The sequence below is a fragment of the Dipodomys merriami genome, unplaced genomic scaffold (assembly GCF_024711535.1).
Source record: "Dipodomys merriami isolate MVZ:Mamm:240054 unplaced genomic scaffold, mDipMer1.0.p SCAF_10, whole genome shotgun sequence".
Lineage (NCBI taxonomy): Eukaryota > Metazoa > Chordata > Mammalia > Rodentia > Heteromyidae > Dipodomys > Dipodomys merriami.
The window spans coordinates 1,210,643-1,267,500 of NW_027202271.1; the positions used below are offsets into that span (position 1 = coordinate 1,210,643).

At 45.5% G+C, this 56,858-nt stretch overlaps 1 protein-coding gene across 1 annotated transcript; it reads right to left on the reverse strand.

Moving 5' to 3' along the window:
- Positions 1 to 18,977: 18,977 nt before the first annotated feature.
- Positions 18,978 to 29,024, reverse strand: Pthlh (parathyroid hormone like hormone). The gene is made up of 4 exons (XM_070034656.1): positions 28,654 to 29,024; positions 28,117 to 28,242; positions 21,623 to 22,045; positions 18,978 to 19,428 (listed from the first exon to the last, which is right to left on the reverse strand). The coding sequence occupies exons 2-4, from the start codon at positions 28,218 to 28,220 to the stop codon at positions 19,419 to 19,421; spliced, it is 537 nt and encodes a 178-aa protein (XP_069890757.1). The 5' UTR covers positions 28,221 to 28,242; positions 28,654 to 29,024; the 3' UTR covers positions 18,978 to 19,418.
- Between the last annotated feature and the right edge of the window lie 27,834 nt (positions 29,025 to 56,858).

Here is a 56,858-nt window from a genome sequence, read left to right on the forward strand (position 1 = left end):
TGTTAGCTGGGCAAGTGCTCTACCACAGAGCTACCTGTTCAGCTGCAGTGCTGAAAAAATCAACTCAAATTTGCACTTTATTTTTTTTAAGAAAAAGAAACAAAATATCAAAAATCAAAATAATCACCAGGCACCTGTGGCTTGGGCCTATCATCCTAGTTCTTCAGGAGGCTGAGAGCTACAGATCAACCTTCAAAAGCTAGCCTAGGCCAACAGAGATGAGAGACTCTTACCACCAATTAACCAGAAAAATCCAGAAGTGGAGGTGTGGCTCAAGTGGTCCAGTGTCAGCCTTAATTGAAAATGGGAATTGAGAGTGTGAGGCCCTGAGTTCAAGTCCCAGCAGCACACACACAACACACACACACACACACACACACACACACACACACACACACTCAAAATAGCAACTAACTTCAGTTGGAAAAAAAATGAAATGACTTGGAAAATCTTTAAAAGGCCCTGAGAGAATGTGATCCAGGCTGACTGAAGTCCCTGGAATTTTGCTCTGTTACTGATATTCTAAACTTTGTAAGTTTTGGCACCATTCCTGAAGGGGAGCCATTTATGTTCTTGGCTCATGGTAGAAGACCCGTTTGGTATTGTGACCTTCCAGCAGGCATATTTTGGTGACTCACAAATGAACAGCCAGTTTAAAACCCAGTGATAAAACCAGAGTTCTAGCTGGGTGTCAGTGGATCACACCTGTAATTCCAGCATCTCAGGAAGCTGAGATCTGTGCTTCAAAGCTAACCCAGGCAGGAAAGTCTGTGACACTCTTATCTCCAATTAACCAGCAAAAAAAAAAATGTGGAATTGGAGCTGCGGCTCAAGTGGTAGAGTGTTAGCCTGGAGCAAAAACGCTCAGGCCCTGAGTTCAAGTCCAAGGCCCAGCGTGCAGCGCCGCCCCCCTCCACAGAGTCATTTAGTCTGCGTATCATTAGGGTGTGCCACTCAGTTTTACCCTGTTGAATGTGTGTTCAAGGGTTTCTCTTCTCTCCCCTTTTCCTCATTCTGCCTCCTCCCCCCATCTTCCTTTCTCCATTCCCTTCCCCTCCTCCCCTCTTCTTTATTTCCTTCCTCCCTCTCCTTCCTCCCCCTCTCTTCCTTTCCTCCTCCCTCATCTCCCCCTTTCCTTCCCTCCTCCTCCTCTTTTTCTCCTCCCCTTCTCTCCCCTCCCTCCCCCTCCTTTCCCTCCCCTCCTCCTCCTCCCTTCTAACCCCTCCCTTCTCCACTCTTTCTTTTTCCTCTTCCTCCCTTCCTACTTCCTTCCCTGGAGTCCTTCCTCTCCCTGCCCTCTCGGGGTGGAGTGTGGGAATCCTCAGCTTTCAGGACGGGCCAGCGGGAGGGAGAAAATCTGGTTCTCAGTCATCTTGCACCCGATCCTCCGCAGTCCCACTGGGGTGCGGGCCGGGCCCGAGCCCGGATGTCACAGTCGGATCTCTGCGTGCGTTTGGGGCTCGGTGCGCCCGGATTACAGCACCCTTCTCTAAGCCGGTTCACTGTGGGGCCTCCTAGGAGGCAGGGACTAAAGGCGGACGCTACCAGTCTACGCAGCCTGCCTGGGCGGCTTTGGATCGGGATCCTCAGCTCTCAGCCTCCCGAGGACGGGCTCTGCCCTGGGGGCGGTGTCTGCGCCCGCGCCCGCGCCCGCGCCCGCGCCCGCGCAGCCCGCCCCGGCCGGCCTCGGCCCGCAGCCCCGAGCCCCGCGGGGTCCCCAGCCCCAGCGCCCACCCCTTTGCGGGTTGGTTTGTTTGCACCGGCAGGAAAGAATTTCTCACCCGTGGAGCTCTAATTTGCAGGGAAAGAATTCCAACACCTGTGGGTGATCATTAGCGTGAGAAATGAGTCACAGGACCCGCTCCACTCAGTATCTCTCCCTCCCTCCCTCCCTTCCCAACCTCCCTCCCTCCCTCCCTCCCTCCCTCCCTTCCTTCCTTCATCCCTTCCTTCCTCCCTCCCTCCCTCCCTCCCTTCCTTCCTCCCTCCCTCCCTCCCTTCCTTCCTTCCTCCTCCCTCCCTCCCTCCCTCCCTTCCTCCTCCCTCCCTCCCTTCCTTCTTTCCTTCCCCTCCCTCCCTCCCTCCCTTCTCTCCCTCCCTCCCTCCCTCCTTCCTTCCTTCCTTCTTTCCTTCCCCCTCCCTACCTCCCTTCCTTCCTTCCTTGCTTCCTTGCTTCCTTCCTTGCTTCCTTCTTTCCTTCCCCCTCCCTCCCTCCCTCCCTCCCTCCCTCCCTCCCTCCCTTCCTTCCTCCTTTCCTTCCCCCTCCCTCCCTCCCTTCCTTGCTTCCTTCCCCTTCCTTCCTCCCTCCCTTCCTTCCTTGCTTCCTTCCTTCCTTCCTTCTTTCCCCTTCCTTCCTTCCTTCCTTCCTCCCTCCCTCCCTTCCTTCCCTCCCTCCCTCCCTTCCCTCCCTCCCTCCCTTCCCTCCCTCCCTCCCTTCCCTCCTTCCTTCCTTCCTTCCTTCCTTCCCCCTCCCTCCCTCCCTCCCTTCCTCCCTCCCTTCCTTCCTTCCTTTCTGCACCAGGGCTTGAACTCAGGGCTTCATGCTCTTGCTTGGCTTTTTCACTCGAGGCTGAGGCTCTACCACTTGGGCCACAGCTCCCTTCTGACATCTTGCTGGCTAATTGGAGATAAGAGGCCCGTGGGCCTTGTGCCTGGGCTGGCTTTGAACCATGATTCTTAGATCTCAGCCTCCTAAGTAGCTCACGGGCGTGAGCCACCAGCACCTGGTAAACGCGGTATTTTGTCCAACTAATGTAAGTCAGTGAAGAAGTCCTTGAGGTCCTGGGTGAGTTCAGGCTGCTAGTGCTCAGCGCCGCCGGCTGGTGGCGCAGACAACATGCGCTCACTGCCTGTGATAACGGAGGTCAAGTCTCAGCAGAATGGGTGCTGCTTCACAGGCGGCCATCTTCCAGTGGGACCTCAGGCAGATGTACAGGGTGCTACCGAGCGCGCCCAGGCCTTCTTTTCCGCGTTGCTCTTTCTTTCTAAGGGCACTGACCCCATTGATGGAATCACCACAGTTGTCCTAGCTGCCAGAGAGGCGAAGCGATCAGGACAGCCAGCTCAGGCTGAAAGTCCTTGAGACCCCATCTCAGCTACAAAGCTGGGTGTGGTGGTGCACACCTGCCATCTCAGCTGCATGGGAAGCATGAACAGGCTAGCAGGGTCATGGTCCAGGTTGACCTGGGCATAGATGTGAGTCCATGAACCATGATCCTCAGATTCCACCCTCCTGAGCAGATGGGATTACAGGTGAGGGCCATCCGCACCCAGCCAGACACAGCTCTCCCTCCACTCTAGATGGCTGCAGTCTGCCTTCATATAATTCCAGTGCAAATTTATCATTGCAGGTGGAAAAATATACCGCTGCTGCTTTTTTTTTTTTGTCGGTTGGTCATGGGGCTTGAACTCTGGACCCATCTCTATGCTGTCCTTCAGCTCTTCAGTTCAAGGTGAGTGCTCTACCACTTGAGCCACAGTGCCACTTCCAGTTTATTGAAGATAAGAGTTTCACGGCTTTTCCTGCCTGGGCTGGCTTTGAACTGTGATCCTCATGTCTCAGTCTCTTGAGCAGCTAGGATTACAGATGTAAGTCACCAGCACCTGGCTTCGGCTTCTTTTAAGCACTACAGATTAGTGTGTGTGTGAGTGTGTGTGTGCACACACGCATGTGCCAGTCCCGGGGTTTGAATTCAAGGCCTGGGTGCTGTCCTTGAGCTTTTTTGCTCAAGGTTAACACTCTTACACCTGAGCCACACCTCCACTTCTGGCTTTTTGGCGGTTAACTGGAAATGAGAGTCTCATGGACTTTTCTGCTTAGGCTGGCCTCAAAACATGATCCTCAGAACTCAACTTCCTGAGTAGCTAGGATTATAGGCGAGAGAAAAGACAGAGGAGCCAAGCACCAGTGGCTCATACCCTGTACTCTTAGCTACGCAGGAGACTAAGATCTGACGATTGCATTTCAAAGCTCACTGAAGCTGTAAAGTCCCTAAGACTCTTATCTCCAATTAACTAACAGCAAAAAAAAAAGCTGGAAGCAGAGCTGTGGCTCAAGAGATAGAGCACTAGCCTAGAGCCAAAATGCTCAGGAACAGTGTCTAGGCCCTCAATTCAAGGCCCAGGACAGGCACACACACACACACACACACACACACACACACACACACACACACACACACACACACACCACACACACACACAGGCACACACACACACACACACACACACACACACACACACACACACACACACACACACACACACACACGAAAGAGCTGAGGATCACAGTTCAAAATCAGCCCAGGCAGGAAAGTCCATGAGACTCTTATCTCCAATCAAGCCCCCCCCCCAAAGTCAGAAGTGGAGCTGTGGTTCAAGTGGTAGAGCACCTGCCTTGAGGAAAAAACACTAAGGGACAGCACCCGGGTCTTGGGTTCAAATCCTAATACTAGCACACACATACAAGCACATACAGAGACACACACATCACTAATAAGAAGGCACTCACTTCGTCATGGGAAATCTCTGTCACCTTATTTTTCGTTTTCTGCAGGCTCCCCCCAGCCCTCTCACCCCCAGCCCTCACCTTCGGTGTCTCCCAGGCACTTCTGGACATTGGAGCCAGAGAAACACTGAGCCTTCTTCTCCTGCACACTAAAACGCCTTTGTCCACAGCCACACATGTGGAGTTTTTTTTAACAGCTCACCCATATGAAAACACAGGCCCCCTTTGTGTGTCTCCTGTGCCCATGCCGGTCCTGGCCCTGGATTTACGATGTGCCCTACAATTTCCATCTTCTCGGGGGGCCTAATTTCTCCCCACATTTGAAGAAGAAATGATCAAGAGATTTGTGCTGGAGTAAATTTCTTCTCCCTTGAATTAGGGGAAGCTTCCCAAAGCACCACAGTGAGGGAAACACAAATGCTGTTCATGGATCCCTTTGCAGACTGAGGGATGGATTGACAGACAGATCAAATGGCAACAGAGAGACAGAAAGACACCAGGTCCAAAGCAGAAATGAATGCCATATGTGTACCATTAGGCTGAGGCTCTTTATCTCCAATGAACCAGCAAAAAGCCTGAAGTGAAGCTGTGGTTCAAGTGGTAGAGCATCCAGCCTTGAGTGTGAGTTCCTGAATTCAAATCCCTAAGTATTAGCACAACACACACACACACACACACACACACACACACACACACACACACACAGATGCACACACATGATGTCATGCCTGCTTTGAATACCCCACCTTTTATTTTTTTTGGGGGGTGCTGGTCCTGGAGCTTGAACTAGGGCCTGGGTGGTGTTCCTGAGCTTTTGTGTGCAAGGCTGACACACTAGTACTAGTCTGGCATTTTGCTGGTTAACCAGATTTGTCTGCCTGGGCTGGCTTTGAACCATGATCCTCAGATCTCAGCCTCTTGAGTAGCAAGGATGACAGGTGTGAGCCATCAGTGCTGGGCCTTGGTATCTATTTAGATGAATTCTAATAAGAATTTTTCTTGACCCTTTTCCACTGGTATGTTCCTAATTCCAGGACTAGCATGGGAGTCTTCCCTATTCCCTGAAACTATTTCTAGACGCTATCATGGGAGTCACTCAGAGTCACTCACCTGGAGTTCACTTGCTGGAACTCTCATCCGGGTCACAAATGGCCCTCAGATGGATAGACTGCCCTCTAGGCTGCTGAATGTCTGGGGATGATTATGCCCTGCTCCAAGAAGCCTTCTCCAATTACCCCAATGTACCTTAGAAAATGTTCATTTTCTAGGTGTCCAGAGCATTAAGTTTGTGAAGCTAAATCATATGCACAATAGATGTGTTATGCTCATTTCATTCTGTGTCCCTCCTCCCGCCACACCTCATCCAAGCGTTAGCCCAGCCATAATTTCTACTGTAGATCAGTTCCTTTTTTTTTTTTTAAAGGAACTGGGACTTGAAAGGAACTGTACCAGTACTGGGACTTGAACTCAGAGCCTCACACTCTTGCTTAGCTTTTCCCGCTCAAGGCTGATGCTCTTCTACTAGAACCACAGCTCCAGTTCTGGTGGTTTATTGGAGATAAGAGTTTCACGGGCTTTCCTGTCCAGGCTGGCTTCGAATCGTGGTCCTCAGCTCTCAGCCTCCTGAGTAGCTGGGATTATAGCTGTGAGCTACTGCGCTCAGCAGCTCCACTTTCAAGTTAGTTAGTCCTCTGAGAGTTCTAAGAAAGGTCATGATGCTCTATCTCTCTGAACCTGATTTCTTTTTTTCTTTCTTTTTTTTTTGTCAGTCAGGGGCATGGTCCCTGCACTCTTCAGTTCAAACGAGTGTTCTACTGCTTGAGCCACTGTGCCACTCCGGTTTTCTAGGTTTTTTGTTTGGAGATAAGAGTCTTATGGACTTTCCTGCCTAGGCTGGCTTTGAACCGAGATCCTCAGATCTCAGCCTCCTGAGTAGTTAGGATTACAGGCGTGAGCCACTGGCGCCTGGCTTGATTTCTTAATCATGTCCTACTAATATACTATGAGGTCTTGGCTATATTGTGCCTGGGTATTAACCAGAACTGGCAAGGACAAAGATGCTGTGAGTCCAAGATGGAGAACAGGGACTAGATGAGCTCAGGAAGGCTGGGAGGAAAGCCCAAGGGCTAGGTGGGACACACTCCACTCAGAGGGATGGGAGAGAACCACAGGACAGAACTGATAGTCAGGCAGAGGCTGGGAGAGTCTGGGCTCAGAATGCTACATAGGGTGGGGTGTGAAGGTTAGTTAGGAACACATTGCAAGAACCAAAAGAAAGGCTGGGCATTAATGGCTCACGCCTGTAATCCTAGCTACTCAGGAAGCTGAGATCTGAGGATCGCAGTTCAAAGCCAGCCCGGGCAGGAAAATCCTGGCAACTTTTTTTTTTTTTTGCCAGTCCTGGGGCCTGAACTCTGGGCCTGGGCGCTGTCCCTCAGCTCTTTGGCTCAAGGCGAGTACTCTACCACTTGAGCCACAGTGCCACTTCCAGCTTTATGGTGGTTAATTGGAGATAAAAGTCTCATGGACTTACCTGCCCTGGCTGGCTTTGAACCATGATCCTCAGATCTCAGCCTCCTGAGTAGCTAGGATTACAGGCGTGAGCCACCAGTGCCTGGCCAGTTCTGGTTTTCTGGTGAGTAATTGGGAGATAAAATTCTCATGGACTTTCCTGCCAGGACTGGCTTTGACCCTTGGTCCTCATATCTCAGCCTCTTGAGTGGCTAGGATGACAGGTGTGAACCACCAGCGCCCGAGTATTTTAGCCTAATATTTTCAAACAAACAGAGCAGGAAGTCTGGAGTGAGGAGCGTGGGCATGGTGATATGACACAAGGTCATATCAAGGACTTTAGTATCATATTAGTGATGTAAAACAATTACTAGCCACCTCATTGGTGCCAGTGGCTTGCACCTATAATCCTAATTACTCAGGAGGCTGAGTTCTGAGCATCACCATTTAAAGCTAGCTGGGGAAGAAAGTTCTTGAGACTATTCTACTCAATTAACCACAAAAAAAGCTAGAAATAGAGCTGTGGTTCAAGTAGTAGAGCACCAGCCTTGAGCAAAAGAGCTCAGAGACAGTGCCTAGGCTGTAAGTTCAAGCCCCAGGAGCCACCCCCCACAAATTACTAACCTTCAATTGAGATAATCGACCTGATTTCCTTTCCTCCATTTATCCAGCTGTTTATTATTGAGTTCCTACTTTATACAAGGTCTCTCCTGTTCCCTAGCAGAATTAAACTGACCCTTCTGATCAGCCCTGGACATTAAAAAAAATGCTAAGGGCTGAGAAGGTGGCTCAGTGGTAGAGCGCTTGCCTTGCATGCTCAAGGCCCTGGGTTCGATTTCTCAGCACCACATAAGAAAAAAGAAAAAAGCCGGAAGTGGCGCTGTGGCTCAAGTGGTAGAGCGCTAGCCTTGAGCTGAAGAGCTGAGGGACAGCGCCCAGGCCCAGAGTTCAGGCGCCACGACCCGACCCCCCCCCCCCCAAAAAAAATGCTAATACTGGGGCTTGAACTCAGGGCCTGGGTACTGGCCTTTATCTTTTTGACTCAAAGCTAGCACTCTACAACTTGAGCACAATTCCACTTCAGGCTTTTTTGCTGGTGAATTGGAGATAAAGAGTCTTGCTGATGTTCTTGTCTGGGCTGGCTTTAAATTGTGATCCTCAGCTCTCAACCTCTTGGATTACAGATGTGAGCCACCACCCCTGTCCAGGTTCATGTAATTAAGGAGAGATCTAGACCAGGTGAGAATGTATGCAAGTGCACAGATGCTTTGACGCTTCAGTTTCTAGGCTAATCCTAGGAGACATGTTAGGATTCTGTTTTTATGGGAAAATGAATGTTCTCAAGTTTACACAAAGTTAGGTTCCAGCCCAGCTCTGGCTGCTCCCCGTACTGATCATCTTTGCATCTTGGAAAGAGAGAAGTTAGGTTTCTGAGATCAATTCAGTGTCTTTTTTTTTTTAAGTTATTGTAAAGATGATGTACAGAGGGGTCACCATTAACATAAGAGTTGGAGTCTTTAGAATTAAAAAAAAAACCAATTAGCTGATTTCAGAATTCGACAATACATTTTGACTTGCAGCAAGTAGGACTCTCCTAAGAGCCCTATCTCTTTTGATGGCTGACTTTGCTTTTGTAGCCACCCAGATTTTCTCAGAAGCACTTAGGTTTATGGCCTGTTTCTGGGCATAGGACCCCCTGGTCAGTGTCCACAGCTGGCTGTGGGGTGTGGGCTAAGGTTTCAAACCAGTTGAGGAAGATAGTTTCAGGCACTGGTAGTTCATGCCTGTAATCCTAGCTACTCAGGAGGCTGAAATATGAGGATCATGGTTCCAAGCAAGCTCAGGCAAGAAAGTTTGTGAGATTCTTATCTCCAATTCACTACCAAAAAGCTGGAAGTAGAGCTGTGGCTCAAGTGATAGAGCAGCAGCCTTGAACAAATAATCCTCAGGGACACTTACCAGGGTCTGAATTCAAGCCCCAGGATTGAAGAATATGATGTGTATTTGCATTGAGTGCAAATCCACCTGAGCTTGAGCTGAGTTCTGAAGTGGATGTGGGAGAAAGCATTGTCACCAACCAGCAGCTCACTTCTTTCACTGTGGTCCTCATTTGATCTTTTATTAAAGAAAATTCTTCCAAAAATATTAATTTAAAAATTAATGTCAACACGTTCTGACATTCCATCTGTGAATGTTGAAGAAGCAAAAAAGTTTTAGAGTTTTTTAATAATCTTAGTAAATATTATTTGAACTTTACTTCAAGCCAAAACAAGTTTCATGCAGGAAAAAAATCCCTTTCTTTAGCCATAAGCCATAAATTTGTCCAGGAGGATCTGGAACCAAGGAACTCAGCAAGCTAAATACTAAGTGGGCATTCATGCCAATGGACACCATGACTTTCAAAGATATTGACTTTTATTCCTCTTAAATAAGAAATCTTTCAAGAAAATTGTCTGTGTTTACTGCTAGACAGCTCTTTTTCTTCTGCCATGTAGTATACCATATAGTTTTTTTTCCTTCCCCTTCTCCTTCTCTCCCTCCCTCCCTCCCTCCCTCTCTCCCTCCCTCCCTCTCTTCCTTCCTTCCTTCCTTCCTTCCTTCCTTCCTTCCTTCCTTCCTTCCTTCCTTCCTTCCTTCCTTCCTTCCTGCTTGCCTTCCTTCCTGCCTGCCTTCCTCTTTCCCTCTTCCCTATGTCCCCCCTCCTTTCCCTCTACCTATAAATGGAACTTTTGCTTTTAATTTCCTCTCTCTCTCTCTCTCTCTCTCTCTCTCTCTCTCTCTCTCTCTCTCTCTCTTTCTCTCTCTCTCTCTGTCTCTTCTAATACTGGGGCTTAAATCTTGTGCTCTCCCTTGGCTTTTCCACCCAAAGCTGATGCTCTACCACTTGAGCCATGCCTCCACTTCTGAATTTTTACTGGTTCACTGGAGATAAGAGTCTCTCAAATATGTCTGCCAGACTGAATGAAGATCTTCAAATCTCAGCCTCCTGAGAAGCGAGGGTTACAGGCATGAGCCACCAGTGCCTGGCTGTCTCTTCATGTCTTCAGAATATCTATCAAGAGGTTAAAGCAAGAAAAAGGATTCCAGAAGGTTCTTTCCCACAAGGAAGTGAATATTTACTTTTTTTCACTTAGTGGAGGGGAAGGGACAATATTAAAAAAACAAATAACAACAACAACAACAAACAAAACAAGGAAAGGAGAGGAAGATAAAGGAGGCGCACTGGGAAGTGCAGGGGGAATCCCCAGGGGGTGTGAATGGGCTCAAGAGAGAGGAGAACAGACATTCCAAAAGAAATGGCTGATTTTCTCTCAACTCCAGGCCTCAGAGTAAACCGACCCAAGAAACTAAGGTGGAGGGGTTGAAATGAAGTTAGCGCAAAGAAGGAAGCGCTGCTCATTTGCGTTCTCAAGTGGCACCAGTTAGGTCTTCGCTGTGCAGCCTGGGTGGCTCTGCACCTGGGTTTCAGTCTGACCTCTGACCCCCACCTGGATGACCCTGGCCACGATGGTGGGAACCCTTGGATTACATCCTGCCCCTGAGTAGTAGAAGTTTCTCCATTCCTAACTCATTAGATTGCCCTGAGCATCAAATGGATTACCTAGTTCATTCTTTCATTCACTAAGTAACAAGAACCAGTAGATATAGGGAGCTGGCAGCTTCCACCTGTAATCCTGGCTGCTCCAGAGGCTGAGAGCTGAGGATCCTGGTTTGAAGCCAACCCAGGCAGAGAAATCCAAGAGCCTCTTAGCATCAGTTAACCAGCAAAAAGCTGGAAGTGGAGGTATGGCTCAAGTAGGTAGGATGCTAGCCTTGAGCAGAAAAAGCTAAGCGAGATTGTGAGACTCAGAGTTCAAGCTCCAGTACTAGCATATAAGCAATGTTTTCCCCAATTTGATCAAATGAAGTAGAAAAACAGAAGTGAGTGAATGTCTCCAAAACAGTTTGCAAAGTCAAAAACAATACAAATAACTTGGATAGGAAGGAATATAAGTATCATAAAAGCATCTCTATATTTATTATAATAGTGTGTGTGTGTGTGTGTGTGTGTGTGTGTGTGTGTGTGTGTGTGTGTGCTGGTCCTGGGGCTTGAACTCAGAGCCTAGATGCTGTCCCTTAGCTTTTTCACTCAAGGCTGGTGCCCTACCACTTGAGCTGCAGCTCCATTTCTTCCCTTTTTGCTGGTTAATTGGAGATAAGAGTCTCATGGACTTTCCTGCCTTGGCTGGCTTCAAACCATGGTCCTCACGTCTCATGGTCCTGAGTAGCTGGGATTACAGGTTTGAGCTACGGCTGCTGGCATTACAAGCCTTAAATGTGTGTTTTAAGCATCACTTCCATTGGGCTGGAGTGCTACAGAGTGTGCTCCAACTGGTCAGAGGGGGAAGGGCCTCCAGGTTTCAAGGTTGGATAAGGATGTAAAGAACATGGTGGCTGTTGAGTGAACGAGCAGAATGGACACAGGTTTACAATGTGTTCATCCCTCTTAGAGACCTTACACAGATGCAGGCCTCTATTCAATTAGGGTGGAAAATTTTAGTCTCCAGAATTCCCTGAGATTTGTCAGTGCAAGCCATTGAAAGCATGTACTCTGTAGATGTGCTGGGAAAATACACGCAGGTATATTTCGTGAAAATTCACCTTCATGTATTTTCATGTGTGTGTGTGTATGTGTGTGTGTGTGTGTGATGAATATGTAAAGTGTACTTATAAAATACTAATACAATTTGTGTGTGTGTGTGCACGCGTGCATGCGCGTGTGCCAGCTTGAACTCAGGACCTGGGTGCTGTCCCTAAGCTTTTTCACTCAAGGCTAACAATACTCCACTACTTGAGCCACAGTGCCACTTCTGGCTTTTTGGTGGTTAATTGGAGACAAGAGTCTCAAGGACGTTCCTGCCCAGGCTGGCTTCAAACTCTGATCCTCAGATCTCAGCCTCCTGAGTAGTTAGGATGACCAGCCTGAGACACCATGGTTGGCATTAGCCACTGGGATTTAAAAAGCAACTAGAAACAGAATAATCAATTTCCATTTGCTAGGGATCAGTCTGAGCGAGGTGTGCGGATTATAGAATATAAAATTACATGTTCACTACAATTGTGAAAAAAATGCATATGGAAAAAGGGAAATGAGTACATAGGTGAGTTTTTTCTCCATTAAAAACATATATGATATGTATGCATATATATATATATATTTCTGTTTCTTTTCTAACCCATACTGAAAGCGGCCAGAAACAGCATCCAATCAGAGACTTGTAAGGAAAAAATAAATCATGCTTAATTCCTTCCTGTGGTCCCAGCTTGCCCTTCTTTCCTTACTGTCCTATCTACTGCCACCTAGTGGCCACTCCCAGTTAATCTGCGGAATTTGGGACAGCCAAAATAATTTACAAATGTAAACTGAATTTATTCTCCTAAATAATTTTAAAATGCCTATCAGATACAAGTCTTGACTGTGAGAGGTTGGAAAGAAGCCTTGGGATTGCTTTACATTTCTTGTATGTGGCTTAGATGGGAATCAAAAAGAAAACACAACTTTGGAAACTCTGGAAATTTTATATTGTGTGAATAGCATTATTCACAGAATATTCTCTTTTTTTTTTTTTTTTTTTGTCGGTTGTGGGGCTTGAACTCTGGGCCTGGGCGCTGTCCCTCAGCTCTTCAGCTCAAGGCAAGCGCTCTACCACTTGAGCTACAGCGCCACTTCCGGTTTTCTGGTGGTTTATTGGAGATAGGAGTCTCACGGTCTCTCCTGCCCAGGCTGGCTTTGAACCGCGATCCTCAGATCTCAGCCTCCTGAGTAGCTAGGATTACAGGCGTGAGCCACCAGCGCCCGGCCAGAATATTCTCTTGATTGTACTTTTGTTGTAATAAACTTGCATCTCTATTTTTTTGCCAGTCCTGGGGCTTGAACTCAGGGCCTGAGCACTGTCCCTGAGCTACAGCACCACTTTTGACTTTTTCTATTTATGTGGGACTGAGGAATCAAATCCAAGGCTTCATGTATGCTAGGCAAGCACTCTACCACTAAACCACCTTCCCAGTTCCTAAACTTGCATCTTCAATGAAGAAGCCAGGTGCTGATATCTCAGGCCTGTAATCCTAGATACTCAGGAGGCTGAGCGCTAAGGATCAAACTTTGAAGCCAGCCCTGGGCAGGAAAGTCTGTGAGACTCATTTCCAATTAATCATCAGAAAACTGGAAGTGGAGCTGTGGTTCAAAGTGGTAGAGTGTTAGCTTGGAACAAAAAAAGCTCAGAGACAGCGCCCAAGCCCTGAGTTTAAAGCCCATGACCAACAAAATAAAAAAGCCTCTTCCAGGGAAAACACCAAGCAGTAGGTAACCTAAGTGGGAACTTCTGTGCTCCTAGAAAGTCAGGACACTGCAAAGCCAAATGCTTTGCGAAGGGGCCACTGTGTCCCAGGCTGTACTGCCACTGCCTGGACCGGAATGGCAGGAGAGAGGACGGTGGCTCTCTTTACAGAAATTGGGGACTAAAGATACCCAAGGATTTTTCCTATTGGAGCTTGCAGCTGCTCAACTCCCAATATCGTGACAAATCCCCAGTTTCTCTCTATGTGAATAAAAGACTCATTCAGTCACATGTCAGTAGTTCATGCCTGCAATCCTAGCTACTCAAAGACTGAGCTCTGAGGAGCCTGGTTCAAAGCTAGCGTGGGCAGGAAAGTCTATGAGACTCTTACTTCCAATTATCCACAAAAAGAAAAAGCTGGAATTGGAGCTGTGGCTCAAAAGCCATGCTAGCATGCAAAGCCTTGAATTCAGGCCCTAGTACTGGCATGTTAAGCCGGGCACTGATGGCTCATGCCTGTAATCCTAGCTACTTAGGAAGCTGAGATCTGAGGATCATGGTTTAAAGCCAGCCTGGGCAAAAAAGTGTTGATGAAATTATTTTCTCTAATTAACCACCAAAAAATGAAAGCTAGAAGTACCTGGTGCCGAGGGCTTGTACCTGTAATGTTAGCTACTCAGGAGGCTAAGATCTGAGGATCACGGTTCGAAGCCAGCCCAGGCAGAAAAGTCCCTTGACTCTTATTTCCAATTAACCATTTAAAAATCAGAAGTGGCACTGTGGCTCAAGTGGTAGAGTGCTAGCTTTGAGCACAAGAGGCTCAGAGGCTCCCAGGCCCTGAGTTCAAACCCCACAACAGACTACAAACAAAGAGGCAAACAAAAACCTAGTAGACTTGTGGCAGAAGTGGTTGAGCATTAGCCTTGAGCAAAAGAGCTCAGGGACAGCATTCAGGCCCCAAGTTAAGACCCAGTTTAGAAAGAAATCACCATTTAGGGTGTTTAACTCCCATTTTCCAGTTTGGCAAATAGGAAATTCTTTTCTCTCTATTTCTCCCTTCTTTAACCCTGCTGTACTAAAACAAATCCTTGTCAAAACTTCCTTTTCTTTTCTTTCTCTCTTTTTTTTTAAATGAGTAGTTCTACAATGCTTATGGAATAACTATTGAACATTTCTTTTGATTCTTTGCAAATTTAACATTGATTAATGCTGATAATAGGCCTTTAGCATTGACGTAAGCTAGGAATTGGGCTAGGGCCATCCCATAATGATAAACTCAGTCATTTCAAGGCTGCATTGTGGTGAAGTCTGGGTCAGGGATGATCTGATGAATTAGAAGATGAGTGGGAAAGAAAACTTTGTGGAGCCATTGGTCCTTGAGCTGTGATTTAAAGAGGAGAAACTTGTGGTTTGGTTGTTGTTGCATAGATTAAGGGAAAAAACTAAGCAAAGGCTCACAGCCAGGAGAGAAAGCATCTGAGGAAGGAATCACATGACAATAAATGTTGCTGCTCTCAAGGGTGAAGGCTAGGTTAGAGAAGGAGATGAAAACAGTGGAGAGAGCCGAGTGCTGGTGACTCACACCTATAATCCTAGCTACTCGGGAGGCTGAGATCTGAGGATGGTTGTGTGAGGCCATCTAGGCAGAAAAGTTCGTGAGACTCTTATCTCCATAACCAGTAAAATGCTGGAAGTGGAGGTGTGGCTCAAGTAGTAGAGTACTAGCCTTGAGTGAAAAAGCTGAAGGAGAGCAAAGGGTCTTGAGTTCAAATCTCAGGGTTGGCACACACATGCACTCCCTCCCCCAGATTTCTTGAACACAGCATATGAGGAATTTTTTTTTTACATATTGCTACTGAGATGTCATTTTACTAGCTGGCAACAGTAAACACATATGTAGAATATTAGTGTGATTGCCATTATGACAGTAACCTACATTATATCTTCAGCAAACAATCAAAAGCAAAAGATTATAGAAACAAGAATTTGCATTAAGCTATAGTTACGATTAATTTGCTTAATGCAAATTAATTTGCATTTAATTTGCATGATGCAGTGTTAAATGCAAGCAAATGAAACTTCCTCTGACTGAATTAGAGTGGGCATGGCTTTTCTGGGGATCCCATCGCTCCCAGCCAATGAGAAAGGATTTCCTGAAGGGTGGGCTACTGCCTTGGAAGAAAAACACCATCTATCTGGGGCTGGTGGCTCACACCTCTAATCCCAGCTACTCAGGAGCTGAGATCTGAGGATCACAGTTCAAAGCCAGCACAGGAAGAATTGCAAGAGATTCTTATCTCTAATTACCGGCAAAATCTTGGAAGTGGAGGTGTGACTGAAGTGGTAGAGCACCACCCTTGAATGAAAAAGCCAGGTGAGAGTGTGAGGCTCTGAGTTTGAGTCCCAGTACTGGCACACACACGTACACACGCACACACACACACACAAGTACTAGCACACACACGTACATATACACAAGTACTGGCACACACACACACACACACACACACACACACACACACAAAGAAAAATATGCTTCCTGGATAGTATGTTGTTTCTGGGCTAACTCTCTAATATCTTAACTCAATAAGAAATAATGTTTGGAAATATACAGGGCTATTTCTGCTCAAGACTGGCTCTCTACCAACTTGAGCCACAGCCCTGTTCCCACGTCACTGCTGACTAATTGGAGATAAGAATCTTTTCTGCCCAGGTTGGCCTTGAATCACTATCCTCAGGTCTCAGCCTCTTGAGTAGTGAGGATTACAGGTGTGAGCCACCAGCACAGGCTTTCCACATGATTCACAAAAGAAAAAAGTCATTCAAATGCCTATCCAGAGCTGGAAAATCTTGGCAAGACTGGGGTGGGCCGCATAGGTGGCCCATGTGGGCAGTGGGCACATACATCAGGTAGCCGGGGATAATCATGCAATCCTCTAATCATTTATGGCTGCTTTAATGAGGGAGGAAAATGGCTCCGCAGCAGGCCAAGTGTACATGCAGAGAAGCAGAGAAGCAGAGAGCGAGCGAGAGAGCGCTTTCCTCAGGAAGGGGGGGTGGGCAGGACTTGGAAAATTTGAATGTTGGAGTTTTGGAGCAGGTTGAGAGGTAAGTAGAGGGGGGATTTCATCTCCAGGGTGGTCCCGCTTTTCCTTACAGAAAGTGGCTCTCTGTATAGGTTTACATTCTGCCTGCCAGCCACAGCTGCCGCCTGCCCCACCCCACCCCACCGGCAACAGCTGCTCCTTCATGGCCATGCAAACACCTGGGCTCCGTGCGTGCGTGTGTGTGTGTGTGTGTGTGTGTGTGTGTGTGTGTGTGTGTGTGTGTAAGAGAGATAGAGAAATAGGGAGAGACAAATAGATGAATAGAAAGACAGAGACAGAGAAATAGAGATAGGGACAGAAATACAGAGACAGGGACAGAGACAGACAGAGACACAGAGAAAGAGAGAGAGAAATAAAGAGAAACGGACTGAAACACAGAGAGACACGGAGAGACACGGAGAGACAGAGACAAATAGACACACAGAGAGAAATAGAGACAGAGATAGAGAGGCCCAGAGAGAGACAGAGACAAAGGAGAGACATAGATAAAGAGAGAAATAGACACGGACACAGAGGGACAGAGATGGAAAGAGGGAGGACACAGGAAGGAAATAGAGAAAGAAGCAGACACAGAGACATTCGGAAATAGAGAAACACAAAGAGAGAGACAGAGAGGAGAGGAATGGGAGGGGGGAGTAGGCAAGGGAGAGAATTTCAAGAACTTCGTGGACTCTAAGGCCATGGCTGGCTTTAGTAGACAACTGTCAGAGGGATGCTGCCCCCTCCCCCAGGGTAGGATAGGCTGAAGCAAAATAGGATGCCCAGAGCTCTGATTTTCTTGAATTCATTGAAAAGTAGGACAGAAACTGTGCTGTCTAAAAGATGTGTGTGTGTATGTGGTGGGGGGGATGGGTATGCCGGTATTGGGACTTGAACTCAGGGCCTCTGACTCTAGCTTAGCTGACTTCCACCTTTTTTTTTTTTTAAACTGGTCAATTGGAGATCAGAGTCTCACAGATTTTCCTGCCCAGGCTGGCTTGGAACCTCCTGAGTAGTTAGGATGTGAGCCACTGGTACCTGCTTTATCCTTTACTCAGGATGAGTGAAAGGAAGAGAAATGCGAACACAGTATTGCTAAATCTGGCATGGCACAGTTTGTTATCATTTGGCATTTATTTGGTAGAATGTGGAGCCCAGAACCCCTTTCTAGTGGCTTCTCAATGACAAGCCCATGCATTGCGCCCATCACTTACCTTATTTTATGAAAGGTAAATGAATTATTAAATTTGTTTTAGCTCCTAAAGCAGAGTGTTTTGGGCTAGGAGTCGGAGTCGCCATTTGTCAGGCATGACATTTTTGTATTTATTCTCATTTGCAAATGTCTTTGAGTTTGGATGGCAATGTGAGAAAAGTCTTTGGAAGATGTTTTGAAGTTGAATTAAAAGACAATTTGAAGCCAGGCGCTGGTGGCTCACACCTGTAATCCTAGTCAGGAGAGTGAGACTGGAGGATCATGGTCTGAAGACATTTTTGCTGGTCGTGGGACTTGAACTCAGGGCCTGGGCACTGTCCCTGAGCCTCTTTGTGTTCAAAGCTCTACCATTTGAGCCACAGCACCACTCCTGGCCTTTTCTGAATATTTTATTGGAGATTATAGAGTCCCACGGATTTTTCTGCCCGGGATGGCTTTGAACCATGATCCTCAGATCTCAGCCTCCTGAGTAGCTAGGCTTACAGGTATGAGCTACCAATGCCAGGCTTCCAAATGAATTTTTAAGACATTGATATTAACTTTCATCAATAATAGTATAAGTGCCGGGCGCTGGTGGCTCACGCCTGTAATCCTAGCTACTCAGGAGGCTGAGATCTGAGGATCGCGGTTCAAAGCCAGCCTGGGCAGGAGAGACCGTGAGACTCCTATCTCCAATAAACCACCAGAAAACCGGAAGTGGCGCTGTAGCTCAAGTGGTAGAGCGCTCGCCTTGAGCTGAAGAGCTGAGGGACAGCGCCCAGGCCCAGAGTTCAAGCCCCACGACCGACAAAAAAAAATAATAAAAAAAAAATAATAGTATAAGTGTCAGTTCTGATTCATCACTTAATGCAGCAGCATTATATATTATCTGTGCTCCAAGCAATAATCTACAGTGTGTTTGTTTTATTTTATTTATTTTTTTGGGGGGTCCGGTCGTCGGGCCTGAACTCTGGGCCTGGGCGCTGTCCCTCAGCTATTTTAGCTCAAGTCTAGCACTCTACCACTTGAGCCACAGCTCCTACTTTTTTTTTCCTGGTTAACTGGAGATAAGAGTCTCACAGATTTTCCTGCCTGGGATGGCTTTGAACTGTGATGATCAGGTCTCAGCCTCCTGAGTAAGTAGGATTACAGGTGTGAATTACCAGTGCCTGGTAATTACTAAATACAAGCTAATGTAGAAATGTAGAAATGTTGGAAGCTGTACCATTTTAAATGCTTAAGGCCTGTATTCAAAAAAAATTTTAACAAATCAATTATGCTGAGTTCTCTCTAGTAGAAAAATCTCAAGAATAGAATATACCCTCTGAGTCATCATATAATTAGGTTATATTTTATTAGGCATTCTTTACAAATTTAAAATACTGCTATTTTTACATGCACAGGGGAAAATCAGCTTGAATAATTATCTTTAGGCATTCATTAAAATCAACCACAAAATAGAGACACTTCATTGTGTCATTTATCAATACTTGATATGTATATCTAAAGTGCATTATGTTACAAAAAATATAGAAAATCAGCAGCACCAAGATACCTTTACAAAATAAATACATCAGTTGACAAAATAAATTATGGTAAATGTGATATTAATAATCGGATTAGCCCTGGCAAAAATAAAATATTCACAATGGCCGATGTGCAGTTTCATGGAGCAGTAATGGAGATGACAGCTTTATTCTAATGCATTTACAGTATTTACAGATAATAAATATTTCTAATACTTTCCATATGTTTACTATTACAAAATCCTGTAATTCGTCCTTGGAAGTTTTCGGCTGAAAATTTCAGTATGTCCTGTGAGGAGAAGGAAGGGGAAGAAGAAGAAAAAGAAAACTGGTGAATTTTTCTTCAAAATGGGAAGACACAAAATAAAAACTGTATCACTGGGCATGGTGGCTCACACCTGTAATCCCAGCTACTCAAGCAGCTGAGCTGTGAGGGTCATGGTTCGAAGCCAGACCAGGCAGGCAGATCTGGGAGAAGCTTATGTCCCATTAACCATCACGAAGCTGGAAGTAGAGGTGTGGCTCACATGATAGAGCCATAAGGGAAAGCCTAAGGACAGTGTGTAGGCTCTGAGTTCAAGTCCCAGTACTGACCCAAGAAACAAAATAAGTCAGTAAGTCACTTACTGTGTTTCTACTAAATGATATTCATTGACTGAGTTTAAGAATAAAAATGGGAAGAAATAGTGTTTGGAACAATTGTTTTCCCAAAGAGAAAGAAAAAGGAAATAAATTACTGGACCAGGAAAATATATTTAAAAATTTTCACCTTGTCTACATGCCAATATATATATAAATAAATACATACATATGCACACATATAAACATTTGTATACAATATATATGTATGTATAGGCATATATACATACATACATTCTCTTTGCTGCTGGTATTGGGGCTTGAACTCAGGCCCTCACTCTGTTGCTTAGCTTTCTCCACTCCAGGCTGGCACTCTACCACTTGAGCCACACTTCCACTTGCAGGTTTTTGCTGGTATAACTCACTTGTGTTTGTCTACCTGGGCTGGCTTCAAACTGTGATCCTTAGATGTCAGCCTCAAGAGGAGTTCGGATGACAGGTGTGAGCTGCCTGCTTCTGGCTAGGAATTTTTTACTTCTTGATCTCTGAACTAAGGATGATTAACCACTCAAGTGTGAATACAACAAGTTACATTTCTACTGCATTTCTCTGGAAAAATTATGTCAGCTTGCTAATGGACAAACAGACATATGAGAAAACCTTAATATTTCTCAAACCAATACTTAAAATGTTCACAAATGATTCGTTTTTCATGAGCTGGTGAAAACCAGAGTTAAATCTAATTAAAAATTAAAACATATTTAGAACATATGTTTAAAAATAACTTAATGTGCCAGTCACAGTGGCTCATGCCTATGGTCCTAGCTACTGGAGATGCAGAGACAGACTGAGAAAATAACGTTTTGAGTCCAAACAGGGCAAAAAATTCTTGAGAGCCCACCTCAACCCATAAAAAGCTGAGCATGGAGGTACAAATTGTCATGCCAGCTACATGGAGGTGTAAAGCAGGAAGATCTCAGTTCAGACTCTGTAGGCAAGAGATGAAAGATCTTACCTGAAAAATAACTAAAGAAAACCAAACTGAGGGTGTGGCTCAAAGGATAGAAAGCCTGGAGTGCTGAATTGAATTCAAAACCAGGTTTCAAACAACAAAAAACAAACATCAAAACGTTTTCTGTTTTTTGTCAATCCTGATGCTTAAACTCAGGGCCTGGACGCTGTCCCTGAGCCTCTTTGGTTAGTGCTCTACCACTTGAGCCACATGGCCACTTCTGGAATTTTTTCTGAGGAGTTTATTGGAGATAAGAGTCTCACGGACTTTCCTTCCTGGGCTGGCTTTGAACTGGATCTCGGCCGCAGTAGCTAGGATTACAGGAGTGAGCCATCAGCAGCGGGTGAAACTTAATGTTTCTAAATACAAATAATTTGGAATTGAAATTCAATGATGCATGGCTGGCTCTGGAGATGCTTTCCTGCAGTGTCTGTAGATCTTATTCAAGCATCTTCTAAAATTAGAGCTATGGCTCAAATGGTAGAGTACCAGTTTTGAGTGAAAAAGCTACAGGACAGTGCCCAGGCCCTGAGTTCAAGCCCCAGTACCTGTGTACATATGTGTGTGTGCGCGTGTGCATGCACACACACATGCATGCATTCACGCACGCGCGCGCGCGCGCGCACACACACACACACACACAGTCTCACAGTCTTTTCTGCCTGGACTGGCTTTGAACCAAATCCTCAGATCTCAGCCTTGTGAGCAGCTAGGATCACAGGTGGGAGGCACCAGCACCCGGCTAGTCTTGGCTTTTGTCTGCTTTTCAGGTGCGTGGCAGTTGATGGAGACTCAGAAAGAAAGAACAATTTGGGTTTGCCCCAGGCAAGGCAGAGGTGAGAATGGAAAGCCAGAGCAGACCCAGGTGAAAGCAGACCCAGAGAACTGATACCTTGAATGGAGCTGCAGCCACGTGGCTGAGGGGTCAGTGTGGTGGGCCCCTTCGAACTCCATGCTGGTGGCTCCTTGGTCCCTCAGGGCAGATCGAGTTCTTCTTTTCTTCTTCTCTTGCTCTTTGCGCTTGCCAGGCTTGGCTTTCTTCTTCTTCCCAGGGGTTTTGAGGGGCTGCTCCTTGTAAGGCTCCACCTTGTTGGTTTCCTGCGTTAGGTATCTGCCCTCGTCGCTGGCTCCAAGTTGGACTGGATGGTTCTTGGTGTTTGGGGGAGGCTTAGAGTTGGGGGACACCTCTGAAGTGGCTCTGATCTCCGCCGTGTGGATCTCGGCGATGAGATGGTGGAGGAAGTAGCGGCGTCTCAGGTCCTGAATGGACTTGCCCTTGTCATGGAGAAGCTGGTGCTCTGACACGGCCCGCTTGCTGTGACAACAAGAACACATGTTGGTGTGGCCCTGGGGATACACCCGCACATGGAGGCAGAGGAGTGGCTGCTCCACCACCCTCCGGGATCCAGACAGAGGGCAACAGTCGGGGCAGGGGATGAGGAGGGCCAGCCTTCTGGGGTTGCTTTTCCAGTGTCAATTGCTACGGTTTCCTAGGGATCAGTAGCTCACACCTGAAACCTAGCCATTCAAGGAGACTGAGATCTGAGGATTGAGGTTGGAGGTTTGAAGTCAGCTTGGGCAGAGAAGGCTGAGACTCTTATCTCTAAAGTGCCAGCCAAGGGCTCACACCTGTAATCACAGTGACTCAGGAGTCTGAGATCCGAAGATCGCAGTTCAAAGCCAGCCCAGGCAGGAAAGTCTGTGAGACTCTCCTATCAAGTTAACCACCAACAAGCTAGAAGTGGTAAAGTGCTAGCCTTGAGTAGAAAAAGCCCAGTCAGAGCGCAAGGTCCTGAGTTCAAGTTCCAGTACTGGCATGCATACACATGCACGCACGCGCACATACAGACACAGACACAGACATGACTTATTGGATAGGAATCTAACAGGAGCCTGGTTTACATGGGTGGGAGGAGCTGCTTTGTTTCTGAGGGAGCCACAGTGACTAGATGAAAATTCACTTACTCTGGCAACAGTATTCTGGAAACTTAATAATCTGCAAATTGGAGGTATGAGTACAATGTATTTACCCTTCAATAGCATTTTTGAAGGCTGTAACTATATGATGGCCTGTTTCATAAGCAATACAATTTAATAAATATCTTTTACAAAAATGTGACATAAAAAAAAAAAACTGGGCTGGGAAGGTGGCTCAGTGGTAGAGCGCTTGCCTTGTATACATGAGGCCCTGGGTTCCATTCCTCAGCACCACATAAGCAAAAAAGAAAAAAAAACAGAAGTGGCACTGTGGCTCAAGTGGTAGAGCGCTCATCTTGAGCTGAAGAGCTGAGGGACAGCGCCCAGGCCCAGAGTTCAGGCCCCACGACCAGACCAAAAAAAAAAAAAAAGGCAAAACTCTTTTTGGCCAGTACTGAAGCTTGAACCCAGTACCTTGAGCTCTTACTTAGCTTCTGTACTCAGGCTAGCCCTCTGTCACTTGAGCCACAGCTACACTTCCAGCTTTTGGGTGTTTCATTGGAGATAAGAGTCTCACAAATTTTCCTGCTTGGGCTGGCTTTGAACCTTAATCTTCAGAATTCTGCCTCTTGAGCAATGAGGATTAAAGGTGTGATCCAGAGCACCTGGCTAAAAAAAAAAAATCTCCAGTAATAATAATTGCTATGAGGGAAGGTTTTCTTTCTCAGTTCCTGGCCTACACATCTATATTTGTGTCTCACTCTTATTAACTAAGCAGTCCATTCTAGCTCACCTTAAGAGCCAGAATGTGAACATTGGTCCTCTCAGAGCCAGCTGCTAGGGGCTCTGAGGCCTGGCAGTCACCTGCTAAATTTTGGTGTCTTTTCAAATCAAGAGACACATGTTCCCAGGGTGACTCTCCTGGCAATGCAGTACTCATTCTCTCCTTGTGCTCTGTAACAAGCAGACACAGCACAACTCTGTCTTATTTAAAAGGAGTACATCTTCAGCCTGGTTCTGGGGGCTCACGCCTGTTATCCTAGCTACTCAGGAGGCTGAGATCTGAGGATCACGGTTCGAGGCCAGCCCAGGTAGAAAGTGCAGGAAACTTCTCTCCAATTAACCACCAAAAAGCCAAAAGTGGAAGTGCTCAGTGGTAAGAGTTCCAGACTTGAAAAAGCTAAAAGGATAGCACCCAGGCCAAGTTCAAGTCCTGCATTGGCACAATAAGTAAAATTAATAAAATAGCATAGTGCATCTTTTACAAGGTACAAAGCTTTCCGTCCATCTTTTAGAAGAAATTGTTAGAATATTGGAAAACATAAAGAGTTGAGAAACAAAATATGAAATATTGTTAAGCCATGCTATTTAGTATTTTTTTTACTTTTTTATTTTAAGTAGTTAGACAAAGGGGTTACAATTGCACAAGGTTATTTAGTATTTTTAAGACTTTTGCCTTTAAAGTAGTGTGTGTGTGTGTGTGTGTGTGTGTGTGTGTGTGTGTGCGCGCACGCCAGTACTGGGACTTGAACTCAGGGTGTGGGCACTGTGCCTTCTTCGCTCAAGGCTAGCACTCTACCACTTGAGCCACAGCTCAAGCTCAGCTTTTGATTTTTTTTTGGTGGCTAATTGAAATAAGTATCTATTTTCTGCCCAGGCTGGCTTCAAACTGAGATCCTCAGATCTCAGCCTCCTGAGTAGCTAGGATTACAGTCGTGAGCCACAGGTGTCCTGGCTGGTCTTTAAAATCCTGTGAAGCACAAACCTCTGATTGGGAAATTGCATGGGAGGGTCAGGAATACAATCGTATCTTTCTCATCAACAGGGAAGGAGGACCATAAAATATTCTCTTTATTTCCATAACAAGGCATGAATTGACATAAGGAGAAATCCTGGGCATGTACAAACTCGATACACCTTCGAGGTGAGTAATCAATTCAAAATTAAGGGGGTTTTCAATTAGATAACTCTCTATTTAAGTTGTAAATAGAGTATAAAAAATAGTTGGTTTTTCAACTCATCTGCAAACATGAAAAGTAGCCCAATTGCTCACCTGGCATTTATGACGCACCTGGGCCCTAACTTAGAAAAAGAAATATGGCATTTTGTCTGGTGCCACGTGATTACTGTTTGAAAAAAGAAACCCATCAAACATTTAAAGGAAACATTTCACACAAATAATTTTAAATTCAGTCAAATCGCAGCTGTTAATTTTTAAATTAAAAATTCTATGGACACCTGGGGCTTATGCCTGTCATCCTAGCTATTCCGGAGACTGAGATCTGAGGATCGCCATTTAAGGCCAGCTGGGTCAGACAAACCCAAGAGGCTCTTTTTTCCAATCAAGCTGCAAAAAAAAAAAGCTGGAAGGGGAGATGTGGCTCAAGTGGTAGAGAACCAGCCTTGAGCAGGGGGGACAAAGCTATGGGACACTGCTTAGGTCCAGAGTGCAAGCCCCAGTACTGCAGGCACATGCAAGTGTGTGCATGCACACCTCCCCCACCCCACCTCCTCCACTTATGGGGGATTTTCCAGAGTGGGGAAAGAAGACTGCATTTCTAAGGAACTCTCAAGGACCAGAAAGAATAAAGAGTCATGAAAGTTTCTCTTCCTGCACAGGAAAGAACAGCGTGAGTGTTAATGTAAAACTCCCAAGACAAGACTCTGAGTCTGAGAAAGTTCCGAGATACACGAAGGAGACAGGGTTAGGGTGTTAAGAGTTGAGATGATTCACTCAGAGGCCCTTCCAATTTGTATGACTCAGCTGAAAGTTACGCTTTTCATTAAGTGGGAGAGACCCGGGCTGGCTCTGGAGCAGGCAGCCAAAGATGCTTTCTGCCTCAATCTGCTGCGATTCCCTCTCTCACTTAAACCCAGAGCTAGCCACCTGTCTGCCAAGCCTTATTCATCTGCCCAGATGAATTCAAAGACCTCATTTTCTTTCCCGTCTCCAACTCGGTCAAAGCTCTACACCCCGGAAATAAAATCTTTTCGAATAAGAGGTCCAGAAAATTCACAACTTGTAATTACCTCTTTGATGTGGCATAGGCAGTACAATCTCAGTACTATGTCTCCTTTTTTTTTTTTTTAAAGTAACTTCTGACCAGAGGCCAGTGGCTCATGCCTGTAATCCTAGCTGCTCAGGAGGCTGAGATCTGAGGATCCCAGTAAGATGTCAGCCCAGTATGAAAGTCTGTGAGATTCCCATCTCCAATGAACCACCAAAAAGCTGGAAGTGGAGGTGTGGCTCAAGTGGTAGAGTGCCAGCCTTGAGTGGAAATGGCTAAAGGAGAGTATGAGACTCCAAATTCAAGTCCCAGTTCATCACACACCATACCACACACACACACACACACACACACACACACACACACACACACACACACACACATACACACACACACAGCGCTAGCCTGATTTCATGTACAGTAAATGAATGTTTTGTCTATTGCTCAGAATTTACTGTTACATGGCAGAGAGACAAAAATAGTTTTTTTTAAAACTCCCTTTGGCTGTGATAATTTGATGAAATCTCTTCATCTGCTGATGAGTTCTGTTGTATGAAGCATCGGGGCTGGAACCCGATGATCTATCAGCATGAACGATGAGGGTGTTTTGTGGTGATTTATAACCATCTGTTGAGTGTTTAACTACAATATTATATTTCACCCACAATCAAAACCCTGGCTGCTAAATGGGTTTCTAATGTGGGTGGGTTATTTTATTTTTTTGCAAGGTACAACAAAGGAATAATTTAAAAAAAGTAGCCATCAAGACAAACTTAGAACCATTTTCACATGCGAGAATTGTGGATTTAACTGTGGCTCACTTACTATTTCTCAAAAGAGGAAAAAAGCATTTCTTGAGTACCCTCTGAAGAAATTGGCGGTACTTCAAGATAGTATTTCTTAGCCAAATAAATATAGTATGTAAGTGTGCTTTTAAATTTTCAGTCTTCATCTATATTTCAATTTGTGTGTTAAATAATTGAATGTAATACAAGTCATGAAATAAAGCAAGAAGTCTGAGGACAACTTATAGAAATAAGTGAGTATAAACATTCATTTGGAGAATACAATGACCCTTTATCTTTTAGTATAAAGTTTTAGACAATTTGCCTTAGGAGCTTTTTAATAGATTTCAACCAAAGTTCAGACATGTCTTAAATAATTTCATTTAAGGATTTTCCCCTTTAAGAATAATAATATTAAATCAAGGGCCACTTTAAAACAGTTGTTTTTTCCTATATCCTCGAGAATTCAGAAGAAAGCATCGTGACCCCAATTATGAATGCTAGCTATTTCTACTTTTATTAAGTGAAAAAGTTCTCCTTAATTCTTCCTTCCCTTTCTTTCTTCTCTTCTTTTACTTCCCTCCCTCCCTCCCTTCTTTCCTTCCTCCTTCTCTCTCCCTTTCTTTCCCTCCCTCCCTTCCTTCCATATGTGCCAGTACTGGGTCTTGAACTCAGGGCCTGGGCGCTGTCCCTTAGCTTTTTCACTCAAGGTTGGCACTCTACCACTTTAAGCCACAGCTCCACTTCTGGCTTTTTGGTTCTTAATTGGAAATAAGAGTCTCACAGACTTTTCTGCCCGGGCTGGCTTTGAACCTCGACGCTCAAATCTCAGCCACCAGCGCCCGACGTTCTTGGCTCTTAAAGCTTATGCTTTTCCTGTCCTGAGTCCTGAGACCGATTCTTCAAGATTGCCCAGAGATGGCATCACACAAGTTAATGAGCTGCCAGTCCTACAGATAATTAAGACAGGGTTACTCTAGCTCTCTTCCCATTTTTCAATTGTTACACCCAAGTAATATTTCCCTGGTGTGCTTAGATAGATGATCGTCTCAAAGTCAAATTACCCTTCAAAGAACCACCAATGGAGAAAGTAAAAAAAAAAGCCCAAGCGCTCAGTGCACAGGGCAAAAAAATACTTGTTGCCTGTCAGCCATCGCTCGAAGCAAGTTCGTGCACCCACCGTTTGCGGTGGGACCCAGCGCCCTGACCTTCTTGAATCTGAGCCACAGTCAAAGTGCTGGCTACTTTCTTATATAATATGCCTTCGTTATATAATACGGTCCAGTTTATATGCTTTAAACAAATGATGTCATTCATCTATACAATTAGATGTCGAGGCATTGCTCTTCCCACCCCAACAAGCAGCCACGGTGCAGTATGATATCCATGTGCAAAGGCCTAAGTTCTGGGGGGTTCAACTTCCTCTGCATTCCCAAGTCTTCCCGGGGAGCAGTCCATCCTCCCTCGGGGAGACTCCGAAAGGAAAAATAACAGAGGCGCCCCAGGATCTGGGTCACCCCGCTCTCTCCTCGCTCTGCCCTCTGCGTCTCCCGGCGGGCGGCTCGACGACCCATCTCTCTGCCGGCGCCGGGAGCGTCGGGGACCGCTCTAAGTCCCTCAGCCCGCAGCCCCGCTGGCCCGTCCGAGGCGGCGCCCGGGAGGGGTGGGGTACTCACAGCCGGCGGCCGAGCCCGTCCACCGCGCGCCCGCAGCAGGGCACGGAGTAGTAGCTGAGCAGGAACACCGCCACGCTCCAGCGCCGGACCAGCGAGCGCAGCATCGTCTCTCCTCCTCCCGCGGACCTGGAACCGAACGCGGCGGGGCGCGGAGCGTCAGCCCTTGCCCTCGGCCCGCCGCCGCCGCCGCCGCCGCGCCCGCGGCTCCCGCCCGCAGCCCCGGCCCCGATCGCCGGCGTTCCCCGAGCGCCCACGGCGGAGAGCCGGAGGAGCGAGCACGGAATCCCCCGACAGCTCCCGCTCCCGCTCCCTCGGGGCTTCGCCAGTCCAACCGCGCGTCTCCCAAACCACAGAAAACAGATAGAAAGAGGGGATCCCCAAACAGAGGAAGGAACTTAGAGAGAGACCACGGAGAAACGCGTCCCCGCACGGGCCGCCCGGCGCGGAGCTGGGTCCCGCGCCGCCGCGCGCGCTCCTCCCGCGTGGGGCTCGCGGCTCCGACCCCCGCAGTCCGCGTCCCGCCGGGGCCGACCGTACCTGGGGCGGCGGGGGGATCCGGAAGGCGATCCACGGGGACGGGCTGCGCGGGCTCGGGTCCGGGTCCCGGGCGGGCGGCGTAGGGCCGGGAGCGGCCCCGGCTCCCGCAGCGCGGCGCGGGACAGGCGGGCGGGACTCTAACTCCGCGGGCAGCGCCGCGCGGGTCGAGCGCCCCGGGTCTCCAGGCACCGCGGGCGGCGCGGCGCGGTCAGACCGAGCGACCCCGCTTCCCGGGCGGCGCGGACAGCGGGCTGCGCGCTGGGTAGCTCCGGACTCGCCGCGATCCCCGACCCCGGCCCCCAGGTCCCGGGTCCCCAGGCACGGCCGGCAGGGCGCAGCCGTCCCGCGCTCAGGGCTCCCCGGGCGCTCGGCTCCCGTCCCGTCCCCGGCCCGGCAGGTTGGGCGGCGGAGGAGAGGTTCACACGCTCCCGGCCGGACCTGCGCCCGAGTGAGCAGCCGCACCAAGGTGGCGCCCGAGGAGCGCGGGGCGCGGCGGGCGCGCGGGCGGGGGGCGCGGGCGGGGCGGGCGGGCGGGCGGGCTCCGCGGCCGGGGGCGCCCCGCCGCCTCCCTGGGCCCCGCCCTGCGCCGCCCGCCCGGACCCGCGCTCTGGGGAGCACCGCCGCCTCCCCAGGGCCCCGGCCGGCCCCGGCCGCGAGGGGCCGCGATCGCCGCTGGCGGGCCGGGAGGAGGCCGAGGAGCCCTGGCCGCGGAGCGCGGGCTCCCGGGAGCCGGGGCGGAGACCTCGCGGGCGGACGATGCCCGCCACGAACCGTGATCGGGGCCAGGAGAGACGCCGCGACAGGGGCAGCCAGCGACCCCAGGATCGGGGCAGCTAACCAGCCCGTGGCCGCGCCGCGACCCCACGGCCCGTTCCAGGAGTCAGTACCAGACTCGCGTGGGCGCTCTGCGCCCTGGGATTCTTCCCCCCGCCGGCTCCTGCCCGGGATGCGCTGGGGCCCGGCTCGCCCTGCTCACAGCCCGCCCCGTCCCCCGGCAGCCAGCGCCGCCGGACTGCAGGCGGGGGTGCACGTCTGCTTTCGTGCTTCATCACATAAATCTATATGCACATAGATGTGTGTGTGTGTGTGTGTGTGTGTGTGTGTGTGTAAATGATGTGTTAAAATGGTGTGTGCGTGTGAGCCCTGGGCTGGAACTCAGGGCCTCGCGCTCTTTCTTGGCTTTTTCACTCAAGGCAGGTGCTCTACTATTTGAACCACACCTCCACTTCCAACTGTTTTTGCTGGTTGTTCAGGGATCAGGAGGCTCAGAGGCTTTGAGCTTGGGTCCTCAGGTCTGACTCAGCCTCCTGAGTAGCTCAGGTGGCAGGTGTGGCCGCCGCGCCGGCTCTGTCTTGCTGCTGGACAGCAGCTGGCCGCGGCTGGCCCGGGTCTGGGTCGTGTCCGGGATCCGCGGCGCTGCCCTTCGGCCTGCACGCGCGGACCCGGGTGTGAGCCATCTTTCCTTCTCCACAAGCCCTCACTTAACAGAGTTAAAATCTTTGTCTGGAGGAGGCAACAGGGCTCTCCGCGTCCCAAAGGGAAACTGTGGCGCTCTTCCCCGCGCCTCGGAGGGAAGAAACCCGCTTCCCTCCCCGCCCAGCAGTCAGCGCCCGCGCGCCCTGACCCGGTGCCGGCCCCAGGAACCAGCGGGAAAGCCTGCGCTGTCTGGCTTCTAGAAAACCCTGCTGGTAGGTTTGTTTACTCTCTAGAAGGCCGGTGGATGTCCACAGATCTGAGATGATCAGGCAGTCTGACTTCTGTCCAGCCCGGCCAACGCTCCACTTTTTAACCAGGCTGAGCTAAATAGCGTCCTCGGCTCTCCCCTCCCCTCCCCCAAATTGCAGCTGCGGGTGGGGCTTCCTCTCTTAGAAATGCCCCCCCCCCCGCGTTGATCACTTTAAACTCCATACTCTGAAACACTTGGCTTCCTCCCACAAGAAAATAGAAGTATCTGGGAATTTCCACAAATTCCCTTGAACATACCAGAACTTCTCAATGTTACATCTATGTGCATGGTGCTATCTGAGTGCTAGTAGCCCTCAGAAATGTCACCCTCTAGTTCGGCACTGGTGGCTCACGCCTGTAACCCTAGCTACTCAGGGGACTGAGGTCTGAGGATTCAAGTTCAAAGCCAGTCCAGGCAGGAAAATCCATGAGACTCTTATTGCCAACTAACCACTGAAAAGCTGGAAGTGGAGCTGTGGCTCCAACAGTAGAACACCAGACTTAATCAAAGAAGCTACGAGACAGCCCCTAAGCCCTGAGTTCAAGCCCCAGTACTGGCGCACACACACGCGCGCGCGCGCGCACATACCCCCAAACTTTCAACCTCTACCATGCTCTGATCTATAACAGACTTTAAAAAAAAAATAAGACTCAGAGCCTTAGAAACCATTAGATATGAAGAAAGGAAATTTTTGAAAGAAAAGTAAATCACAAATAAACCATTTCATACCTGCAAGTTGTAAGACACGTATGTTGTAAATAAATTCATTCTTTTAGAGTACCTGTATTGGTGATTAAAGATTAGAGCTGGTGGCTGGTGGCTCACACCTATAATCCTAGCTACTCAGGAGGCCAAGATCTGGCTTCAGATCTGAGGATCAAAGCCAGCCAGGGCAGGAAAGTCCATAAAACTCTTGTCTCCAATTAATCACCAGAAAACCAGAAGTAGTGCTGTGGCTCAATGGTGGTAGAGTGCTAGCCTTGAGCTAAAGCGCTCAGGGACAGCGCCCAGGCCAGAGTTCAAGCCTCACAACTGACAGAGAGAGAGAGAGAGAGAGAGAGAGAGAGAGAGAGAGAGAGAGAGAGAGAGAGAGAGAGAGAGAGAGAGAGAGAGAGAGGAAGAGAGAGAGATTGAAGACTGTAATAATAGACTGCTTTGACTTATGTTACCTTTTCTATTAATTAAACAACAGACTGCTTTCATTTATGTTACTGCTAATTAACACTTTTTCTGCATTAATGGCTAATTAACACTTTTTCCTGCATTAATGGCAAAATATCTATCATTTATATGTGTTTTATACAGAGATTCTAAGCTATATATTACACAAATATATCTTATACATGTAGATCTTAGAATATCTTCTAATAACATAAAGATTATCTGATAGAGACAATAATAAAAACTATTTTGGGAGGAAGAGATTTTCCACAAAAAATATAGACATGGCTCACACCTGTAATCCTAGCCACTAAGGAGGCTAAGATCTGAGAACTGCGGTTCAAAGCCAGCCATTAGATGGTGGGAAGGTAGGCAGAAAAGAATATGAGAAGCTTGGTGCTGGTAGCTCATGCCTGTGATCCTAGCTACTCAGGAGGCTGAGATCTGAAGACTGCAGTTCAAAGCCTGGCAGGAAAGTCCAGGAGAATCTTATCTCCAATAATCCACTCAGAAAAATGGAAGTGGTGCAGTGGCTCAAGTGGTAGAGTGCTAGCCTTGAGCTGAAGAGCTGAGGGACAGCGTTCAGGGCCAGAGTTCAAGCCCCATGACTGACCATACATACATATATATACATACATACATACATACATACATACATACATACATACATACATACATACATACATATATATGTATATATATGTATATATATATATATATATATATATATAGAGAGAGAGAGAGAGAGAGAGAGAGAGAAGAAAAACAAGTCTTTATCTACTAGGAATCCTAAGGTTTCTTGTGGATTCAGAAAGAACTCAAAGGTCTCTTCCAGAAAGAATCTCTGATTATTCTTTTTTTTTTTTTTTAAATTCAAGCATGACTCTGATTATTCTTTAAAAAGAAGAAGAAGAAGAAGAAGAAGAAGAAGAAGAAGAAGAAGAAGAAGAAGAAGAAGAAGAAGAAGAAGAAGAAGAAGAAGAAGAAGAAGGAGAAGAAGAAAAGGGATGGTAGGGGAAAAACAAAGGAGGGGGTAACAATGCCTGATAGGAAATGTACTCATTATCTTACGCATATAACTGTAACTCCTCTGTACAGTATCTTTACAATAAAAAAAGAAGAAGAAAAAGAAAAAGTGAAATTAAGTCGTCAGTGAATTAAAGAAATACCTCTTGTAAGGAACCTTTTCATTTTTTTCTTTGCTTTGGGTTTCTGCTCCTGAGTAAGGCTGATGATTAGAATGCAGGTCCTGACTATTTGGCTCTGTTAGAAGGATGTTCTGCCCAGTGATGTTGGCTCACCCCTGTTACCCCAGCTACACAGGAAGCTGAGATCTGAGGATCACAGTTCAAAGCCAGCTTAGGCAGAAAAGTTGAAGAAGTAGAGCCATGGCTCAAATTGTACAGCACTAGCCTTGAACAAAAGAGCTCAAGGACAGCACCCAGACCCTAGTTCAAGCCCCAGGACTCACAGACACATACCCCTCACCCCCTACACATGTCCTCACCCCTAACAAGCAAACGTTCTAAATAAAACGTAACAAACTATAAGCAAATTATCTACAGCTCTGCTTCTTCTTCTTCTTTGGTACCAGTGCTGCAGCTTGAATTCAGAGTCTTGAGCTCTTGCTTGACTTTTTCCCACAAGCCTGGTGCTCCTAGCATGTGAACTGCAGCTCCACCTCCAGGTCTTTGCTAGTTCATTGGAGATAAGAGTCTCTTGAACTGTCCTGTCACGCTGGCTTTGAGCCTCAATCCTTAGATCTCAGCCTCCTGAGTAACTAGGATTACAGGCATGAGCCACGGGCTCGTGACTGAACTTTTGGTGCATGCGTGTTTCAGGGACATCACGTGTCGGGCAAGAGCTCTGATGCCCTTTCCGGGAAAACAGTGAGCTCAAGTGCACTGTGTCATTCTAGGCCCCGTCTCCAGGGACACACCTGGGTACCCCAGGAAGGAGGCAAGTTATTCTCTCAGGGACGTTAAGCTGAACGGACACCAGAGATGGAGACCTCTTAGCTAAGATCCTTGCATTCTCCTCAGTTTCCCTCCTGAGACTCACAGCACCCCAATTTTTGTCTTGGATCCCTTTTGCCCTGAATGATAGACTTGAGAGAACTTCTGGTTTCATTCCTTCCTGATAGTTTGAATGATGAACTAGCATCCTACTGTGTTAGTGTCTCCCCTCTTCTAGGGAGAGCTCAGTATCTGAGTATGGTCCAGGGAAGTCTTCAGGTACAGTGTGATCTATCTGCAGGGGAAGCACGCAAGCAGCACAGTCCTGGCTTTGCTCTTCCCTTCTCCATCCATACCAAAGTAAAGATGAGCCCAGGAGGGAAGGCGAGGGCCAGGGTAAATTTCTGGAGAGAGAGAGAAGAAGGGAAGAAGAAGGAAGGCATGCACATCAAGGACTTTTTGTTTGTTTTTGTTCTGGTCCTGAGGCTTGCACGCAGGGTGTTGGAACTGAGCTTTTTGGCTCAAGCCTCTACCAATTGAGCCATATCTCTGCTTCTGGATTTTTGGTGGTTAGAGAGAAGAGTCTCATGGACTTTCCTGCCTGGGGTTGGTTTTGAACCACAATCCTTCGATCTCAGCCTCTCGAGTAGCTAGGATTATAGGTGTGAGCTACCAGCATTGGGCTTGTATTTGAGTATTGAGAAACTCATTCCTGTTGGGTCAAACTGAAAATAACTAAAAACTGTAAAATTTCCCTTGTTTGACTACTTTAAAAAAAATCACTTTGTCACTCAAAACTCCTATGCAAAAAAATTCCTGTCCCTGAGGAAGTTAATGGTGATCCTTGAGAATTAATTATGGAACTGAAAGGACTTGTCACATTTCATCTAAAAATAAATAGGTGTCCTGGATTCGTAATTGCTTACATCTGTGTTCTATTTCTATACATTTCACATGATTCTCAGAGAATACATCCCATTATCAAAGCCAGAGTTCCTGCTCTCTATTGGGAGAACTGATTTTTGTGTTGACCCACAGAGTTTTCCTTAGAGTGCTGTGCTTTTCTGCTGTGTGTGTGTGTGTGTGTGTGTGTGTGTGTGTGTGTGTGTGTGTGTGTGTGTGTGTGTGTGTGTGTGTGTGTGTGTGTGTGTGTGTGTGTCCTGGGGCTTGAACTCAGGGCCTGGGCGCACTATCCCTAAGCTGCTTCTTACTCAAGGCTAGCACTCTACCACTTTGAGCTACAGTGCCACTTCTGGTTTTCTGGTGGTTATTTGGAAATAAGAGTCTCATGAATTTTCCTGCTCTGTTTGAACCACAATCACCAGATCTTAGCCTCCTGAGTAGCTATGATTACTGGCACAAGCCACCGGCACCCGGCTTTACTTCTAATTCTTACTTTGGCTTTCTCACTTGAGCTTCAAAGTCTGTAGTTAGAATGAGAAGCCCATGGATGTTATGGTTACCCAGAGCTTTAATCTGACCCTCCTCAGACTGGAGACCTGATTCATTGCTGAGCACAGGAATTTTCTTTTCTTTTTTGTTGGTCGTGGGGCCTGGGTCTGTCCCTGAGCTCTTTTGCTCAAGGCTATCACTCTACCACTTGAGGCAAATCAACACTTCTGGTTTACTGGTTGTTAATTCAAGATAAAGGTCTCACAACTTTCCTGCCTGGACTGGCTTCTTTGAACCATGATCCTCAGATCTCAGCCTCCTAAGTAACTACTATGACAGGCATGAGCTACTAGCACCCAGTTTTGGGATTTTATTTCGAAATAGTTACAGCTGAAATAACATTCCAGACTAAGATGCTGAGATAATAAATAGCACCCATTGAAAAAGGCACAGCCCTATTGCAAATGACATGGTTACCCCTTATCTAAACTATATTTAGGCCAGGCACCTGAAGTCTCAGGAGGCTGAGATCCAAGGATCATGGTTCAAAGCCACCCTGGCCAGGAAAATCCAGGAGGTTTTTTTTTTTTTAATTTTTATTTTTTTAATCTCCAATTAACTTCCAAAAACCTAGAAGTGGAAGGCTGGGAATGTGGCTTAGTGGTAAAGTGCTTGCCTAGCATGCACGAAGCCCTGCATTCATTTTCTCAGTACTATATAAACAAAAAAAGCTGGGAGTAGCTCAAGTGGTAGAGTGCTAGTTTTGTGCAAAAAGAAGCTTAGGGACAGTGCCCAGGCCCTGAGTCCAAGCCCCAGGACTGCCACAAGAAAAAAAAAACACCACACACACACACACACACACACACACACACACACACACACACACACCCTCCAGGTAATGAACAAACCATCAATATTCTCAGTCATCATGATGAAACTATTAAGGAAGACCGTATAATGTATTTATTGCCATTATTTAATCCAACAAATATTTGCCAAGATTCTATTGTTTGTCTGGCAATGTTCTATGTGGGAAATAAAAGAAAAACACAGTCCTTGTGTTTAAGTAGTTGAGTAATGTAGGAAGAGAAATGAAGCAAGCATGTACAAGACAAGCAAGAAGTCATTTCAGAGCTCAAAACTTAGAGAAGAGCAAGATCCTGGACATGTGAGTGAAGGTTAAGAAGAATTGACCATGCTGGGTGCTGTGTGTGGTTCATGCCTGTAAACCAAGCTATTTAGGAGGCTGAGATCTGAGGATTGTGGTTCCAAGCCAGTCTAGAGAGTAAAGTCTTTCAGACTTTCATGTCTAATTAACCAGTCCTCCCCCCACCAAAAAAAAAGCTGGAAGTCTAGCTGTGGCTCAAATGGCTGAGTGACAGCTCTGAGTGAAAGAGCAAAAGTACCTGAGCTGAGTTCTAGTCCCAGTACTGAGATGAAACCAATAGGTGCTTTTCCAAACCTCTTCCTAACAAGAACTCTGAAGTCAGGTGTTCACTGGCATTGATTCAGTGGTTCCGTGACACCATTGAAAATTCAGATTATTGCCTCCTTTATCTCTTCCCCTCCTCGCAGGCTTAATTTCTTCCTTGTGTTTTTATAAAGTCAATATAGCCTTGGGTCTCATATTGATATGCAAGGCAAGATAAAAAGGGAGGGATTCTTTTATTTATTTTTTTAATCTAGAAAGAAAAATCTCTTCCAGGAGGCTCATTCACAAGATTTCAAGATTTTTGTTTTTCCTTGGGCCAGAACTTGCTATCTCACCCAGCTTGCAAGGACATCTGCTCTGTCAGCAGATGCTTCCGGAATCCATGGCACACAGTGGCCTACCTCAGTGGAGAATTGGGAATGGTTTTGGAGTAAAGGACAGCTGCGGCCACCAATGCCTGGGTAGGGACAGCATCCAGTCTCTGCTGGTGTTCAAGGCAGATAGTCTCATGGACTTTGCTGCCCAGGCTAGCTTTGAACTGTGATCCTCAGATCTCAGCCTCCTGCATAGCTAGGACTACAGGCATGAGCCACCAATACCCAGCTTCAGATAGTACTTTTAAACATGGGTGCTAGGGCCAAGAAAAGACAGGAAATCCACCAAAATACCAAGAAACTGTCTTGAGTTCATATTCTGTTTCGTTAAGGTCAGAATCACCTTAGAACAAATAAATGCACAGCTGCTTATTTGAATACAAAACAAAAAGGCAATTGTTATTAATTTCCACTTAGATACTCTAGCACTGGCAGACTTCCCGGAAACTTCTCTATTCTTCCACTTTTCTGTCTCTCTCAATCTCTTCCTCCTCCTCCTCCTTTTTCTGTCATCATCTTCTGTTTCTGTTTTTTCATTCTCTCAGTGTCTCTGTTTCTCAATCTCTCTCTGTCTCTCTCAATTTGTGTCTTGTCTCTGGACATTTCTGACTGTCATACAATCTGTCTGTCTGTCTCTTTCTTGGGAGTAACTTGAAGGTGCAGGGACTCTCACCTGGAAGCCCAGAACTGCAGACGTCTGTCTGAAGGCATGGATTTGACCAGGTTTTATGAAGCCAGAATGGTATATTCTAACTGGACAATGATCTGCAGAGATTATAAGCGCAAAGTGCTTTTCAGTCTGAAAATATGCCAACTAAAGGTATGGTGGACTCCACAACTGACATGTGGAGTGAGTTCCAAATGTATTCCATTGAGAAATAGAATTTGACTGACATTACAAGTTGTTGTGTGTGTGTGTTTTTTTTTGTCAGTCATGGGGCTTGAACATAGGGCCTGAGCACTGTCCCTGAGCTTTTTCACTCAAGGCTACTGCTATACCACTTTGAGCCACAGTGCCACTTGCATGAATATTTGTTTAAATATACATGAATTCTACAGTGCTTAAATGTAGTAAGAAGATCTGTGGTTGCTCATAAATATGGATCTTTCTGGCCAAACATTCAGAAGCTATGCTTTGCAGAGGTCGAGAGCTGGTCCTGGGGCTTGAACTTAGGGCCTGGGCACTGTCTTTGAGTTTCTTTTGTTCAAGCCTAGCACTACCACTCAAGCCACAGCTCTACTTTGGCTTTGAAAAAAAATAATAGTAGTTAATTGGAGATAAGAGTCTCATGGACTTCCTATCTGAGCTGGCTTTAAACTGGGATCCTTAAATTTCATCCTCCTGAGTAGCTAGGATTACAGGTATGAGCCACTGGCACCTGGCTATAAAGTAAGACTCTGAATTTTCCCTATGACATTTAACTTAAACATTCTATCAATCTCTATCTATCTATCTATCTATCTATCTATCTATCTATCTATCTATGTATCTCTGTCTGTCTGTCTGTCTAGCTATCTGACTTATTATTAATAGCACAAGTAAGCTTAACATGCAAATTCCATAAATGCATACAGTGTATTTTGGTACCTGTGGCTCATGCCTGTAATCCTAACAACTCAGAAGGCCTAGATCTGAGGACTGCAGTTTGAAACCAGCCCAGGAAGGAAACTCCATGACTCTTATCTCCAATTAAGTGCTCAAAAACTGGAAGTGGCACTGTGTGCTCAAATGGGAGAGTGCTAGCCTTGAGTAAAAGAAGCTCAGGCCCTGAGTTCAAGCCCCACGACTGCCAAAAAATAAAATAAAATAAAATAAAGAGAATCAGACAGATGCTGGTGGCTTACTGATTAAACACCAATTAAAGTCCAATTAAACACCAAAAAGCCATGTGTGTTGAGCTGTGGCTCAAGTAGTAGAGTGTCAGCTTGGGGTGGGAAAGCGAAGAGATAATGCTTAGGCCTCCACTCAAGTCCTCTTCACTGACGCCATCTTCTCAGCTTTATTACTTTCTTTGCTTTTCAAACCTAAGAACCAAGGATTCCACGCCACCTGTCTTGTGAGGAGCTGTGGGTTGAGCACAAGCCGCGCTCTCAGAGGTGGGCTCAGGCACGCAAGGCCCATGCCCACACTGCATACAGACAGCAGGTGCACAGGTTGAGACTCACCCCTGGTGAAGATGTCCTAGACTAAGAGTGGAAAGGCTGGGTTTGAACTCATACTGTGAGTTTTGAACAAAGAACGGCTCCAATCTCTCAGATTAAAGGTGGGGACAATGGTGATACAAGAGACTTTTTGTGTGAGGGGAGGACCTGAGAACCAAGGAGCCTGCCCCTTCTCAGGAAGCCGGTAGGGAGTTGGTATGTAGAATGGTTGCGTGTAGTGTGTTCAGGCTCATAGGATGGACTGGCTCTGAGACTTACCAATACGTCCTCTGACATCTAGAACTACTCCCATGTGTGCAAGAGCTCACACGTGCGCATGATGACGTGTCACTAGTCACATGGATTTCCTAGAGCCCAAGAGATCTAAGGCTCCAGAAAGAGGACAGGACTCTGGCATCAGAGATAGAGAAACAGACACTGCACAGACTGAGTGACGGCACAGATAAGGGCAAAGGCCTCTGATCTAGAAAGATTAGACAAATCAGGTGCTGGGACACACTGAATCCCTAGCTACTCAGGAGGCTGAGATGTGAAGATCAAGACTCAAAGCCAGCCTGGGCAGACAAATATAAGAGACTATATCTCCAGTCAAGCAGCAAAAAGCTGGAAGTGGAGCTATAGCTCAAGTAGTAAAGCACCAGCCTTGAGCAAAAAAGCCAAATTAGAGTGTGAGATCCTGAGTTCAAACCCCAGTAGGTAATTTCTTTCTCTTTCTCCCTTCCCCCTTTCATACACACACACACACACACACACACACACACACACACACACACACACACACAAACACATATACACATACAAAGATATAAAAAGAAAAGAAAAAGAGTGACAGCCAGACACCTATGACTCACACCTGTGAGTCAAAAAGTTAAGAAAGCACAAAGCTCTGAGTTCAAGCCCTAGAACCTGCCCCCCCACATACACACAGTAAAAGAAAGAAAGAGAGAAGGAAAGAAAGAACAAAATTCCATAGCTATATGGCCATTTGGTGAGCTGGATCAAAATATAGATGCATAGTCTAGAATACTGAAAAAATATATTTAAGAATCAATATTTGATGAGATAAACATGAGCACTTCCTAACTACTGGCCTCACAAAGACTTACCTCATGTATATTTGACCTCATTCTCTCTCCAAAATAGATTATGATTGGAAAGCTCATGGTGGCAGGGAAAAGATCTGTAACCACCACCTTTGGGAGGGGAGGGGGGCGGCAGGAAACAAGCCAAATACTGAGTCTTGTTGTTCTAGATGTCTGACACCCATTGGTCAAGAAAAAAATTGATTCAAAGCTTCCCAATTAACCCAGAAAAGTGCAAGAGAATGGACAGGGACAAAGTGTTGACCATTTGTTGTAACAAAGTAAGACCATTCCCAGAAACCCTTCTCCAAATGACACACTTTTCTGGGAATTCATTCTTTTTGTTGTTGCTGTTGTTGTTGTTCTTGTTTTGTTTAGTTTTTGTTTTTCTTTGGGCTGGTACTAGGGCTTCAACTCAGGATCTTTTTCATTCAAGGCTAGCATTTATTTTTATAGTCTCTAGAAAGTAAAGTTTGCTTTATTCTAGATAGTGGGATAACATCTCATGTATCCTTAGAAATGTAAAAGATTCTATTTTAATGTGCTAGGCCAAAAAAGAAAGGTCAGTGAATAGAGATAGATTTGAATAAGCTTCCCTGGGTATTTATTAGTAGTAACAGTAACATTTTATTAAAAAAAGAAAATATTAGACTCCACAGAGAATTTCATTTCTTTGTTCTTTTGAGTCTTTGCCAGTTCTGGGGCTTGAACTCAGGGCCTAGACATTATCACTGATACTTTTTACGCAAGGTGGGTGCTCTGCTACTTGAGCTACATGCCCTCCATCCAGTTTTTTTGATGATTAATTGGTGATAAGAGTCTTGTGGATTTTTCTGCTTGGGCTGACTTTGAACTGATCCTCAAATCTCAGCCTCCTGAGTAGCTGCGATTACAGACATGAGCCACCAGTGCCCAGCTTATGCTCTCAATTTTTACAGTTTTTAGAGAGTAGAGAATAGCTTGCTTCTTCCTAGATGGTGGGACATATCTCATTTATCCTTAGAAAGGCAAAAGGTTCCATTTTGATTTGTTAGGGATGGTGAGAGAAAAATAAAGATTAGTGAATAGGGATGGATTTGAAGAAGCCCCTTAGAAGTATTCATTATACCAATAATTAGTAATAGGAAACTACATTGGACAATATTAGACTCCATAGTGAGCTTTATTTTTCTTTGTTTTGAAACAGATATTACATAAATATTCCATTTTGTTACATTATTTGCTAAGGATTATTTTCCTGGTTTGTATGTGTGGTATCTCTCAGAATAATTCTTTTTTTTTTTTTTTTGTCATGGGGCCTGAACTCTGGGCCTGGGCACTGTCCCTCAGCTCTTCAGCTCAAGGCTAGCGCTCTTCCACTTGAGCCAGAGTGCCACTTTCCGGCTTTTTTCTTTTTGCTTATGTGGTGCTGAGGAATCGAACCCAAGGCCTCATGCATGCAAGGCAAGCACTCTACCACTGAGCCACCTTCCCAGCCCTCTAAGAATAATTCTTCTATTTGACTTTTAAAAAGTTGTTATTATAAAGATGGGATACACACACACAGACACACACACATACACACACACATAGACACACACACACACACACACACACACGGGGGGGGGGCGGTTACAGTTCTATAAGTCATGAGTACATTTCCTTTAGGACAATGTCATTCCTTCCCTCGCTCTCTCACAGTTTTTCCCCCTGCTCAGAAAAGTTCCTAAACCAACTGCATCAGAATTGAATTAAAAACCAGCAACACCTGGATCAGATCCTTTGTCTCCATGATCTCACAGAGTTCACGGACACAGAGGGAGAAGCACATGCCAAAGACTGTTGAAGAAAAAGCGAAGCCCGCTAGACAGGAGGGACCTACAGGAGGGAACCGCCTGGGCGGGATGTGCCCCTGCGACTCTGGGGGTGGGGCGGGGAGGGGGGAGAATGAGAGGGAGAGAATGAGAGAGAATGAGAGAGAGAAAATGAGAGAATGAGAGAGAATGAAAGAGAATGAAAGAGAGAATGAGAGAATGAGAAAGAGAATGAGAGAGTGAGAGAATGAGAGAGAAAATGAGAGAATGAGAGAGAAAATGAGAGAATGAGAGAAAATGAGAGAATGAGAAAGAATGAGAGAGAAACTGAGAGAATGAGAGAATGAGAAAGAGAATGAGAGTGAGAAAATGAGAGAAAATGAGAGAATGAGAGTGAGAGAATGAGAGAATGAGAGAGAAAATGAATGAGTGAATGAGAGTGAGAGACAATGAGAGAGAATGGGAGAGAAAACGAGAGAATGAGTGAGAATGAGAGAGAGAGAGAGAGAGAGAGAGAGAGAGAGAGAGAGAGAGAGAGAGAGAGAGAGAGAGAGAGAGAGAGAGAGAGAGAGAGAGCTATGCAACTCTCAACATCATTGGACAGCCTGCATGGCAGGCCCCAGAGCCAATCAGGAGGTTCCACACAGTCTGCACCAACACTCCATGGATGTTTTAGCCCCTCTGATTGGATGCTCATTACGGCGTACACTCTGAGGTCCAACCAGCCATTTGTTCACATGCAAGTCTTCCAGGGACAATGGCCTAGGAGGGGATGCCCAGAGCCCTGCCCGCGGGACTGCTCAGCGCCATGGAACTGAGATGTCTAGAGGCCAGAAAATCCATTTAAAATGATCCTCCTCCGAGCAGAGGTTGTAAGATTTACAGGAGAGATCAACCATTTTCAGCTGTATGGAGGGGGAAAATGAGCTTTCACAAAGGTAGGAGGATTGGGCTGGGAAGGTGGCTCAGTGGTAGAGCGCTTGCCTTGCATGCCTGAGGCCCTGGGTTCGATTCCTCAGCACCACATAAGCAAAAAGAAAAAAGCCGGAAGTGGTGCTGTAGCTCAAGTGGTAGAGCACTAGCCTTGAGCTGAAGAGCTGAGGGACAGCGCCCAGGCCCAGAGTTCAGGCCCCACGACCGGACCCCCTTGCCCTCCCCCCCCCCAAAAAAAAACCAAGGTAGAAGGATGTTTCTAGTAGAGGGAGAGAGAGAAGGAGGGGAGGGGGAAAGAAAAGAGGTGATGGACTAGTTTTGTGGGAATCTTCTCCAGGAAACAAGTCTGTATTTCCTTGTGGGGGGCAGGGGAGGTGAGTATGGGAATCATGAATCCTTTGTGTAATTTTGTCATTCCTCACTTGGAGTGGAAAAGTAGCTCATCTTTCCTGGGCCTCTATACCAGTCTCTCTTTTTCCTGGTTCAATACTGATGAAACACAGAGGAAGAACTGACAGATGGAGACGGTTATCTAGAAAGGAATAGGTTACTATGTACAGACTGACTGATTTCATGGGAGACAGAGGCCAAGGTTTTTAATATCTTTGACATACAGACCATAAAGTCTCCTGTGTCTTTCGGACCGCAGATAGTGAGTGCATGTATTCTCCAGCCTTCTTTGAAGCCATCATTTGGCACTTTCAATAGTTTCTAACTGGACAGTATCATTCTGCTTTCAATCTACACCATTGTGCAATCTTACAGCCAGTCTTTCTTCGAGTCCCTTTTACCTGGACCTTGTGAATGCCTGCAATTGGTGGTGCCTCTTCTTGAGGAGCAGAGACAAGGCTCAAGCTTGTTCCACACTCTACTCAGACCTGTTCTTTATGACATCAGCAGGCTGAAGGTTGGTATAATAGACTTATAAACCCAAGAACCTGTTTTATTTATTTGTACCAGTATTGGGGCTTGAACTCTGGACTCTTGATTAAGTTTTCTGCTCAAGGCTGGTGCTCTCCTACTCAAGCCATATCTTCACTCCCGGCTTTTTTTTTGGGGGGGGGGTCAGTTGTGAAGTTTGAACTCAGGGCCTGGGCTCTGTCCTTGAGACTCTTGCTAACACTCTACCACTTGAGTCACAGCTCCACTTCCAGCATTTGAGTGATTAATTGGAGATAAAAGTCTTATGGGGACTTTTCTTCCCTGGGCTGGCTTTGAACCATGATCCTCAGATCTCAGCCTCCTGAGTAGTTAGGATTACAGGCCTGAACCACCAGCACCCGGCCACTTCCAGCTTTTTGTGGATTAATTACAAATAAAAATCTCATGGACTTTTCTGCCCAGACTGGCTTTGAACCGTGATCCTCAGATCTCAGCCTCTGGAGTAGCTAGGATGACACCAATGTTCAGCCCCATGATTCTACTTTGGAAACACATGTTCAGATGTATTTATAATACTCCTCCCTCATTCCGCATATTTTAGTATTTTGCAGCTAACTCTAAGTACTTTTTCCATTTTGGTTTGTAGTTTATTAGCGAAGGGGTAAGTGTATAATGGGATGAGGTTTATTATTATTATTATTTATTATTATTATTATTTTGGTGTCTTGGTACTGGGGCTTGAACTCAGAGCCTTGCACCCTTGCTTGTTTTGTTTGGCTTAAGTCTGGTGCTCTATCATATGAGACATACCTTCATTTCTGGCTTTTTATTGGTTAGAGATAAGAGTCTCTCAGACTTGTCTGCTTGGGTTGGCTTTGAACCATGATTTTTCAGATCTCAGCCTTCTAAGCAGCTAGGATTATAGGCATGAACCACTAGAGCCTGGCATAAAAAGACAAGTTTTTAAGCCAAAGAACATAAACTTTCATGGAGAACTTCGTTTATTTGGACATGAAGATGCTAGCTATTTTAAGGGAGAAGAGAACTTCTTCCACTTGAAGTCATGTCTGTGATTTCTTGGTGGATTCAGAGGACCAGAAGCTTCTGGAATCTGTGAGGATGAGTGTTGGGCCTGTGTGACCCACATGGCCTGGCTGCTTGGGGCACAGCAGAAAGGAAGCTTGAATCTGGGAGGGGAGTTTGGAGGGCCACAGGTCTTCTAAAGGTACCTGAATTTCTTCTGAGGTATACAAGTAGGTTCAGTTCTATCCACTCACATAGTTTTTGTAGAATCAGGATTTGTGAATATTTGTGTTTGTATTCACGGAAGCCTCTAGAAGTGATTAGAAAAGTGGTTTCTGTCTAATAGCAGTACACACCCATCATCTAATTACTTGTGTTAAGCATGAAAACTTCTTGGGAAAAAAATGTGACCTTTTCTAATGATTTTTATACCAGGATACAAAACAGCCAAAGTGTCATTGCATCTTAATTTTATTTAGTTTAATTAATTATTAGCCAAATTTTCCATTGTTGAAATATTTTTTTATCGCCAGCTAAAATTACTATTTTGGTTTGCATCACAAACCTATAAGTGGTTTGGTAAAATATGAAAACAGTTCAAAATTTCCCTTGAGATGTACTGATACATATTGAAATAATTTTTTTATTCCACTGGGTGAAACATGGAGAATTTGGCTCTTCTATTAATTCTTACCTCAGCAGATATTTTTTTGGGGACAAGGATAATTGCCATAACAGAAATTATTTTTCCCATTCTATAAGGAGCTATTTCTAGAGTTTGAGCTATTTTGGTTTTTGCAAAATACCTACAGAATAGAATTGGAGATCTTTTTTGAGATTTGAACATAGTACACTAAGCTAATGAGAATAAAAATGCTTCCTTCCTCAGAAGCTTGTGCTGTAAGAGGAAATGGTAGTTAAAAAGTAAGAATAGTTGCATATATAGTTTTTTTGTAGTGGTACAGTTTCAAGTAAAACTGGAAGGCTAAGCCAAGAACTGGTTAGGGGCTCATATCTATAATCTTAACCACTCAGGAGGCTGAGACCTGAAGATTACAGTTCAAAGTCAGACAAAGGACCGACAAATTTGAGAGTCTGTTATCTCCAATTAATCAGCAAAAAGATCCAGAAGTGGAGCTGTGGCTCAAGTCGTAGAGCACCAGCCTTGAACTAAATGAAAGAGTGAGGCCCTGAATTTCAGTCTCAGTACTCGCACAAACAAAAGAGAAATGCTGTCTAAATCAGTCTCAAGACACAGGGAAAGAGACTAATTTTAGTAGGTTCTTCAAAAACCAATTGTGTGAATTGACAGTTCCAATGACCTTGAGCCCTCAGGATTATTAGGAATCCTTCCTTCTACCCTATCCTTCATTCGGTCTGCCACCATATGAATTGCTATTGGCCCGAAGATTGAAAAGAAAGTCAATTGTGTTTGTACACCATTTTCTGTAAAGGAAGAAATTGGCATCATAAAACCAAAACAATATTTGCATTGTTCTGCACTGCCTTATGGCATAATCTGAAGAGCTTCCACAGGTTGAAAGATTAAATATTATTTTCAGTGAGCAAAGGAAATGACTTATTTGATACCTAGTAATTAGGATTTTGTAAGTTCACAGGTTGACATCTTATTTGATTTATACCAAACAAAGGCAAAACAAAATATTTGAAAAGGATTGAGAGAATAGATTTTGCCAACTTAAGTATAATCCTTAGCAAACCCAATCTTTTCTAAGTACATACAACATGAGGAAGCTCATACATTGTGTTTCCAGACAGGGATTATATTGTTAATACTGTTAAGAATGAGAGGTCTTGATAAGTCATGTCTAAGGAACCATTAATACAAATAAAATAGAAACACAGAGTGCTTTTTATGCTGACTGACTAGAAATGGAAACACCTTTGGTTGTTCCTGTGAAATACGCACTGACATGAATTTTTCTTAGCCATGTGTGGCTATGGCTGATGAATCAAGTCGTGTCAAGCTTGCCAACAGCAGGCAACTTTTGCTACCTGTGATTAACAGGTACAGAATCATAGAATAGTGATAGCCGGGCACTGGGGACTCATGCCTGTAATCCTAGGAACTCAGGAGGCTGAGATTTAAGCATCTTAGCCAGGGCAGACAAATTGGACTCTTATCTCCAACTAGCCAGCAAAAAAACTGGAAGTGGCTCTGTGATTCAAGTGGTAGAGGACAAGCCTTGAGTGGAAAAAGCTAAGGGAAAGCATGCTGGTCCTGAGTTCAAGACCCAGTACTGACATCAAAATCAAAGCAAAATACAACAGAATCATAAAGCTTATCTCAGAGAAGAGCACTGAGCACACCTAGTCTCCTCTTGTAAGTCTTTAGATGAGGAAACATGGGTAGAAAAAGTAGAAAGGCTTGTCAGGTTTCAGATCATTAGATAACCAGCATTTAGGATATGTCAGCTTTTTTTTTTTAATCGGTTGTGGGGCTTGAACTCTGGGCTTGGGCGCTGTCCCTGCGCTCTGCAGCTCAAGGTGAGCACTCTACCACTTGAGCCACAGCGCTACTTCTAGTTTTCCAGTGGTTTATTGGAGATAAGCATCTCACAGACTTTCCTGCTTTGAACCACAATCCTCAGATCTCAGACTCCTGAGTAGCTAGGATTACAGGCGTGAGCCACTGGCGACCTACTTTGGATATGTCATCTTGTGCTGAGGCTGCCATGACTTCCATTCACCCGGCTGTCTCCCCATCCAGCCAGCCCATTCTACAGACATTTATGAAGTTCAACTCTGTGCCAGAAACAATGTATGATCCTGGTGAATCATCGTCCCTGGAAGAATGACTTCCTGGCTCCTCCCATCAGGAGGTAGTTCATTTCCCATGGAATCTGGAGTCATCTCCTTTCTTGTTTAAAATGGAAGTGATATTATACCTCTTCAGAGTGGAGCCCCAGGAGACTGTAGTTTCTGCTTTTCTTCTCTTAACTGCTTAGAGATGGCCATGCCAAGAAGACCGGGCAAACCATTTTGAAGATGAGAAGCCATGTGGCAGAGAATTGACATCCCCTAGCCAATAGTTCCAGCCAACGACTAGACAAGTACATGAGGCCAAATAAGAGCAGCCCAGCCCCATCCCATTTGCCAGCTGACCTCAAATGAATGAGTGAGCTCAGTGTGTACCATGCAGCGCACAGACCGGCTCTCAAAAGTGAGCCAAGCCGGCTCTCAACCCACAGCTTCATGGAAAAATAAAAGGTGTCATTGTAGCTTTCAAACTTGGGAAGGGGGCTACGTCTATAACACAGAAAACAGATCCACTCTCAAAGTACAGGAAAATAGAGAAGAAAGAGAGATCGCACCGAGGGATCTCAGACGAGTGAGGAACAGACTCACAGAAGCCATCCTTTAAGAAATGGAAGGAAAGCTGGGTCCCAGTGGCTCAGATCAATAATCATAGCCACTTAGAAGGCTGATATCTATAGTGACTCATCTTTGATTGATTAACCAGCAGAAAAAAAGCCAGAAGTGGAGGTATGGCTTAAGTGGTAAAACACCAACTAGGAGAGAAAAAGCCAAGTGAGAGTCAGAGGCTCTGAGTTGAAGTCCCAGTACTGGCATGAAAAGAAAAAAAAACAAAGAGCAATGGAGAGATAAGCCAGGTGTGGAGGCGCACACAGAAGGAACGTGAGTTCAAGGCCAGTCTGAGCTACATAACAAGATTCGTCTGTTTCAAACAAACCAAAAGAAGAAATCAAAGAAGGAAGATAGGGGGGAGACAGGGAGGGAGGGAAGGTAAAAGAAAGGAAGGGGAAAAAAGTAATAATCTGTGCCTCTTTCCTCCTCTTCTTCTTCCTCCCCTTCCTCTTCCTCCTCCTTCTTTTGGTGTGGGCACTTGGACTTGAATCCAAGGTCTCATGCTCTCATTTGGCATTTTAGCTCAAAGCATTCTGCCATACTTCCATTGTTTGTTTGGTTTTTTTTTGGTCGGTCATGGGGCTTGAACTCTGGGCTTGGGTGCTATCCCTGTGTTCTTCAGCTCAAGGCAAGTGCTCTACTGCTTGAGCCACAGCGCCACTTCTGGTTTTCTAGTGGGTTATTGGAGATAAGAGGCTCACAGACTTTTCTGCCTGGGCTGGCTTTGAACCATGATCCTCAGATCTCAGCCTCCTGAGTAGCTAGGATTACAGGTGTGAGCTATGGGCGCCCTGCTCCACTCTGTCTTTTTGCTAGTGAAGTGGAGTTGAGAGTCTCTTGGATTTGTCTTCTAGGCTGGCATTGAATTGTGATCCTTAGATCTCAGCCTCCTGAGTAGCTAGGGTGACAGGTGTGAGCCACCAGTGCCAGGCATCCTTCCCTCTTGTTTTTTTTTTTTATAATACATGAAGAAGAAGTTAAATTCAGATATTGCAGGTAAATTAAATAGGATTTGATGGTTGCAGAAATCTGGCATTATAGCCAGAGTAAATATGTAATAGATATTGATAATGTTAAGATGGAGAGACTGAAGAGAAATAGGTGTGGGAAGAAGGGAAATTATGGGAGGTGCACAGGGATGATGGATGGACTTTGATGCTGGACCCAAAAGTTTGGAAGTGGAAGTTCTGGTCTATATAACAGATACTAACTAAGAGGGAAAGTTGATTTGAAAGATGACAAAGAAGGTGTGGATTGATTACTGAATGTGCTGATTGATTATTGGTGGGTGGGTAATGATAAGGCAGGAAGAGTGGGAAAAGAGGGAAAGTTGATTTGAAGGTGAAAGTAAGATGGCAACAAAGGTGTGGATGGGTTACTGAATGTGCTAATTGGTGGGTGGGTACGAGCCTTCAGTGGGACTTCTGGCTTCGATGGCTTCCTTGTGCCATATGAGTTTCTTGTCCACTTGTTTTCTGGGAAATGAGGAAGAGGAGGAGGAAATGAAGAAGGAGGAGATGAGCGAGGAGAAGATGGAGGAAGAGAAGATGGAGGAGAAGGAGGAAGAGAGATGGAGGAGGAGATGGAGGAGAAGAAGAAATAAGAAGAGTTGGAGGAGGAAGAAAAGGAGGAAAAGATAGATGAGGAGAGGAAGATGGAGGAGGAGATGAGGGAGGAGATAGAGGAAGAGAATAAGAGGAGGAGGAGAGGGGAAAGGAGGAGGAAGAGATGATGGAGGAGGAAGAGGAAGAGCAGAGATGATGAAGGCAGAGATGGAGGAGGAGGAGATGGAGGAGAGGAGATGGAGGAAGAGGAAGAAAGGGAGAAGGAGGAGGAAGAGAAGATGGTGAAGGAGGAAGAGATGGTGAAGGAGGAGGAAGAGGAGATGGAGGAGGAGATGGAGCAGAGAGAGGAGGAGAACAAGAAGGCGAAGAAGAAGCCTGAAGACTGGCAGCGTGATGTAGGCCTGTGGGGATCCCATGTTTATAGCCTTTGAGGTGAGTCTTAGCTGTTCTGACACCTGGCTGAATCACTGTCCCTTCATGGCAAGAAGAGTGGGAAAGGAGGGGATGTCACCCCTGCTGGCCTCCTATCTTCCTAAACCTTTTTCTGTCTCTCATGACCACTGGGAAGTAACAGACACGTAAGCCTGAAGTTGTGGAGACAGAGGGAACAAATTAGATAATAGCGCCGAGCCTCTGCCGCAGCCAGTCACAATCATTCAAGCTGCAGGTGACTTCAGCTGAGGAAGAAGCATGCCCTACACCACAGGCTTAGAGGTGAGGTCACCAGCCCTGTCCTGGGGCTCATGCCTGCAATCCCAGCTACTCAGAAAGCTGAGATATGAGGACTGTGATTCAAAGCCACCTGGGCAGGAAAGTCTGTGACACTCTTACATCCAATGAACCACACACACAAAAATAATCTAGAAATAGATCTCTAGCTGAATGGTAGAGTGCTAGCTTTGAGCACAAAAGCTCAGGGAGAGTGCCTAGTCTCTGAGTTCAAGCCCCAGAACTGGCACAAAAAAGAAAAAGAAAAAGATGTACCGGTTGCCATTCTGAAACATCTTCTAGGGCCAAAAGGAGAGACACAGTTGGGGATATAATTGATAGAAAATACCTTTACTTTTTGCCTCTTGCCAGTCATATTCTTATTCTTATTCTTCCTCCAAAGAAATGATTTCCAACACCACCAGTTAAACACAGAACATTTTCTTGGGAATTTGAGACGATGGGAGTATGGGAGTTACATCAGTGAATAGCATTTCTTTCCAATGACCCCCATTAGCTAAGTGTTTCCAAATCACTCACAGGGGCACCGGTTGCTGCGTCTTATTCTCCCTCGGGATATTTCCTCTGCCTGGCACTTTCTTTCTTATCTGGGGACAGTGGAGTTCTTTCTTGTTCTTTCCCTGCCTTGCTCTGCCCAGAGGCCCCAGAGTTCAGGCTGGACCTGGCATGGGATATTACTAAATGGAAAAAAAAAAAAAAAACCAAGATTTTTTTTTCCCATTCTAGTACATACTGAAATGGGATTCTAGAAGGCAATGTGTAAAGAGAATAAATAGAAGAATGTTCAGATTAGTCTTAGGCTGGGTCACTAAGGAAGTAGAAAACAAAGGTGCTTGGCACTGGTGACTCACGTCTGTAATTCTAGCTACTCAGGAGGCTAAGATCTCATAATCATGGTTTGAAGCCAGCTCAGGCAAGAAAGTCCAGGAGACTCCACATGCGCGCGCGCGCGCGCACACACACACACACACACACACACACACACACACACACACACACACAAGAAAGTCCAGGAGACTCCACATGCGCGCGCGCGCGCACACACACACACACACACACACACACACACACACACACACACGTTATACAGTTTGGTTACTGCCCAAAGCATGGAGGAAGGGAGCAGGCCAGGGAGGTAAAACCACCCCCAGGCTCGGCAGAGGGCATTGCTGAATTATCTCTAAGGAATCTAGCCTACTCTATTCCTTTTAATCAAAATATTTCTCAGTTCTAAGAAGGGCTATAAATCAATACAAGGGACTTTTTGCCCTTTGAATTTTAACTTTGAAACCAGGACAATTCAATAAAAAGTATCTTCCCATATTTTCTGTGTGTGTGTGTGTGTGTGTGTGTGTGTGTATGTGTGTGTGTGTGTGTGTGAGAGAGAGAGAGAGAGAGAGAGAGAGAGAGAGAGAGAGAGAGAGAGAGAGAGAGATACTATGGCTTGAACTCAGGGTCCTTAGCTTTTCTGTTCAAGGCCGTCACTTTACCACTTGAACCAGACCTCCACTTCTGACTTTTGCTGGTCACTTGGAGATACGAGTCTCACAGACTTTCCTTCCATCAAACCATGATCATCCTCACATCTCAGCCTGCTGAGTAGCTAGCATTTTAGGCATGAGCCAATGTACTTGGCCGATAGCATTTCTCTCTCTCTCTCTCTCACTTACTTTACTTTCTTTCTTTCCTCCCCTTCCTTCCCTCCCTTTCTCTCTTCCTTCCTCCATTTCCTTCTTTTTTATTTTTGCCAGTCCTGGGCTTGAACTCAGGGCCTGGGCATTGTCCCTAAGCTTTTTTGCACAAGGCTACTCTACTCCTTTGTGGCATAGCACCACTTCCAGTTTTCTGGTGGTTAATTGGAGATAAATGCCTCACAGACTTTCCTGCCTGGTCTGGCTTTGAACTGTGATTCTCAGATCTCAGCCTCCTGAGCTAAGATTATAGTCGTGAGCCACCGGTGCCCAGTAGCAATTCTTTTTAAGGACTCTATATAGGAAGAAGTTTTAATAAATCTTGAAGGAGACTCATGCAGCAATTCACATTTACTCCTAATAGCTGTGTTAAAATGAGTAACTTAATCTTCTTAGTGAGACTGAGATCTGAGGATTGTGGTTTGAAGCTAACTTGGGCAGAAAAGTCCATGAGACTCTTGTCTCCAGTTAACCAGCAAGAAGCCAGAAGTGGAGCTGTGGCTCAAGTGGTAGAGCACCAGCCTTGAGCAAAAAAAGTTAATAAGAGGGCAAGGGCCTGAGTTCAAGCCCCAGAACCAGCACAAACATAAATAAATAAAAGAGTAACTTGCTTCTGTCAACGAAATCACTTAGAAAATAAACAAGAGGTTTATATGACTCTTGCTTTGAGTGAATGACCAATCATCTAAAAATACAAGCTTGAACATAGAGCAAGTAGGATTACGACAGTGAAGGCCACATCCTGAGAGGACAAGGGGTTTCTGGGGAGGGAGTGGCTGGCCTTGAGAGGTGTGGGGCTGACGACTGTCCTGTAGCAGGTAATGGTATATAATGGTCCCTGGGCTGAAGAACTACAGCCTGGTCAGAAGCTTAAAAGAAAATATCATCATGGGAAGGAAATGCACTAGAGTCTGGTGTAAGGGTATCTGTTCTTTGGGGAAAGTGAAGGAAGGAAAATAAAAATTCAAAGTGTAGAGCAGGGCACTGGTGGCTCACACCTCTAACTCTAGCTACTCAAGAGGCTGAGATCTGAGGATGGGGGTTCAAAGCCACCCAGGACAGGCCAGTATATAAGAGTTTCTTACCGCCACTAAACAACTAAAAACACCAGAGGTGGCGCTGTGGCTCAAAGTGGTAGAGCACTAGCCTTGAGCAAAAAGAAGCTAGGGACAGGGCTCAGGGCCTGAGTTCAAGCCCCCCAGGACCAGCACAAAATTAAAAGAAAAAAAAGGAAAGTGTAAAAGATTTAGCTTGAATTAGCACCCTTTGGTGTTGCTTGTTACTTGAGGGCTCTGGCCTAATTTCAGATAATGTCTTTTTTTTTTTTTTTGGGTACGGTCGCGGGGCCTGAACTCTGGGCCTGGGCGCTGTCCCTCAGCTCTACCACTTGAGCCACAGTGCCACTTCCAGCTTTTTTTTCTTTTTGCTTATGTGGTGCTGAGGAATCAAACCCAGGGCCTCATGCATGCAAGGCAAGCACTCTACCACTGAGCCACCTTTCCAGCCCCCTCAGATAATGGCTTAAGCGTCATGCACAGCTTCCTTATTGTTAGGTAAGCTTTGTTGTTATTTAGTTGTAGTCCTTCTACTCCCACAAAAGATTGGAACAACTTGCTATTAAAGGCACAGACATCATTAACTCCTCAGACTGTTAAAAGAATAAAAGGCAAGAAAGAACTAAGTATTAAAAGAGGGAGAGGGAAAGGAAGAGAATTGCATCAAGAAGAAAAGGTTAAAGAAAGTTATTATAGCTCTGATTTGTGTGTGTGTGTTTGTGTGTGCACGTGCGCCAGTGCTTGGGCTCGAACTCAGGGCCTGGGCCCTGTCCCGTAGTTTTTTTTCTCAAAGCTAGTGCTCTACCACTTGAGCCACACTCCACTTTCATGACCTAGGGTTTTATATGTAGCCTAGGCTGCCCCCAAACGTGAGATACCTCCTGCCTCAGCCTCACAAGTATGGGAATTACAGGCATCAGCTACCAGGCTCCCTTTGTGCTAATTAATTAAAACAAATTTCTTTTCAGTTTAATCAAGTTGTAATGTCAGGATGGTTTCCTTGGCTCACATTTTCAAGAGGAAAGTGGGCTTTGAAGCTTCATTTAAATGTCGACTTTGATGCCTGGCGCTGTTGGCTTGTGCCTGTCATCCTAGCTGCTGAGAGGGCTAAGATCTGAGGATCAAGTTCATAGTCAGCTTGGGCAGGAAAATCTATGAGGTTCTTACCGCAAATTAACTAGCAGAATGCTAGAAGTGGAGTTGTGGCTCAAGTGGTAGAGCACCAGCCTTGAGTGAAAAAGCTTGGGGAGACAGAATCCTTGAGTTCAAGTCCCAGTACTGGCACAACAAGAACAAACAAAACAAAACGAAGCTTGCCACTTTGACTTTTATTTCCTGTATGTTTTAAAGTTGGGCAAGTTCTTTTTCTTCCAAGGTACTGTTAAATATTAGCATTTCTCATAGCTTTCTATTGTAAAATCTGATGTCATTCTTTAAACCAAGTGAGATCTCTTTGAGTATGTAGAAACTAATGTTTGACAATACAAACATCAGGTGAAATTTTCTTTCTACTTTGCTACACTAAAAGCTTCTGCCCCAAGATATGAGAATGCAAAGTTATACATGCACACACAGCACATTATATATATTACATACAGTTATATAATATATAAATTTATAAATTATAATAAATGAATATAACATATATAAAGTATATTTATACATGCATATATAAATTACATGGTATAATGTATATTAATATGTTATATATTTTCTAAATTATATATTATATAGTATATATATAGTTTTTTAGAACTCAGGTCTGCAGATTTTCCGAGTAGTGCACAATGGATCCAACACTTGTTGCAGGAGAGCAACGAAATCATGAAGACTGCAATAATGTTTACAGAGTTACTCATGTCCCAGACACTCAGTGCATCCTGTCCTTGTCTGCTAACTGCTGACCTTGCTTTAGAGAAAGGTAAATAGTGCTCAGAACAACCCGATTACTATCTGCACCTAAAATACAGAGGCCAAAGGAGGCTATGCATCGGAGTGGTGAACAAAGCTCAACAGAGATGGACAGATGATCATATAAAATAATATTCTATGAAATGAACCCCAGGAAAGGAAACAGGAGACATTCTTTAGTTGCCATTGTTGCTGTTTTCTTTTCCTTTTGTTTGTTAGTTTGTTTATATTTGGGAGAGTAAGGGAGGGCACATAAAGGGTGAAACAAGGTGAAAGAATATAACAGTGATTAGATACTCTATGGAAAATGAACTGGATATCTTGTGAGTGGGGAGGGGAGGGAAAGATTGGGAAAGAGAGAGGCTGAAGAGGAGACATAGTTCAAAAGAATTGTACTGATTGTACCTGATTCCTGTAAGTGTGACCCCTTTATATACCAACTATACAAAAACAACAACAACAAAACTCTTGGGGAATCACGAGGACTAACTCACATGGTTTGAACATTTAAATACAATTTTGAATGGTGTTTTGAAATCAAATCTCTCATGTCTGTTTAAGATCTAAGTGCCAGAGGAAGACCCAACAAACAATACATGAATAGTATTTTGTTCCTTCTGCTGTCTGGCTTTAGTTATTAAACCTAGCCTCATCTCTTAGAGCCTTGAAATTGACAGCAGAAGTTCTCAAGTTGAAAGATCCTTATTTTATGCCATATGCTTACTACATGGTTAGCCATTTTTCTGCTTAGAACGAACTCACAAATTTTAGAGTCTAATCAAATTCTCCTTCAATATAAATACAAAACTTGTCTAAACTCTCCAGGCATTGTTGCCTGGCTGTGTTTCTTTCTCTTTCTCTTTCCCTTCCCTTCCCTTCCCTTCCCTACCCTACCCTTCCCTTCCCTTTCCTTCCCTTCCCTTTCCCTTTCCTTCCCTTTTTCTTTTCCTTTCCTTCCTCTCCTCTCCTCTCCCTCCCCACAATTAACCAGCAAAAAAGTCAGAAGAAGAGCTATGTATGGCTCAAATGGCAGAACACCAGCCTTGAGTGAAAATGAAAAACGCAAGTGAGAGTATGAGGCTTTTAGTTCAAGTTCCAGTACTGGCACACACAAAGGAAGTTGTCTTTAATTAAACTAATACAAATGAAGAAAGATTATCAGAACATTTTGTTTCAAAACTATCAGCTATTTGCCTTTCTGGTGATACATAAATACAATAAGAAGCCTATAATATTTGTCTCTTCTGAGATGTCCCATGACACAAGGTATTACAGGAGCCTCTTATTTTTAGACAGCAGTTTATTGTATATATCATGATGAATGCATATGATGAACAAACATTCTAGAGCCTTCCTTCATATTTACAAGTGTAATACACCTGTACTCAACCGTCTGCATACCATTAAAGTACTCAGAGTTTTATGCAAGATAAATGTATTCATTGTCTTTCTTAGTTTCTACATTTTTAGAATATTTCACAATGAGCATTTATGAAATATATACTTCACTGTTGGAGATTATGTATTCCTTAATGTTGTTGTCCTACATATATCTTTATTTCTATGACCTTTTAAGCAGACTTCTCTAACTACTCAGGAGGCTGAGAGCTGAGTATCAAGGTTTGAAGTTAGCCTAGGAAGAAAAGTCCATTCGAATCTTATCTTCAAAACTAGCAAAAAGCTGGAAGTAGAGGTGTAGTTCAAGTGGTAGAGTACTAGTCTTGAGTAAAAATGCTTAGCAAGCGGGTGACGACCTGAGTTCAAGCCAGGACTGAGACACACACACACACACACACACACACACACACACACACACACACACACACACACACACACCACACACACACACACACACACACACACACACACACACACACACACACACACACACACACACACACACCACAAAGAAATTTCTTCCTTTAGTAGAAAATAAAATTCAATTTCT

What these genes read in the sequence shown, in the direction of transcription:
- Pthlh (XM_070034656.1), bottom strand. Translation starts at nt 28,220, where the DNA reads ATGCTGCGCTCGCTGGTCCGGCGCTGGAGCGTGGCGGTGTTCCTGCTC. An exon ending in GACGGGCTCGGCCGCCGGCT is followed by an intron (nt 22,046 to 28,116) that starts GTGAGTACCCCA and finishes TTGTTGTCACAG; the next exon opens with CAAGCGGGCCGTGTCAGAGC.